At 42.9% G+C, this 60993-nt stretch overlaps 5 protein-coding genes and 1 long non-coding RNA gene across 12 annotated transcripts in view; 4 read left to right on the top strand and 2 right to left on the bottom strand.

Moving 5' to 3' along the window:
- Window positions 1-1280: 1280 nt before the first annotated feature.
- Window positions 1281-5440, top strand: tnnc1a (troponin C type 1a (slow)). Its single transcript, XM_068305756.1, has 6 exons — window positions 1281-1409; window positions 3061-3091; window positions 3230-3376; window positions 3912-4026; window positions 4423-4559; window positions 4705-5440. Exons 1-6 carry the CDS (start codon window positions 1386-1388, stop codon window positions 4734-4736), a joined length of 486 nt encoding a protein of 161 aa, XP_068161857.1. The 5' UTR covers window positions 1281-1385; the 3' UTR covers window positions 4737-5440.
- Window positions 5441-10601: 5161 nt separating this feature from the next.
- LOC137610625 (uncharacterized) lies at window positions 10602-11921 on the top strand. The gene is made up of 2 exons (XR_011038525.1): window positions 10602-10952; window positions 11083-11921. It is a non-coding gene; the product is annotated as an uncharacterized lncRNA (long non-coding RNA).
- Window positions 11922-12440: 519 nt separating this feature from the next.
- On the bottom strand, window positions 12441-17839 carry LOC137610613 (dual specificity protein phosphatase 7-like). 2 transcript variants are annotated; one of them, XM_068338301.1, is made up of 3 exons: window positions 16809-17839; window positions 15364-15715; window positions 12441-13908 (listed from the first exon to the last, which is right to left on the bottom strand). In XM_068338301.1, exons 1-3 carry the CDS (start codon window positions 17176-17178, stop codon window positions 13716-13718), a joined length of 915 nt encoding a protein of 304 aa, XP_068194402.1. In that variant the 5' UTR covers window positions 17179-17839; the 3' UTR covers window positions 12441-13715. The 2 variants fall into 2 exon arrangements, with proteins under 2 accessions (XP_068194402.1, XP_068194393.1); XM_068338292.1 differs by having other exon boundaries at window positions 15287-15715; window positions 16809-17833.
- A 3217-nt stretch (window positions 17840-21056) lies between these two features.
- On the bottom strand, window positions 21057-28118 carry spo11 (SPO11 initiator of meiotic double stranded breaks). Its single transcript, XM_068337479.1, has 13 exons — window positions 28021-28118; window positions 26560-26670; window positions 25657-25745; window positions 24922-24988; window positions 24658-24766; window positions 24254-24340; window positions 23633-23669; window positions 23407-23516; window positions 23201-23300; window positions 22766-22803; window positions 22359-22435; window positions 21862-21973; window positions 21057-21176 (listed from the first exon to the last, which is right to left on the bottom strand). The coding sequence occupies exons 1-13, from the start codon at window positions 28116-28118 to the stop codon at window positions 21057-21059; spliced, it is 1155 nt and encodes a 384-aa protein (XP_068193580.1).
- A 7648-nt stretch (window positions 28119-35766) lies between these two features.
- On the top strand, window positions 35767-56670 carry bmp7b (bone morphogenetic protein 7b). Of its 2 annotated transcripts, XM_068336206.1 has the most exons (8): window positions 36292-36415; window positions 40508-40616; window positions 49785-49977; window positions 51209-51357; window positions 52988-53191; window positions 54641-54717; window positions 56076-56186; window positions 56292-56670. In XM_068336206.1, the coding sequence occupies exons 2-8, from the start codon at window positions 40547-40549 to the stop codon at window positions 56439-56441; spliced, it is 954 nt and encodes a 317-aa protein (XP_068192307.1). In that variant the 5' UTR covers window positions 36292-36415; window positions 40508-40546; the 3' UTR covers window positions 56442-56670. The 2 variants fall into 2 exon arrangements, with proteins under 2 accessions (XP_068192299.1, XP_068192307.1); XM_068336198.1 differs by lacking the exon at window positions 40508-40616 and having other exon boundaries at window positions 35767-36415; window positions 56292-56669.
- Window positions 56671-58022: 1352 nt separating this feature from the next.
- Window positions 58023-60993, top strand: part of irf10 (interferon regulatory factor 10) — a 7972-nt gene continuing 5001 nt past the window's right edge. For 4 of the 5 annotated variants that reach the window (XM_068333644.1, XM_068333623.1, XM_068333636.1 and 1 more), the window contains exons 1-3: window positions 58028-58425; window positions 60542-60737; window positions 60913-60989. In XM_068333644.1, the coding sequence (XP_068189745.1) occupies window positions 58243-58425; window positions 60542-60737; window positions 60913-60989 (456 nt within the window). In that variant the 5' untranslated portion in view covers window positions 58028-58242. Of the gene's footprint in view, window positions 58426-60541; window positions 60738-60912; window positions 60990-60993 lie in introns of all 5 variants that reach the window. The other variant, XM_068333627.1, reaches the window with a different exon arrangement.

Here is a 60993-nt window from a genome sequence, read left to right as displayed (position 1 = left end):
GTCATCAGCTTTCTCCAGATCTACAAAAACACAATGCAGCTCCCTCTGGCCTTCTCTGTACTTCTCTATCAACATCCTCAAAGCAAATACTGCATCTGTAGTACTCTTTTTTGGCATGAAACCATACTGCTGCTCACAAATGTTCACTTCTGCCCTTAGTCTAGCTTCCACTACTCTCTCCCATAACTTCATTGTATGGCTCATCAGCTTTATTCCTCTGTAGTTGCCACAACTCTGCTCATCTCCCTTGTTCTTAAAAATGGGCACCAGCACACTTCTCCTCCATTCCTCAGGCATCTTCTCACTTCTCACTTCTCTAAGATCCTGTTGAACATTTTTTTCATACTGTAAGCATATATATATATATATATATATATATATATATATATATATATATATATATATATATATATATATATATATATATATATATGTAAATTATATATATTACTATATAGAATAATGCTGACATGTTATAATAATATTGTAATGTTATAATTTTAAAGGTCCCTGAGGGTTAACTAGATGTTCCTCCTCTAGTAATGCTAATGCTATGTCTGGATTTCTCTTCTCCTGGTTGTTGGACATAATTTCTCTTGATGACATGTTTTCTGTTTGTTTGTTTTTAATCTGCATCCTGAAAAATGTCCTAATATTCCTTTAATATTCAGGTGATTCATTAGTAATGTGCTCTACTGACCTTTAGAACTAATATCCTATCATTCCGTTTCATTTTTTTGTCTCTTTCTCTACAGATAAACCTCCTGAATGTCCATCCAGACGTGGGATCACCTCCACCTGGACCTGGTCTACGTACCTGTGTGTGTCTGGACCTCAGTGACACCTCATTTCTTCCTGCTCTCTGACTCCACACAGCTGCCCCTCCACCCCCACCCCCACCCCCTTCATGATCTGCTGGCTGCGTGTCTGCATCATGGCCTCCGTCGGCTTAGCTCGCCGATACCCCCCACCCCCCCCCACCCCACAGACGCACACACCACCACCTCCTGAGCCCTCTGCCTCTCTGTTCCAAGTCTAGAGGAATGTTGAGTGTCTCTATAGCCCCCTCCCTAGAGATTAGGCTCCACCATGCATGTACTCCCCTCACTTCATTCCATTCCAAAGTATGCCTCTTAAGAGCTGCTGCATTTTTATCTGAGCCCGGTGATTGTGAGAGATTGGCCGAATGACACACATACACAGACACCCATTCGTGGGCACAAACAGAGGGGAGGCCAGTCTGCCCGGGGAGGGACCAGACAGCGCCAAAGCTCCGGCTATAAAACCCTCCCAGAATGAGGCCGGTGTCCTGCCCTGAGCTGGACTAGTCCGTCTTCCTTCCGTGCCAGGACGCCATCGGGACAGGCAGCAGACAAGCCCCCAACATGAACGACATCTACAAGGCAGCGGTACGTCCTCCTCGCACCTCACTCTCCGCAAAAATGTGCCGTCGACTCTTTCTTCCTAACGCGGAGCGTAATCCGTGATCAAATACGTTTATTATTCGTTTTTGGTTCATCCGATCGCTCGTTTCCAATCATGTTCTCCGGGATGCTCTGGCACCTTGTGTGTTGTTGGTTGGTTGATGTATGAAAAAGTTCCCTCATCAGTTTGCTGGTCTGACGGGACCCCCCCCCATCCACCCCCCAGCGGATGACTGACCTCTGTTGAGTCAGCTTGCCCAGCACATCGCCTCCATCACCAGCTGATGTAAAGAGCCTTGACACCCACATACAGCGTCTGTGGACGTTCTGCAGCCCCCCCCCCTATCAGAGCTGATAAGAGCTCCTCAGGAGGGTCACCTAACAGGGACAGCTCCGCTGACCCCCGCTTGCCTCATCTAAGGACTTTCAAATGGAACAAACTGGCTTCACAAAGCTAATTTTGGTCCAGTTGCTCAGAAGCTTTTTAGGCGTCCGTGGGTTCCTCTGGTGCCAGAGCAGGGGCTTCAGGTTTAGATACCCCCCCACACCCCACACCCCCCACCCAACACAGCTGAATTCCAGTATTATCTGTGAAGCCCATGGAGAGCCTGGTGGCAGTCGGGTCCTCGCTCACATCCCGAGTCGACGTTACAGCTGAGGCTTTCCGAACCAAAAAGGAATGTGCGTTACATGTGTGTTTAGATGGACGTTTACATATATCATCGCCAGTGTGTGTGTGTGTGCGCGCGTGTGTGTGTGTGTGTGTGTGTGTGTGTGTGTGTGTGCATGACAGCGACTGCAGCTCTGTGTGTTTAATTTATAGTGGACCACAGACAATAACTCTTACATAAGCAGCTGTCTCCCTCTCTCATTCGTGGTAGATTTTCCAGGATTACTGTTCCATTGTTGGGTCAGATCCACAGCTATGCTAATTTAAAGCACCGCGAATTGTGTCCTTTATCTGTGGTTCCTGATCCTCCTGTCTGTTTATTTTTACCTCCTCCTCTTACGGCTGTCTCATAGATGTAGGCCCTGTGTTTTGTCACAGGATGACCCGGTGGGGTCAACCCCCAAATGTTACCTCTGATAACACACATCCAAATCTTTTGCCGGCGATCAGATATATATTTTGGGAACGTACAAAACACGGGACATTTTCTCTCGTCTCTTTTTTTCTAAATTCCTTAATGCCGGTCATTGGACGTGTAAAGAATGGCAGATTTTCACTTTGTGAACCTAAAATGGTCCAAAATGGTCAAATTGACACTCATTATAACCACATATTTTTCATATACTATAAGCATTTATATATATATATATATATATATATATATATATATATATATATATATATTATATATTATATATATATATATATATATATATATATATATATATATATATATATATATATATATATATATATATACACATATATATATATATATACATATATACATATATATATTTATATATATGATTTATATTACTATATAAAATAATGCTGACATGTTATAACAATGGTATAATGTTTTAATTTCAATAGGTCCCTGAGGGGTTAAATGGACCTATTAAAATTAGGTCCATAGGTCAAGTAATAAAAGTATTTACTATTTAAAGTCTTTGCTTCTTCCAGGTCGAACAGCTGACAGATGAACAGAAGAATGGTGAGTTATTTCAAATTGAACACTGAAAGCATGCCTTTAAATCAGTTATTTTACCCATAATGCATCATGGTTGCAACTTTGCACCAACCAACCCCCCCACCCCCACCCCCCCCTCGTGTGCTTCTGTGGCCCTTGCAGAGTTCAAGGCAGCCTTTGACATCTTCGTGCAAGACGCGGAGGATGGCTGCATCAGCACCAAGGAGCTGGGGAAGGTCATGAGGATGCTGGGGCAGAACCCCACCCCAGAGGAGCTCCAGGAGATGATCGACGAGGTGGACGAAGATGGTAAATCACACGACGCAACCAAACAAAGGGATGATGGACGGGCGGGGGGGGGGGGGGGCGTCCACGGTGGAGCGGTCATGTGGTTCAAACCCTCTGCACTTAATGTCAAATGATGGCCCAGGATCCTATAGACAAAAGCGTGTCAGGCTGGATTAGGTGGAAATGCGTATCAGATGATGCAGAAGTCATGATGGATTTTCTACAAAACGTGATGATGAAACGTCAAAGGCCGCATGAGGTGACTTTTAACGGTCGTGCGTGTGTTTTGTCGAACACGTAGATTACAGGCTTGTTTTGCGAATGCACGAAAAATGAAAATACAACTTTGTAATTCCACATAAATCTCACTTTCGCGATGCAATTGTGCAATTTGGAGCAAAGCGTTGGTCTGTCTTGTCTTCTGCATCTCCATTAAAGACCTCGTTAATCCACAAACTCACATTCTGACCTGTGCTGTTTGTAGTCATCACCATGATGCTCCTGTAATCTGGGATGTAGGGACATTATAACATAACATTATAATCTGTGTGTGCAGGGAGCGGCACCGTGGACTTTGACGAGTTCCTGGTGATGATGGTGAGGTGCATGAAGGATGACAGCAAAGGCAAATCAGAGGAAGAACTGGCAGAGCTGTTTCGTATGTTCGACAAGTGAGTTTCACGTTGAGAAACCCCCCTAAAAAACAGTCACATGATCACATCGAATACCATCAAAAATTTATAACCAGAAAAAGAAAGTTGCTTTCATTTGAAAATCAACACAATTCCTATGCAAACTGTACAAACTGACAAAATGCCAAATAGTTCTGCAGACTGGAGAATCCAATTTGCTCCGTAATCCCATTTGACAGCTCAGAATATTTCAAACACCCACTGCGTTTAAACCAGACACCTCGTCTGAGCATGAAAGAACTTCTCTCTCCCCCATGAGCTTCAGCGCAGGACACAATCAGTTACCTGTACCTCACCGCCTCCGCCGCCATCTGTGACTCTTAACACGGGAGATCCGTGTGCATTAACATGTTTTTGCTGCTTCGGTTCTGTCAGGAACGCAGATGGCTACATCGACCTGGAGGAGCTGAAGATGATGCTGGAGTCGACAGGAGAGGCGATCACCGAGGACGACATCGAGGAGCTGATGAAGGACGGAGACAAGAACAACGACGGAAAAATAGACTACGACGGTGCGTGTTTGAAAAAATAAATCCAAAAAGCTCCAACGTTCTTCAATCATTCCTGAAAACCCCCCAAAAAAACCCCAAAATCATCAGATTAGAGAACAAACTCGATGAAGGCTTGATTCTTTCTTTTTTTGTCTTGATTTTGCAGAGTTCTTGGAGTTCATGAAAGGAGTGGAGTAATCCGGGAAGAAGGAGACGATCCAGAGAGTTATTTTTATATTTATCTGTGACTCCATGATCATCTGTGAAAAAAAAAAAAACAACAACAAAAAACTGGAAGCCGACTCGGATGCTGTTAATAGAAAACGGAAAACGGAACGACTTTGCAAGATCCAATCGCATATCGTAGCTGAAATGTTTCTTGTGTTTTTCTACCATCTCTTGCATTGTTGTAAATACAGTTTGTGACTTACTTTTTGGCGCCCATTTGTACGGAATTTGTGTAAATGTATTAAAAAACCAAAAAAAAAACAAACAAAAAAAGACTTCTATTTCTCGAGGCCAAGGTATAACAGTTTGGCTGCTTGAAATACCTTCTGACTAAAATGTCATCACTGAAATGCCACAGCCAGTTTACAATTGCCCTGCCTGAGAGGTTGATGCTGTTTACCTGGGCAGAAAATGCACATGTGCACAAAGCAGAACATATTCCCTGTTCCACACCAGGCTCTGATGGGAATGAGCGCGCTTTTTAGAACAATGTTCTGGATCCGATCTGTGCTCTCTGCATACATTTCTGCATGTTTAAGATTAAATTTAAAAAAAAAAAACCCCAAACCTCAGGATGTTTTATTCCCATCTCATGCCCCTGGAATGCCTGCTTATTTCTACATGAAAAGTCTGCTTGGAATGTACACTCACGTAATAAAACAAGATTTGTCAGAGCAGTTGTCGATTTGTCATTTAGTTTGAATCATCTTTTCATCAAACTCCAAAAGAGAGTCGCATCTGCGTATTTAAATATTATAAACTCTGGATTTTTATTTCTAAGAAATATTTATTTCTCATCATTTCAATTCTTTAATCCGGATTTTCCTTTTCTTCTTCACCAACACGCGTCTGAAATGTTACAAAATAATCCAATGAAACACATCCAAAATGAGAGATTTGAGCTCTGAAATTTCGTCTGATTCCGCTTCCATGGCGGCTCTTCTCTGTGGCATGTCAACTATTCACATGGGTTCCGTGTAAGTATCCAGTTACACAGTATACTGAGACAGGAGCTATTTACGTCTCATCATGTTAATGCCCATGTTAGGGGATCTGGATTGACCGACACCAGTTGACAATCAGATGCCTTTGTCCTTATAAAGAATGCTATTCATCCGCAAACAGATAATAGTTCTATTGTTAAACCTTGTAATTCTGACATATGTGTCAGCACATTGAAATAACTGTAATATTAGAGCGGAAAGATTCATTTCCTGTGAGTAAGTATGTGATTCTTTGACAGTTGTTGTGCCACATTGTGTGATTCTTTACCAGAATAATACCAAATATTCCTAAAACATCCTGAATCTTCCTGCTTGGATGTGGAAAACTTTCTTCCCAGTGACCAAACTGTGGTTTTTCCAACAGCATGACCAGTTGTTGTGCAGTTGGAGCGGCGACCACATGATGTCAGTAGAAAAACACAATCTTAGCTGTTGAAACCTTTCAAGGCACAGCTGCACATAAAAAATAAAAAAAATCACACGGATTTGGAAAAATATACCAATTATTCCACCCAGAAATCAAACGCGAAGACGATTTTCATCGTCTTTTTTGTTTTTTTTTGTTTTTTTCATTAAAGTGGTTAAAATCACACACATCCTTTACAGCTTTTGAAAAAAATAATTTAAAAAAATCTTATTTTTTGAGGAGGTGACCAATAGGACGAGTTCAAATCCATCAATTTGTGATTTTTTTTTAAAAAATTTATTTTTTAGAAAAGCTCATGAGGAAAAAAAAAAGGGGATTGGCTGCATTTTGTGCATGCGGATGACGTCAGCATCCTGACCGATGACAACATGCTAAGCCCCCCCCTTTCACCCCTCACACCCCCCACCCATCCCCTCTGTTGTCCCTGAGGATCCTGTTCGCTCCATTCAATCCTAATGGGCAGCAACTCTTAGGGGATTCTAAACCCCAATCAGCATTGCTGCTTGTCAGACGGGTCAGAAAATAACTCTGTCATCACCGTCATGTTCACTACAGCTGCACCCACCAAAAATACTGCATTAGTGATGCTCTGAGGTGTAAAGATGTCATGTTAAAATCTGACATGTTGGTTTATTAGCGCTCAGATTGCCCCCCTCTGCTGCCAGCGTCCTTCCTAAGCTTCCCTAAGCCGCCGTCTGCCACATGGAGCTGGGGCGAGTATAGAGCTCGCCCCGCCATCAATGGGAGGCCGGAACGCAGCAGAGCAGAGTGTGTGAATGAATCTGGTGTGTGTGTGTGTGTGTGTGTGTGTGTTGCACCAAGCAAGCAGCAAGTTGGGTGGAGAACTTATGTAAGACGAGCCTGATGACTCATGCCTGCTGTTACTGAAAACACACTGCGGTCAGGAGCCACCTTTGGTAACGTGGATGTCAGGGAGGAACAGGCCGCCGCAGAACTCGTCTCTCCCCCCCAGGACTGAGCTGAGGTTGTGGGGATTTGCATATAAGCTGAAAATATTGTGTAAAGAACTCCATTCAGATTTTAATCAAACAATGTGTTCGTGTCTGTGTGTGTGTGTGTGTGTGTGTGTGCTGGTAAAAAGGGTAATTCCAGGAGGGAATCCGACTGGTACACACACATCACTACCATGCTTTATTGATTTATAAAAACTTCAAATCAACACCGTTAGATCAACGATTCGATCAGAGTTCTGATCCAACAGGAAATTGTGCTGAAAAGATGTAAAATGTGGGAAATGTTCTTTTTATTTTCCTTTCAGTGTCATTTATTATACAATAAAAACTAATTCCCAGAAGACGGAGGAATACCCCGGACAGTGTTTAAAGACTGAAAGGCGTTAACTCGTCATACCATCTTGCTGCCACCCACACACACACACACACACACACACACACACACGCACACGCTGGTCTGAAGCCAGCAGGCTTCTGCGTTTAGACGGTTCCTGTTTGTCTTGCTTCTCTGCATCACATGAGTTTGGAAGTCGTCCAGCGCTGAATATCCCAGCATAATTTCTGGAAACTTTTCATCATGTTCCTTTTGGGTTTTATTATAGATGTTCCAAAATTATCTTCATTGCATCCACGTCATCATTTCTCATAATTGTCTTGCTCTAGAAGGATAAAGGAATTATTTATTGTACGTTACCAATTATGACTAAAAGTTTTGCTTCCTCGAAAGCAAAGTCAACCGGAAACAGTGAATGATTCTGATTAAATACAGATATTCTGATTATTCCCTCTTGTTGGAGAATCAGTAGTAAATTATTCTGTTGCCGCAAACACACAATGAAGGAGTTGAACGCTTTAGTCGAAGAATGGAGGAACTGCAAATCAAACTTGAACAGACAGAATATTGTATCACGATGCTCCATCCCACTTCATGCTGCTGAGAACACTGAGGTACTGTTTTGTGGACTGACAGACCATAATAGCCCACAGAGGATCCAAACTATAAGACCCAGAACGCTCGAATTCCACAAAGACTATTCATTGATTCACATGAATAACAGTGATTGTTTTAATTTAATGCAGCACTGGAGGGTTCATCTATTTTTAACCACTTTAAAATTCTATATATGTGTAAAATGGGAGATGTAGTCAGATTTCATGTGAGTAAATGGATTAAATGTGATTGGCTATTACATCAGGTGACATGAAAACATTTGTTTTCGTTGAGTGAAGGACATGTGTTCTGAGCAGCAGCCACAAAAACCCTCCAACTGAAGTCCAGACACAGGGGGTGGCGGCGGCTGATCATCCTGCCGAGACTTGAAGGCTCGATTAAGATCTCGAATCGGGAAAGAGTGGGCGGTGACGGGGAGATAAAGGGCTTGCACGATGATAGCATGGCTAAACTAGAAATGCGGATGTGTTATGTTTAAAAACGACAGCAGCAAGATGCTAGGTTAGCGCTGAAGGCAGAATGATGTTAGAGATGGTGGCGCTATTTTGAACTCTTACTGGAAGTTGGATTAAACGCTAATGGTGCTATTAAACTGTTAAAGTGACACATCACTGAATAAACAAGAGTCAGTCATGCTGAAAACACGCCATTTAAAGTTTGCCGTTAAATTTGCGTACGTAATTCTGCGGGCAAACGTAGCAAAGCGGCTAAAATGGGTCAGGAAGTCATGCGACGCGTTCCCCTCTCCTCTACCCCCCACCAAACACACGGTCAATAATTTGCTGGTGTGTTTCGTCTGCGAAACTTTTGCCATCTCTCTCTCTCTCTCTTTAGCCGTCAGCGCTAATGGTGCTCTTCATCTGGGGTTTTTTTCCGGCCCCACCAGCGGTGAGGGGGCTCACAATGTTTGCACTTCACTCTCCAGTATCTCCATGTCAACACACAGAATCTACAGAGTGATGAGGTCAGAGCCTCCGCAACCAATTCTACATTCTGCTGTGTGTGTGAATATTTAGATTCTGAGTTATCTGACAGAAATACAATATTTTCATTTAACTTTGGAACCGATATGGGGAACTGGGTCAAATGTTCCCTGTTTACACGTTTTCAGATCTGTAGTCTAGTTACAACCATTAATTGGTACTGAAGTTGTATTTATTTCCCCGTCTGGTCTCCAGTCATTCCCGAGGGAAACATTTGGCTCATTTAAACGCTTCAGGATGTTCAAGAGTTCAGTTGCCAACTTTGTCTGTCTGATGTTTGACATCTGCTGGTAGGAAGAAGTTTATCAGAACATTTCTTTCTTCCTGCTTCAGAGGAGAAAGACTACTCCAAGAGCCAAGACAGTAAACCAAAACAGGGTAGGCAAACTGAGAAAACTCGCTAAAAAAAGGTGCTTAAGGCGCGGGTGGAGGTGGACGTGTGGAAGTTTTGATTGCTAATATAAAATAAAGCTAATATGTCGCAGTCTCTGACTGCCTCGGTTCTTTTACGCCTTTTTAACAGACTCTTGGAAAGTCCCGTCTTCTGAGTTGGGACACAATTATCTGGGCCTTTAGCGTCGCAGAATCACTTCCCAAGGCTCTTTTGGCTCACTTAGCAATTCTCCGCCGCGACTAGCATATGGCTTCTTGTGAAAGGCGTAGCAGACAGCGACACAGTTCCCAGCATGACCTACTATATCGATCCCAAGGAGGAACATATGACAGACAGATGACCTTAACTTTGTTGGGCAGAGGAATAAACAAGGAACGCTGCCTTTCATTCATTTTGCCACAGATTAAACTGCAAACAAACATGACTTTGTTCTCCCTCGCTTGGCAAGTACAGTAAATGACCAGATGGCGAAATTGGCCACGGAGTGAAAAACTTCTGGCGTTAGCAGATGGACGTCGAGCTCGTCCACGAGTATTCCATGTGGCTCCATTTTACACTTGACACATGACCCGCTGCTCTTCTTGCCAAAACCAGCACTTCTCTTCCTTCTGAGAGGACCTACATGTTTCGCAAGAGTCGGTTAAAGGATGTGAGGGCTGTTTTCAAAAGATAGCATATCTGTAGTTGGTTCCTGGAGAGATAAGATACTTCCTGTTTTAAGACCGGTGACTCGTGGGTTTCACAACAGCCGTCGTCTGAATATTCAATGTTGACAACATTGTAAATAAGATCTGCATAGGACTATTATGTTATTCTTAATTACGGTAATACATTTGACTGGTTGTGAAGAGAAAAAGTCTAACTTTCAATCTCCTAACTTTGCAGATAGGTCAAATATTCTGGAAGTCAAACGGGAGTCTCTTGATAAAACTAATTCTCTTTGAATCGATAAAATTTCCCATTTTATTCCTCTCAACCATTCCTGACTAATTGTTCTCTCAGTAATGGATCCACGGCTCAGCATCCGTGATCCCATCTCCTTTCCGTTGACATGACAGCGGGGGGGGGGGGCTTTGGGAATAACACTGAGATTAGGATTACACTCGTCGGCCGTGAACATCTGCCGCGCTACAGAGATGGTGAATAAAACATTCCTTCCTTGTGTGGAGACGCCAGCTCCTCACGTGGGATTGGCTTTTAGAGCATGAACTGTGTGTTGTTTAACCACAGCAGGTGTGAACCAGCTCTGACTGGCTTCACACACACACACACACACACACACACACACAACACACAGATAGACTAAAATCCTGTCAGTTTCATGCACATCTGCTTCCCCAACCACTGCTGCTGAGTCAGCAAAGCGTTAGCCTCTGTTTCCCCTCATGGACGATCACAACAGGACAAAAATACTCAAGTTATCTGTCACACAAAATGAGCACAAAAAAAAAAGTGAGTCACACACACACACTTCCTTTTTTCCTACATGTGGACACAATTTTATTCTATTGCTTCTTGATTGGTAGTAAACTCTCAACGTCTTGTTTACCTGATGACGAGTGTTTGCCTGATTTTTTTCCAGTAACCTGGCAACGCTGGAGAAACAGGAAGTGTTCGGACCGCACACTATGGGATGATTTATAACCAGCGAATGCAGAAGCCTGCTCTTATCTCCCAGGTGAGCTGCTGAGCGTTCAGGAATCCCACACATGAAGACTTACACCGCGCCAGAGCAACAAGAAACATCGTCCTCGTTTGGATCCACCTCGATTCCACACCACACACGCAGAAAACACCCATTTTTGACTTATTAATATAATTACTAGCGAGGTCAAGTTCCACTGTTTGGATTCCAGGGAACAATTTTTACTTGAACAGAATGATATCTCCTTGATCTTTTAATCAGCTCCTCCTTGAATCCGTTTGGTTTTGATGTGTTTATATAAATCTGTCATTTTTACAGTAAAGACGGAGAATCCCTCTCTGATTAATAGTTTGACACCCTCCCCCCCCGGCCCTGCTCCACTCTTCCAGACCTAATCACAGGTTCTGGCCTGCAGGTATGCTGACGGACCAGGTTCAGTCATGCCTGAAAACCCATCACTCAGCCGCGTTTATTATCACAAACGAGAGGTGTTGCAGGGCAAGTCTCTTCACGCGCCCGATCGGTCGGCCGGTTGCCGCTGCGAAAGTTGAAGATGTTATAATTCAAGCCTCCTCCCACCTGGAGCCCAACCTGCTTCACTGCTGGGTTCAAATCCCATCAGACCCCAGATGTCGGACGGAAAACCGCTGCACAGACGACCTGCACATTTCCCCTGACCCAATTCTCCTGACTTACAAATCCTGGCTTCAGTTCACAAATTTCTTCGGGGGAATGGAACACACTTTGTCATGTAGTGAACATATGAATCTTTTTTTTTTTTTAAAAACAAACAAAAGCAACACCATATTAGTGGAACTGATAGCTGAAATGTAAAACTTGCTTAACAGAATACTTGATTTTTTTTGCGTTGTGGCTTTTTTTTTTCCAGGAAACATCAGAAAAATGTATTGCGTAACCTTGTTAAATTCTAACACCCCCCCCCTCAAATTGCAGCAGCGTTTGTGAGAAGTATCTGCGGCGGAGTGCATTCTGTGTCATCTCGCTCTCCCATAATGCTCTTGGAGTGACTGTTCGTGGGTGTGTATACGCTGCGGTGTTGACAGATCCGTCGCCGTCACTCGTCTTTGTGTCAAAAAAGGCCGTGGGAGACAGGAAGGCAAACACCAGGAGTGGACGGAAAGCAGACGTTCAGCCACACCTAGAGGAGCTGGGGCCGGACAGTGTTCCAAACCGTTTAAAGCTCGCAGAAAACAATCTCCGGTCGTGACTCAACCGCATGACTGCATATTTGTTTTATGATACGAGCGAATGACAAAAGTCCGAACAAAGACGAGTTTAAGATATTAAAATATACAATATATTTGTTGTATAAACTTGTGCAGAATGTTTCTGACATTTGGATTTACATATACTACAGACAAGGGGTGAAATAATAAAAAAAAAAAAACAGGGTGACATTTGCATCCTTCATTCGCACACAACGGCAGTTTATGTACAACTTTACAGACAAACCAAAACAGAACAGCCCTTGGATGCACTACAGAGGCCACGATGAGATAGAGACGCCGTGTATTAAAAAAAAAAATCCCTGAAAATATCTCTCCGTGAGGTACGAACACGTTTGTCAAACGTCTTGTCGTGCGGCGAATTCACTCGTTTGTTGAGAGATGAGAATGGCAACAGAGAAACAGCCAATCATACGTCCTGCTTCCCTCAGCGCGGAGGCAGTCGCTGCAAACCGACGCATCTGTTCCTCTACATAACGACGTTGCCTATCAACGATAAATTTCAATACCATATTGAAGTCTGGTCAAGGCCTCAGTGACAAAAGGCAGTATGACCGAAAGGTTACTGAACAGAATCCTCAGTAGATATATTCACATGCAGGTTACAAGCAACAGAACAGACAGGAGTGTTTCTGAAGGAATACATGTTTTAACTCTGTTTTAGTTTTGTGTTTAAAGGATAAAAATGTAAAAACTCTGCTGCTAGAGAGCTGCCAACAGCCATCAGAAGAACAATAATTCAAAGATAGCTAATAGAGTACAATCAAAACTTCTTGGACTGGTCCCCAGAATTCAAACAGATTCGTCAAAGACTCTTTTCGGACCCTCAAGGCAATCATCGTAGCTGAAGTAACAAAGCAATACAGACGGTTTTTTGCTTTGCAGCTGGTGAATAATAGATAACAGTCACGAGACAATCATAGATGTATAAACGAGTGAAGTGTCCTTCTGTTATGGCTGTACATGACCTCTATAATGCCACATCTGAAAAAGTAGAACTCATCTTTGCGTTAGCTGTTAAGGCATCGATTTAACGGCGTCTGCACACGGGCTTTGTTTGATTAGAAGTTCGGTTAATTCCATTTTGGCATCAAAAACAAATACTGTTACGTGACTCACTGCTCGTGTCAGCTAGTTAGTCATCAGACAGGTTCGGAAAACAACACAGGAAACAACAGGAAAAAGGACGTCCCACCAATCCGTCCTCATGTGGACTCCAGCGTGTCCAGCTGGAAGACGTTGTGATTGGTCGGCGTGGTGAAGAAGAGCTGCTCCTTGCCGGTGGAGCGGTTATCACAGGGGCTGCGGAGCCCCAGCGTCCTCTCAAAGTCCAGCAGCTGCCCCATGAAGTTGAAGTTGGGAGAAATGTTGGACTTCTTCCTCTTGACAAAGTCGTAAGCGTCGTTGAGCGACAGGTTGAGCCTCTGCATCAGGTAGGCCACGGTGACGGTGACCGAGCGGCTGATGCCGGCCAGGCAGTGGACCAGGATGCCACACTGCTTCGACCTCGCCTCGTCTGCGACAGGAAGAGGAAACGGCAATCAGCAGAAAGTCGACGGCAACAACACCTTTACAGCTATTGGATTATGCAAAGTAATGGTTAAATACAGGGATGTCAAACTCATTTTCTCTGAGGTCCACATCAGCATAACAGCTGTCCTCAAAGGGCCAGATGTAACTAATGTAACTCACTAAAGTAAAATAAATATAATTATTCCTTAATATGACAAATAACTTGGAATTTATGACTTTTTCAAGTTACAAACATTATCGTTAGACAAAAAACATGTTTCTCTGTTCTAACATAAATCCTTTTAATTTGTCAGGTTATCAAACCCACAGAACTCCATCAATCAAGGATCAAACTATCAATCAATAAAGAAAAATAACATCAAACACAAGTTAGGACATTAACTTTGTTCAAAACGTTTTCGTCAGAGATAAAATGGGATGAATGACTGTATTGTTGGAAATGTAGTTTTGGTCAAAGCACACTTTTATTTATTTTTAAACACTGACCTTTTATGCTCTCGCAGGCCACACAAAATGATGTGGCGGGCCACATTTGGCCCCCGGGCCTTGAGTTTGACATACTCGGTTTAATAGATTAATATTTCAATAAATTACAACCATTTTTGTAATAACCAATATAATTCTGCATCTACGTTAAAAGAAAACTGTTGTTGGCATAGAGATCGTACGATAATATCCACTGATATTCTCGATTCTTAACAATTCCACTCCTGCAGACCTCTTAGCGACAACACATTAGCAAACAACCATTGAATAAACAACCTTTCAGCGACTCGTGATGCGATCAAAGATAACCCGAGTGGAAACGGCGCTTCCTTCCTCGTTCGACCTCTAAACCCATAGGAAACTAGATCAGGGTGCAGTTGTGCAACCGCCCGACAGAGAGTTCAGCTTCAGGTGTAGTGGTGAACGAGGGGGAGGCAAAACGACACTGGTGCCACCAAAGCAGGGAAATGTGTGTTTGCCGTCAGGACGAATGCGTTGTGTCGTCGCAGCGAATCACATTTGTGACGCCGCCGCACAACAAGCGATAAACAGCAGAAGTAGAGGAAACGTCTTCGTTCTCACAGTAAAGGAACCACAGTTTGTTACGAAACACTCCAAACCACTGTCACACACATTCACACATCAGCTTACCCGCGACTTAATTACTCATTAAAATAATGACAGTCAACAAATAACTCAAACAAATAATTTTCATAATTGCTAAATTATTGTCAAACAAATGACAAACTAATACTTTAATTGACACGTTGGTGTCAAAAGGTGCCCAACAAGATTTCAACCCTCAATGCAAACACACCTCAGGAATTTTCTCACATCCATGAGTTTGAACAAAAACCACTGAAAGCCCGTCTCACCTATAAACGATATGGCCTCTGGGAAGAACTGAGACAGGTTCTGACTCCAGTGGTCCGAAATGGGAATCTGCTTGTACCTGAAGTGGCCGTCATGCTCGAACATGTTGGGGAGGTTGGGTGTGACGTTCAGGATGTACTTGATGTTGTACTGGCCCAGCACGGCCAGGTTGGTGGAGTCTTTGGCGCAGCCCAGGTAGAGGTAGGGCAGGATCTCCACGGGGAAGGCGGGCTGGTTGTTGGGCACGGGGCTCTCCTCCGACTCGGTGGCGCTGCTCGGCTCCCGGTCGGATTCCCCGTCGGAGCAATCCGAGCTGATCCGGAGGTTCCCGAATCCCAGGACGGGTAGAGGAGGAGAGGAGCTGGGGCAGGAGCTATCGAGAAGGGTCTCGCAGTGCTCCGGGTACTCGGTGTGGAACTTCACGAATCCACCTGGAGAAGAAAAAATATTCAATCCAGAACCAATGCAGCCACAGACCGCAACATCCTGTGATACCCCCAAATTCAAAATTTTACCTTGACCTACTTGCATAGGTCATAAATCAAAGCTAGTGCTCTGATCTGACCTACTGTCGTTGATCAAAGCACTAGCTTTGATCTACGGTCTTACACCGGCCTTCTCCCTCGTCTTTCCATCTTATCCGGTTCCCGAATGCACAAAAGTTGAAATTTGACCTTGACCTAGTTTTCTCAAGGTCAAGGTCATCATCTCATTTTCATCCCCTTTGCCTCCCGAGTAATGTGCTTTTTGTTTCATCTTTCTAGCTGCAACGGTTGCGAAGATATTTGTTGGACAAACGGACGCCGACAATTACATCACGGCTTTGAAGCGGGATCTAATGGAGACATTTATACAAACACATTGTAATTATGACATTTCCAAGTGACGCTCATCACGTGTTTATTCAAAGCATAGACGGCAGTCAGTTGGATAGTGGAGAAAAAGTTGTACAGAGGCAGCACCAGCCTCTTCCCCCCCCCCACCACCACCACCTCCCTTAAACACCATTCATGAAATGCACGCCTGTTCCTGCTGGAGCAAAACATGGCGCCGCCATTTTGGAATTTTAATTGAGAATCTCAGTAGCACACAATACACAAACTTTAGACCGGGCGAAGCCGCAGCGCTGGAGCCGCGTGGACGAGCGTCACGTTCCGACACGACAAATAACATCCACGGAGACAAAAAAACAAACCAAAAAAACAACACTCATCAAAATGTTAAAAAAAATCGAATTCTAGCTTTTAATGTAAGAAGAGGAATAAAAACAAGCGTCCATTTTTCCCGCGTCGCGGCGTCTCTGCGACGAGAAGGCGGCTCGCGCGCTGTTTACATTTTCAAAACGCTCCAACTTTATTGATATCGCGACAAAAGCTAGCTTAATATTCACTACAAATTAGCATTTTTTTTTTAAGCGAAGCTTTCGACCGCTTTAAATGCAGGAAAACAAACTACACGTAACGTCACATTTTAAGTCATAAAACAATTCCTAACATTAATTTGAAGGTTTAATCCTCCACTTACCTTCCAGGTAAAAAGCTTTACAGCCGTCTTCCCACAGTTTCTGGAGGAGTAAACCCAGAACCGAGGCTGGGGCTCCGCAGCCCTGCCAGTCCACCGTGGACTCGTCGTACAGGACGACCGTGTCCGTCTTACACCGCCGGATGAACTTCTCCTTATCCTCGTGGTTGGGGATGATGGTCCGGATGGGGATGTTGCCCTTCTTGAACCTCCGGAGCATCAGCCCCGGGATGACCAGGTTGATGGCGCTCTCGATGTGGGACGACTCGTAGAGTTCATGCGAACGACAGTCCAGCAGCAGCAGGGAAGCGCCTCCGGACTCCAACTCCAGCTGCAGCCATTCAACGCTTTTACTCGGCGTCACATCAGACATGTCGGATTCAATATCATACTACAACGCAAGCACGAACACTACATGGTCCACGGACGACGAGAAACTACATTTCACCGGAGGAATGAGGCGTTAAATGCGGTCCCACCAGTGCATGGCGCTTCTGCCCGAGCGAAGAGATGTCCCCTTTTTGCCTCTTCAGTATTTCCATCAGTTCGTCCCGGCCTGTCCCACAGGTAATGGTGACATATTTACACTTTTATTTACGGTACGGGAGTCCACACGTGAACGTTTTATAGCCAATAATCCACTCATCAACTTCGGCTACTCCACACCGTACCAGGATCCTCCTCCACGCACGTTCACGTTTCACCATTCAAATACATGGAGCTTTTCTTTTTTTTAGTTGACAGAAGCGACTCAAGAGGGAGGAGTTTTAGAAGAGCGACTCCAGAGGGAGGAGTTTTAGAAGAGCGACTCCAGAGGGAGGGGTTTTAGAAGAGCGACTCCAGAGGGAGGAGTTTTGGAAGAGCGACTTCAGAGGGAGGAGTTTTAGAAGAGCGACTCCAGAGGGAGGAGTTTTAGAAGAGCGACTCCAGAGGGAGGGGTTTTAGAAGAGCGACTCCAGAGGGAGGAGTCTAATCCTGAAGAGTTGAAGTCAAGAAGAGAAATTTACTTCTGGTCGTGTTGAATGGAGTTTGTCATAATCACAAAAATATATAGTATTTTTTTAAAAATATCACGTGGTAAAGTTGTTAACTTCTTTCGTTGGTGTAACTCGAACAACTCCGCATGATTTACGTGACAAATACTGCCTCTTGTTTACAAAGTCCCTTAATTAAAACAGCATTTTTCACAACCGCTCCCATGACTCCTACTCATATTGTGCATTATTTTCGAATTAATTCATTTTATACGCAACTCTACTCATTACAAAGGAGCACAAGTGCAACAAAAATCACACACTTTATTAAAAAAAACAACAACAACAGGAATCCAGTTTTGTTCCTGAAGAGTTCAAACTGGATTGGAATTCTTTGCCAGGAGCGACTAAGGTTATCTTTGATCACGATAATAATCATGATTACTTTTCATGCCCCCCCCCCCTTTTTTAAAAAAAAACCAAAATAGAATTCAAAAGCATGTAGTGGTGCATGAGTGTGTCTTCTAGGAATTCAAGCACAACACTCCCATGATGTTTAATCATGCACATTGTGTAGGAATTAGAATCCAACTATGCAGCTCATCCGTCTGCACACGTGATGTGTGTGTGTGCGTGTGCGTGTGTGTGCGTGTATGTAGGGTTGGTCACAGATGTGAAGTGCATCGGGATTAACACAGATTGAGGAGTTAAAACACGCACACACCGACACACTGCAGGAGTCAGTAATAAATGAGGAAGATGATGTGTGACTGATGAAGAAAGAGGCTTGTTCGGGTGTAGATGACCTTGTTTCTTCATCAAACCCAAGAATAATAATATTTGGAATCTCATTATTTGAAACCCATGTAAACCACGCGTGGAACTGCGTAAATCTAAATGTCTGTGCGGAGCGTGGAAGAGCTGGTCACCTGACCGCCCCACTTCCACCGATGCTGTGGTTACATAACGCGCTTCAAACGTGAGCTCATGCTAATTCTGGTGCATGAAAGAGAAGAATCTGTGGTTTTACAGAACAATCTCAGGTTTTTGTGTCAGGGGCTTTTTGTTGGGGGCTTTTACGCACAGCCGACTGGCACAAAAAAACGCACCGGTTACGCGTAAAATGTACAGTGGGATGGATTCAGAGATGAGCGCTTCCTCCCATTGATGTCTCTGTGCATGTGCATGTGTGTGTGTGTGTGTGTGTGTGTGTGTGTAAGGGGGGGGGGTAGGAGGGGGTTGAAACAACCTTATCTAAACACGATGGTCTCCTGAAGCGCGTTCTCTGTATTTCATTACAACCAATATGATTTCCAAAGTTATCTACATAGGAAACACAATTTCCTGCTCACCATTGATACCATCTAGTGGCTCATCATGAAAGCCGCTGCACCAGTTCTGACTCATCCGCACAAGAGAGGGAAAGGAGGGGGGGGGGGGGTGACGTCACAAGATGGCAAAAAGCAAAGAGAGACCACTTGCGCCTCCACGTGGTGATACTGGGAATGTCACAACCCGGGATTCATGAATGAGAACCAGCACAAACCCGTGGGATTACACACACACACACACACACACACACACACACACACACACACACACACACACACACACACACACACACACACACACACACACACACACACACACACACACACTGCTGCCTTATAAATATAGGTTTGGTTAGAAAAACAGGGTTGCGTGTTCCCTGTTATAACCAGCTTTAATGTCATCCCACGTGATTTATCGTTCACCCCGAATTTTAGCATAAATATCCAGATAGATTCTGGACATTTGAACTCTTATGTACCCCCTGTGCACATTTGAATTGAATCATTAAGAAATGCAACTAATAGATTCCTTGTATGCTGAAGAAAAAGTAAGGAAAATAAAATAAAACAATATTCCAGAGGTTGTTTTTTAATTATAAGGACAGAAATGTCACTATGGCAGCAATTAAATGTTAACTTTACCTTGTTCCAAATGATTTCACAGGGTTTCCCTACTTAATATTGTACACATGGAAGAAACATATGTGTTGTAAGTGTTTAGCTTTTATATATATTTATAAATTAGTTTTAACTCAATGCTGCTTGATCAATGGATTGATTTAAGATCACGATCGTTCCTGATATGTGGCTCTTATGAAGTCGATGCCTCGTTTGGTTTGTGTTCTTGAAATCTCTATTACAGATATAAATCAAATCAATTCAGGTGCAAATCCTGAAGAACACATTTAAAACATTTAATTTAAATAGAAATAGAAGCTTGTATTGTATTGGAAGATGCTCCACATTCAGAGCTGAGGATACAAATATCTCATCATACAAAGTTTCAGCACTGGGATATACTGCAGCCTTCAGAGGATCTTAAAGAAGCTGAAGAAATTACGTACAGTATTTAATTGTAAACATGCAGAGTACGGAAAAACAATGCATCCATACGAGATGCTCGTTACATTTTTAAATAAAGTTAGCGCACCCCCCCTGTAAGTCATGTCAGCCTCCACATCCCAGTCCCTCTTGATGCAGCAGGGGGAAAAAACGTGAAACATCACCAACTGCACTAATGCATGACCTTCAATTTCATCCATTATGTTGTAGTCAGCTGTCCTTGACAAGGAGGGAGGGGGGACCTCTCAAGGAGCCATTTTACCTAAAGCCCCCCCCCCATTCCTTTCACACAAAACAGGATCATCCACAAAGAAATGAAAGTAGTCATTAGAGGCCTTTCTGAAGGTTTTTATTTGACATTAGTTACATTTAATACTACTGAACTTACAGAACTCACACTTGAACTGAACACATTGATTTTAAATAAGGTTTAAATAAGCATGACGTCATTAAAAAAGTTGAACACGACCTTTAATCGCTCGCCTGCAGAAGGCCAGAGTCATTTTTACTGTAACTCTGTCTCCACCTGCTGGAGAAAACACAGAACTACCCCACGAGGACTCTGAACTGGATGCAAACATAACGATGTGTATTGGCTATGAAATGTTAGTCCATGAATGAAACACAGTGTGGTTCTGTTCATGCTCAGATATTCACTTGACCAAAATAATAAAGAACAAAAAAAAACAAAAGATCAACAGATTCCAGGTTTAAATGAAGACATTCCAGGAATTCATTTAGAAAATTCCACCGCATGAAGTCACATATGAACATGCAAACATTTGAATAAACTAAAGGTTAAATGTCTGATGAGGTCAGTCTGGGCAGTTGCCTAGACGACCATCAGCTTTGCCAGTTCTTATTTATCAGCGGCCGCCTGGCGCTCACACCCAGCCCCCGTAACGCAGCTTGTTGGGCAGGTAGATGCTGGTGAGGAAATCTGGGGCTATGGCTGCCAGCGACTGGATTTCTGCCTTGACCTTCGCCTGCTGCATCAGTTCCATCTATAACAAAATGAAACACAGCGCCACGAGGCAGCGGCGCAAACAAGGAGCGATCATCAGGCCATCCGCAAACAGCTCTCGAACAAATTCCTACTGCGTGAATAACCTGAGTAAATGTTTAAGCTATTTACACCGCTGAAGAAAAAAACACATTTTTCCAGATTCAAATCCATCAGTTCAGAAACTCAACTGTCATTTTTAGACCCCCCCCCCACCCAACACGATTTAAATGTTTAACAGAAACTTCCTGCATAACAAAAAAAAAAAGGTAGCAACCATTTAGTGTGATGAAGGCCAGATTTAGCCGCGCCTGATGTCGTTTCCACCAGCCGGTCCCCTCAAGACGTAAAGCACCCCCTCATTCCTCGTGGTTAATGCGTTCCATGAACCACACGCGAATAACCAATTCCGTGATAGAGCGACACAATATTTATTTTATTATTTAGGGTAAACGTTTATGAACCCTCCCCATGCTGATATTGAACCACCTTCTATCTGTATTACCTTTAAAACACTCTGATAGACTGTTTAAAACACTTTTGTGTCTCACGGAAGTCCGACACTTAAGGAACGTAGCGCACTTCCTGATGCCGTCAGCCAATAGAATGTGTGTACGGTATCAGGTGAGAGCCTACTAAAAATCCCTGTCCTGAGCCACGATCAAACCTTCTTCCTGTCCTCTCACCTCCTTCTGCCAGTCCTTCTGGCCGCTCACGTACGGCCGTCGGAGGAGGCTGCTGAGTTTGCTCTCGTCTCTCTTGCTGAGGGGGATCAGGACGTCCTCTGGAACTCGCAACCTGAAGAACGAAACGCTGATTCTTCCTCTCACGTAACTCATTTCCTGAATGCGATGCGGGCACCTCGACTGACGGATAGCATCCCCTACGGGCCGTTTTCCGTACATTAAACGGCTCACATAGGGGAGTTATTTTATGTTAAGTCAAGGACGGAAAAAAATTTACAGACTGCAATTAAACCTATGTTGAAAAACCCTTTTGGCCTAAATTTGTTCAAGGGGACGTATACTTAAAACTCTACGGGCTCTCAGGCAGTTTGTTGAAGGGAAAAAAAGTGAGGGCAACAGCAACAGAAACCAAAACAAACAATCTAGATGTCCCCAGAATATAATCCCAATTAGAGGCAGCAGGAGAACGGAGGAAGTAGTGAATGTTGAGTCCAAACCTCTGGAGGTCAGAGGGGAGGAGGCCCAGCCACATAACGCTGGGGACGGTTAGACTGTGGGCCTCAAACGACATGGCCTGTGGAAAAACCAAGACATTCCCACACACACACACACACGCACACACACACAGACCAACAAACGCATAAGAATGTATCTGGAGTAAACATAAACAGCGCTGTCTGGCCCAACACATGTTAGAAATGAACTTAATGGACATCAGGATGATTACACGAGATGTACAAAGAAACCGGCGCGCATTCCCTCCACATTTTCACCTCGTAAAACGTCGGATTCGATATTGTGTCACAGACGATTGGGCCTGTTTATTTACCCGAAGAGGAGCGAACAGTAAGACGCTGAACAGGCCACACTGGATAACACACACACACACACTGGTCACACTCACCACCGATCCATACTTGTAGATGCACATGATCTCGATCCCTGGGACAATGAGAAGAGACAGGTTTGCTGCTGGCATACTAGAGCAATTACCCTTAGAGATGTGTAGAACAAAGTAAAACATTACATGTGTGTCTTGTCATGCAATAAGGGGGGGGGGGGTGAGAAAGGGATTATGGGAAAAGGAACTGATGGAAAATGAGCCATCCCGCCTGGATGAGATCACGGCAAACGGAAATAACGCCCAAATTGGCGCCGGGCGCAGGACAGGTGCTAACATCTGCTCGCTCAGCGGGACGTGAGCGCGCCGAGATGAAACGAGAGTCAAGTGTTGTTAAACGTGTGGAAGGATGTTCAGCGTGTGTGTGTGTGTGTGTGTGTGTGTGTGTGTGTGTGTGAGGTGTGAAGACAGTTTCCAGTCGAACACAGGATTGCCTACCGTGAGGGTCGGCGTCCACCATAGCGAAAACAGGGACGTGCAGCGCGTCCCAGAGCTTCTTCACCATCAACCTGCTGTTCACATCTGGCACGCCTTTCCCCTGATCAACACAAACACATCTGTCACACACACACAGACACACACACACACACGACAACGATACAGCAGTCAGCAATATTTATCCAGCAAAAAAAATGGAAAAGCACCGTTATTATGATGCAAGGAGAGAGTTTGCTGCAGAAATCGTCATCCAGGAGTCTCTGAAATGTTGCATCTTTCTCAACGATCAAGACAAATTTTGCGGATGACACGATATCTGGCGTACGATCAAGGAAAATTCAGACGGCGCAAAAACATGATTATAGATGATATTTAAGAGGACACACACACACACACACACAATACGACTCTAAAACAAATCAAAAAGGATACTTCTAATGCCTTCAATGTTTGATGAAACTGCAACAGCCTGAAATAAAACAAGGACATAAAAACTTAAGCAAATACAAAAACACTTCTGTGGCTACAATAAATGTTTTTTTATGACATCCTGCGAAGCGGTGATGTATCGTAATTCTCAGCGTTTGTCCGTCCAAGTATTTTCACAACAGTTGCGGATACAAGGATGAAACTAAACGGACATTACTCGGGCAGCAATGGGGATGAAAATGAGACGATGACCTTGAGAAAAGTAGGTCAAGTAGGTCATGCGTGTTCCTGGAACGCATTAACCGCGAGGAGCAACGGCGCACTGTAGACCTTTTTAGGTACACATCTCTGAAACCTGATGAGATATAATCATTAAACAAAAAGCAACATTTTCAAGAAGCCAGAGGCAAAAAAAATGTGTAGGTTGGGGTAAAATGCTGAATTCAGGGGTGTCGCGGGATGTTGCAGTCTCTGCCTTGTTAAACTTTGTGGCTTGACACTCCAGAGTGTCAGATTGTTCGAATCCAACACTAGATTAACAGCATATAAACATAAAAAAAGTCTTATTGATAAAAACCCCCCAGGATAAGGGTTTTTTTTGTGTGTTTCATTGAGGAAACTTACAGCAGAACTTGAGTGGCAGTCGATCCTCGTGCCGTCCTCCTCCATGTATGACAGATCGCCTGAGATTAAACCTTTGGATGTGGCCAGCTGGACACAGAAAAATTAATGCAGGCTTGTATATTATTAACACACACACACATATATATATATACTGTATATACAAACGTCTGTGAATTCCACTTTAACTTCATTTCAGTTTGATCACAAGAACCACATTTTCTCCCCACAGGTGTTTCCTAAGATATGAACAAACCGATGAAAATATAGCACTAAGCTAACAGACTTCATCTGTGGGACGTGAGCCAATCACAACACAGAATATCCAGAGGAATTTTTACCGTGAGGTTTCGATGTCGGAGTTGTGTGCCTTCTGCCGTACAATCGACACGCTCGTGCACGCTTACCACATGTAATGATCTGCGAGGAACCTTTAGCATGCAGGAGATGTCATCCACTATGCTATCCACGGTTCTCTGTGAACCAAACAGCTGCGTATGGTTGTAATAGATGTCTCTGGGGAAACAATAAGTAAATCCATCTGAGGGAGAATTCAGTAAGAGCCAAGCCAAAGAAATATACTTGACAAAAACATGCTACTATGCAAAGAGAGCAAAATTTTATCTCGATTTGGTGATCCTTTAAAGGTAATTTGATGGTGGATTGTTCACCTTTTTGTAGCATACGTGTTGCTCTGCACAAGTCTGTAGATGACTGACAAAATCTTGACAATTTGTGCTATAAAAACAGAAACAAATAAACTTCTTGTAACACTTTATTCATCAAACATGTGACAGTTACACCTTAAAAAAAACATATTTTGTCTCTTCCGATTTAATTTGATTTTTTAAATCTAATTTAAGTGTGGTTACATCCGCGAAATGGTGATGTATTATAATTGTCAGTGTTCGTCTGTCCGTCCACCAAATATCTTCACAACTGTTGCAGATGAAACAAAAAGCACATTTCTCAGGCAGCAAAGGGGATAAAAATGAGATGATGACCTTGACCTTGAGAAAACTAGGTCAAGGTCAAATTTCAACTTTTGTACATTTTTTTGCACATATCTCAGGAACCTGGTAAGATAGAAAGACGAAACAAAAAGTGCCATTTTCAGGGAGGCATGGGGATGAACAGTAGATCACAACCTTGACCTTGAAAAAGTAGGTTGGGGTCAAATTTTCACTTTCATACCTTTTTAGGTACACATCTCTGAAACCTGATGAGATATAATCTCAAAACAAAAAGCGACATTTTCAGGAAGCCAGAGGCACAAGAATGCGTAGGTCAGGATAAAATTTTGGATTCAGGGGTGTCGCGGGATGTTGTAGTCTCTAACTCCCTTGTTTACAAAAAATGTTTGTTAGGAAAAAACAACAACAACAAAGGTTTGTGTATCCGCTCACCAAATTTAGTGACAGATGAAGCACAATCACTCCTGATGGTGACGACAGAACCTCCCGAGCTCATCTGAAGCCCGATGGCGCTGTCAAAACTTAAACGAAGTACAACGAAAGGACAACTGATGAAACGAGGCTGTCAACAAAACAAAAAAATGTAGAGATAATGCGCACTCCATTTACTTTTTCAACTTTGAGAATTCACTCCCCCACCTGTAAGCCATCTAAATTTCCCCATACCCTTAGGGCTACCCGTCAGAAGGCCTCCCACGTACCTCACCGACACGATTCCACTGTGAAACCTTTGGTGTTTAATCTGTGGGATTTTCACATTTGAAAAAGCTGAGCCAGAATGTGCTTTAAGCTGCGGCAGCGTTTGATCCAAACAAGACCAGACAGTCTTTTTTCCCCCCCTGAACATAAGGTCTTTGCAGTCTGGACACATTAAAGCTTTTTGTAAAGCTGTGTTTGGGTGTGTGTGTGTGTGTGTGTGTGTGTGCAGGAAAGTGCTTTTCAATTCCTTGTTAGTCTGTCATCTTTTAAACAGGAGAGAGTAATTTCAACTTCACTCTCTTCGACCAAGTAATGGCAATAGTTTTTTTTTTTACCCATCGCTGTGTTGCCAGACATTCTGCTTAAGCAGTCCTTGTGCAAATACAGTAAGAGCTGAAGTGTGTATATCCTCTTTAACCAAGGTTAAAAAGCAATCCAATCATCTTGTGTGGCCTGACCTCCCACAAAGAGCCTATGTAGGTAAATGTCTATTTCTTTACAAAACAATACTGCTCGCATTTACCTTTTAAAGGGTTGACAGCTTGTATAGATTTCACACACTCAGTGAATAAAATTGCAGAGCTAAGGATGGGCAGAAAAAACTTCTCCTGCCACAAAGTGTTTAACTCAACTTACCTGACATTTGCCCAGCTGGACCTGTTGGGCAGCGCCAGGACCGGAGCCTCATCTCTGGACAGACTGGTCACTATGCCTAGGATTATGTTTTCAATGTGATTCAAAATTTCCCTTCAGGAGATGAAAACAGACAGAGAAGATGACATTATATGCCAAATATAATGCCGCAGCCGGCCCAGCACGACAGTAATTTCTGCAGTGAATGTTGAAACTGACAGTGAGAATAGCTTTGGGGCCAGGAAGAAATAGCACAGGAATTCTGATTTTTACTTTTAATTATACCCCATCTTTAAAAGTACAGACACAGAGTTTAAAGAGCACAGTAGATTTTTCTGGAAAACTTGAGAAACTGTTCAGGATTAAAACAAATTTCCAAGAATGTTCATTTCCGATTAATCCAGTGGATTGAACTCGACAAGGTAATAATGTCATAAAACTGAAATGTTCATTGATTTGAAAGATTTCGTACGATGGCCTAATATCATCAGAAATATAAAAGTAACAGCTGTAGCATTACCAATATACTTTTTATACATCCCTCTTCCCAAATTTGGGGAAGTTATAGACATGCTATCTATAGATTACGGTAGGTAGTCACGTGATACCGTAGGCACATGCTATTGGCTGACAGCATCCGTGTGCGCTGGGTTGAGACTCGAGGTTCTTCCTGCGACTTTTCTTTAATACAAAAGTGTTTTAAACAGTTTATAAGAGTGTGACAAAAGGGAGTAGAGATGTAATACCAGTATGGGGAGGGATAGTAAAAGTTTAAAATTACCGTAAATAATAAACTAAATATGTGGTCGCTATAATCGCAGAATTTCATTTTTTGCGTTGGTCCTGGAACTCATTTACCGCGAGTAACGAGGGATTCCTGTACTAGTGTTGTTCCTACATTATTAAAGGGAAATTTATCACTCGTTAATTCAGACAAACAAACTACAGGTTTGTCGTCCACAGATCTAAAAACTAAAATAAAGCCAAACTGACAACAGAATAATGAAGTTAGCATAGCGCCCTACACATTATTAGTTATGGAAGGTTAGCTCTTCCATTGTGTAAAGACTTATTCTGATTAATTTGGATTATTTTCCATGAAACGAGTTTCATATGCTTTAAGATCAGTTACAAAGGAACCTTGTGCTGGTAAAATTAAATTTTATTAAGCCTCTTTAGTTTATTTGATTATTAAAGTTCTTCCAACTTAATTCCTGTTTTATTTCAGAAACCAGCTCGGTTAGCTAGCTGGGTAGTTAGCTAGCTAGTTAGCTAGGTTACCTTCCACCACCTATCCACTAACTCCCGGTAATCACGGAACAGAGACAAACCTAACCAGCTCCGTCACGTTGGAACAGATTCACAAACCAACATACGTCACAGCTGACGTCACGCAGCTGTGGCGTCACACCGCGTCCTGTTAGCTAGCAGCATGACGCCGAGGACCCAAAATGGCGAACCTACCCGCTCGTTTCTCCCTCATTCCGCGGGGCTTCGGCCACAACTTCAACTTTGGCCATCAGTTGGGAACGGAGTTTGTCAATTTCACTAAAATTATCCATTCCACAGGATCCAAACAATGTAAAGTTATGCTATAAATCCACACGTACTCTATATCCCTAGGGAATGCTAACGCATTTGACGTAGCTAACCGGCTAACTGAGTTTCCCACCGGAACAGTCCATTCTTCAAACTGCAGGGGTGTTCTGGACCATACCACCCACTTCCAAAGATAGACTCCAGTGTTTAAAACAATTCGTGGAACAATTTTATAGATATTTATCCGTAATATTGTGATATATAACAATTTTAAAACAGTACAAACAATTCACGTTCAATACCGTATTGGCCCGAATATGAGACGGTGTTTTTTGCTTTAAAAGTGGAGGTCGTCTTACATTCGGGGTCTAGACGTTATTACCCATTCGCAACGCTAGATGGCGCCAGATATCTTTAAAGCGAATGCTGAATTTAACTCCCCAGGTTAAAGCGAACCCCTGTCACGGAGAAGAAAAATACAAAATAGCGGTAACACGAAGAAGAAAAATAATAAATAGCTGTAAGAAAGAAAAGAGAAGAAAATAAGAGAAGTGATAACAGAAAATGGAGAAACGTATCGACAATCTGGAGAAAAGTGGGTCGGTTCTTGGATGGTAGCAAGGTTGGTGCAACTCACCATTCATTTACAAATGTGATTGTACTTTAGTTTACATATTTAAATGTTCAGACACTAAGATGTGATAGACAGTTTTTGCATGATTTGAATGAGGCAAAATAACATGCTTTTTCTCTCAAATATGTTGTTATAATCATTTGTTTCAGATGTACTGTTATTATTTTCTGTATAAAAATTAAATTTGGTGTTCAAAAAGTCTTTTTTCAAACTTGAGTCTTGAAAAAGAGGGGGTTGTCTTATAATCAGGGTCATCTTATATTCGGGCCAATACGGTATATGCGGTGGTATAAAACTCAACTTCACCCCCCGAATTGTTGTGGTCATTTGCCTAAAAACTTTAGGCAGGTATACCTCGGTTTACACTAATCTGGAATACTGTATACTGTAGGTCAGTTTTCAAAAAAACAAAAACAAGAAAACATGGAAAAATAAAAAGTTTTCATAATTTTATCAGACTTAAAGCATGGTCATATATTTGATTCGCTTATTGATTTGGCAAAAGTTTTACATCGGATGCCCTTCGTGACACAACTATCTCTATACTTCTCCAGGCTTGGGTCTGGCACAATAAGACACCGGCTTGTGCCCTCTTGCGGCTACATTAGACTTAAAGCATGGAAAATATCACCAAATTATATTCGGGAATTTAGATTTTAAAAATTAGTTTGTAAGCTTAAAAGAGATTTGATCAAAAAAAAAAAAGGTCAGTACAGAATTGGGAATGGTTATCTTCTGTTTAGCCTGGAGACAAGTTAATTCAACTTAAGTTGTTTTTCAACTTACATCATGTCACCAATAAACAACGTGCAACTATTCATACGCCGAGTTTTGTGTATGCCGCCTCACAAATAGAAGGTTCTGGGTTCGAGTCCTTTCCGTACAGAGTTTGTACGTTCTCCCTGTGTCTGTGTGAGTTCTTTACAAATTCTCCAGCTTCCTCCCATCCTCCAAAAACATGCATCCTCGGTGAACTGATCAAATTAAATTGACCGTTAAGTGGGAATGTGTGCCAGATCTGTAAGTGTTTATCTTTCACGTGGCTCCGTTGATGCGCTGGCGACATGTCTGGGGTGTACCCCGCCTCTCACCCGTCGTTAGCTGGGAGAGGCTCCAGCAACACCCCTGACCTACAAAGTGGAAAAGCTGCAATCTCGGATGGATGGATGGGTTTTGTGTATAAAATGTTTTATATTATATATTATAACAAGTCCTGAATTTCCCTTGGGATCATTAAAGTATATATCTATCTAAGTAATGTGGCGCGTTTAAGAATCCCGATACATTTCATACTTTTATCTCCTCATTGGTTTTCAACGGCATACACCTGATCTGAATTGGATGGCATCAAACAAGTCAGAACAGAGATAACAAGAGACCGCAAACCTGGAATGCTCTCCAAACACCTGTCTGGAACATTCCAAAGGAGAGCACATTAACCGGTAGCAGATGATATTATTATGATGGAGGATGAAAAGGAGCATCCATGGGCAGGAAGGACAGCCAGCAGTCTGGAAATGATCACAAGAAGCTACCAATATTTGTTTTCAGGTTAAAGGTCGGTGCACATTTGCAAAATTATGTTAATAAAGATTCCAGGAAGCATTCTGGACAGTTAGCACCTAATTGTTGTAGGGTAGGAGGCCCACAGCGGTGTGTTTACACGAACCCCCATTAGCACGGCCGATGGCGCTCAGTAATAGGATCTTATAGGCAAGCTTGCTGCTGCATGTCCAGAGCAGAAGGTGTGTGTTTACCGTGTGTGTTGTGTGTGTGCGTATGCGGAGGCTTCATTTAGAAAAGTGCTTCAAGTAGCAAAAGATACCAAATAATTACTGCATCTGTCAGCCATGTGTAAGAGATTTAAAAAAACAAACAAAAAAAACCAATTCTGATTAGTGTGTCATGATAATGCCGGCCAGCATGTTTCACACTCCAGTGAGAAATGTTCTAAATGTTTGGGTGGTTCAGTTCCAGACTTAGCGTGAGCTCCAAACACAACAACAACATCGAATAAATAAGAAAAACCTTGAGGAAATCCCACATGATGCTTCATCAGAAACCGTTCGAAAGCTTTTTGTTTTATTTCCGAATCACCTCGCAGTGATTTATTTTTTTTTGGTACTTTTTTTGTTTTTTTAGTACAGTTAAATTCTGAAACTATTAGGTCATCTGGAGTCCCCACCTTCATGCTGTGTGTGTTTGCGGAGGCACTGCAGTGTTTCTTTGGCAGTGTGAAGGCCTGGTCAGAGTGTGTGGGAGCCAGGATCTAGAAAAAGGAGGTCTGCGCCCCCCACCCGACCCTGAATATTTCCTAATGTGCGTCTTTAGCAAAGGTCCCCCTTTTTCCCCTGAGTGGCTTTGACAAGCTGCTTCCGTAGTAACGGCTCTTTATTTCAGAGTAATTGCTATCTCTAAGTGATGAGGGACAAAAAAAACCTTCACATGTGGAACACGACAGGTTACGGGGGTGGGGGTGGGGGGGGTTCCTTCTTTCTTCTGTTCCAGAACGGCTGAGACCCCCCGCTGTTCCTTTGCCCATAGCAGAGATTTGTGTCGAGTGCGAGGCCCTAACCCGAGGAGACAGAGTGCAACCAGTCATGTGCTTGTCTCGGGACGAGTGTTTGTGCTGGAATAGGGGGTTGGGGGGTGGGTGGGGGGTAAAGGGGCTGCGGGGTCAGAGGAAAGAGAGCGGGGGGCACTCACTGCAGGTGAGGGGGATTAGCTGCAGCTAGAGGCCCAAAGAAACTAAATACAGATCTGTCAACCTAATCCTCACAAATAGAAAACAGAGCTGCCCTCCCTCCTTCACAATCCACATAGTTCAGCACATCCACCTCCTGCTTCTCTACCCCCCACCCCCGCACCCCCGTTCCACCTCAGGCTCTCCTGCCCCCTCTGTTTCTCATCAGCGTTGGGTCGGGGCCAGTTTGGCATTGCTGCCTCCCTCCTTAATGGCTTCTCAGACCCGCGCCCCCCGCCCCCCTAAAGAGGAGCTGATGGATTACCCAGAGTCCTCAGTGATTGACAGACCAACACACTTACAGAACGATTGAGAGCAAAAAGTCAAAGGTGCAAAGGCCTTCTCTCTGCAGAAGAAGCGTCTAAATGAGACCTCTGGAGCGGGCTGGACCTTTATCAGGCCTGGACCCCCCCCCTGCTAATGGATGCTGGTGAATGTTGGGAGACCCGCTCAGCGTCAAACCCGGTCTCTGCTGATGACGGACAGCCTGAGTGATAACATCCTGCGGCGGATAAGCTCCTTTGAGCCGGGCTTTATCCAAAGCTCAACTAAACGTTATCCTCGACTGTTTGCGACACCGGCGGTAACTGATGGGTCCGGCTGGACCGCTGAGAGCCTCGATGGCGCTCCCCAGGACAAACATCCCGGATACAGGCCTAAGTAGGTACTGAGTGACGGATAGCAAGGTGCAGATTTCACGCAAGACAATCATGTATTCATCAGCAAAAAAACCCCCGGCAAATCCAGTCATTTTATTCTACTTTAACAGAAGTTCTTCTGTATTTATGCAAAAAGGAATGAAATGGTTTATAAAGCTTTGCCCAAAAGATGGAAAGAAGCAGGGAAATCAATTTATTTTTACTGTTTTACCCATAGGATACTTTAGAAATGGAATATTTAAATAAGTGCGGTATTATTTTAATAATATATAAACGTGTTAAATATCTGGCAGAGTTTTAGCTGTAAAAACGAAGTGAAGGCATTCAAATCACTTGGATTCAGTCATCGCCTTCTCTGCCACAGACATGACGTTTATGCCACTTCCTGTTTCCTTATTTGGTAGCAGGATTATCAAAAATCAAAAAATTTCCTCTGAAGTCGGTGAATATTGGGGCAGGAAAAGAACTTTGTACATTTTTTGGTTTGGATTTGAATAAGTGGCTTATTTAAGATTTTATTTCCTACGTAACATTAATTATTTATTATCTTTCATCCTAATTATGCAAATACTAAACCAATTCCCACCTGACATTATTGAGGGGCGGGGCCGGGACCAGGTAAGATAAACAGACCTTTAGGATTGTCGGATCTTAGCGGATCCACATTTTTCTTTAAAGTTCTATCAAGTTCTAAACCAAACTGGGATGTACAAAGTGAAGTATTTGGAAGCAGTTTCATGTGCCCACCCCCTCGCCCACCCCCTCGCCTCCTCCTGCGTGTCTCGCAGCTGCGTCTCATATGTTCATGAGGCCCCTGGATGTGTGAGACACCAGACGGGGAACGTTTGCACGAGCTCGGCTCCACCTGGTTCGGCTGTTTTCACAGGCACACAGTGGGGTCACGCCAAAAAACGTAGACATGGGGAGGGGACGGGCAAAACGAGATGGGGGGGGGATGATGGGCCTCCACCCTCTCCTGTCCTCGCACCCCGACCCCACACTGTTTCATTTGAGGGGCAGTTTACTCTGAATAACGTTTCACCGTCTCGTCCTTTCGGTCTGCTTGCTCAAACCCCCCCTCCACCACCAAACGTCACCCCCCCACCCCCCAGCCCATCACGGGCCTTCAAAGACTGCATCACTGCTGCCTGCTGGGCTCTGAAGCAACATGGGAAATAAATATTAATCTGACATCTGACCGCCTGCTTTGAGCTCCTAATAGAGATGAGATGAGATGAGATAAGATAAGATAAGATAAGATAAGATAAGATAAGATAAGATAAGATAAGATAAGATAAGATAAGATAAGATAAGATAAGATAAGATAAGATAAGATTAGATTAGATAGGATAAGATTAGATTAGATAGGATAAGATAAGCTAAACTAAGATGAGATAAACTAAGATAAGTCAAGATAAGATAAGTTAAGTTAAGATAAGAAAATGTAAGATAATTTAAGATAAGACAAGATACTATAATATAAGATAAGATAGGATAAGGTAAGATAAGCTAAGTTAAGATGAGACAAACTAAGATAAGATAAGCTAAGTTAAGTTAAGTTAAGATAAGATGAGATAAGATGTACTTTATTTATCCCAAACTGGGAAATTTAAATATTACAACAATATTCAGACACACAGAACAAACGGAAACAGGGAAAATATACATTGAAGAAAAATTAAGACTTTATGGGAATAATAATAATAACAATAATAATATTATTATTATTATGATAATAATAAAATAATATTAGCAATAATAATAATACCCTAGTATAAAGTTATTAAATAGTGTGACCCTCTGTACACAGAACTTAATGAAGTTCTAAATATCAGAAAAAGGAAACCCATTATTTGGGTTTATTAATGGTATTAATGAGATGTTTCACTGTTAGAGTCAAATATCAACCTGTAGTCATCTCTGATTGTAGTTGGAAGAACACACATAAATATTCTACACATGTCTTTTCTCCTTCTTTGAGCTGTCTGATAATAATCAGGTGATGACAGTTTATATCACCAGATTATCTCCCCGTCTAAGTGGCGTAAAAACTGTTAACCGTGAACCAGTTGAGTGATGTTTTTCTGGGTGACGGACGATTCAAACGCTTTTTATTCTGCTTTCCCGCTTTAGTTCTCCTCGTCAAAGGCCCCCTCAGTCCCGTCGGCCCCTGGCCCCGGCCTCAGCCTGTGCCCACTGTTTACTGTGACTGTCATCGGGCCCCTGGCGGTCCAAACAAAGGGGCGTCTGTTCCCTTTGTGTCGCCGGGGATTGTCAGTCCCTCTCTGGGCACAAACTGAGCCGGGGAGCTGAAGGGGTTGTCGGTCGGTGGAGCGCCGCGGGGCTCAGTGAAGAGAAAATCAGACAATGAGACGGAGGGAAAAGTAAACGTCAGAGAGAAAGAGAGGAAGACGTATAGCAATAACTGAAACGGAGAGGCTTTCAAGTCCCCTGTCGGAAACTGCAGTAATGTAAACACCTGCAGCCATTAGCCGGGTTCCATCTGAGGCACCGGATGTAAATGTTTATATGTTACAGACTACTACTGAAAGGACATTTAGAATTAAATCCAGGATTAGATATACACAAAGAGTCGATGCAGCTTTCAGGTTTTTAAACGTCGAGTCACTGGAAGGAAGAGGAGTGGAACTAAAAGGAGGGATGAAGACGCGTTTCTACCTTCTTTCACCCCTTCCTCCTGTTTGCAATCACAGCTTAATGCATCGGACGGCCTCGCTTGAAGTTTAATTTTATTGTCGTAAAAGTCAGCTGTAGCCCTGAACCGTCTCCACCGCAGAGCCTTTAAAAACTCCAGCCTGTGTTTAAGTGGAGAGGCCTTGTCTTGATAAAGTGGTTGTTTCTTGTGTGAGGGAGGGAGGGGGGGGGCATCTGAAACTCCTCTGCATGTGTCAAGCGAGAGCCAAACGCACAAGAGGGTCAGGAGCGTTCCATTAAAGCGTGGTGTTTAAGAGGTGCTGGGGCCAGGGGGTTGGTGGGGGTTGGTGGGGGCAGATGGAAGGATGAGGCAGCTGCCAAACATCTGCACCCTTCCCTTCGCTGTACGTTCGCTGTACGCCTTTGTCACAAACTTCCTGCTCCAGCGGCAGGAACACCAAGCTTGGATCTCTGAAAGTACGGCACGAAACGCCATCCGGGGCACTAACCACTTCCTTAACCACAAAAATCATGACTTTTAAGTCCCCCCCCCACCCCCACCCTGCAAGGAGGTGGGGAGGTATTAGATGGTGCACCTGATGTCCTACTTGGAACTTCTCCATGAGCTCTGAATTCTTCTCCCACAGACGCATTTTGTCTTATGCTGAATCCACACAACCTTAGACGCACACAAGGAATTGTGGGAAAAGGAATGACGAAATAGTGCTTTAATAGCTCATTTAAACTGAAGCATCACGCAAATCCAGTCTTGATCCCCTTTTTTTTGTATTTACACATGTAGCCTCAAGCTCTAACCGGTAACAAAGTCCAACGTCGCTCTATCTCCATTAGTAAACCACAACATTCCCTCCCTCCCTCCCTCTCTCTCACCCTCCCTCACCCTCTCTCTCTCTCTCTCCTGCTCCTCCCAGCACACAGCGCCTCCTCAGAACTTGTTCTCGCCCGCTTGCAACTTCCACTCTGCGGCGGCGGGAGGTGGATTCTCTGCGGGGCCGCAGGTTGTTGGATGAGGACCGTCGCTCCAACCCGCCCAGAAAAAAAAAAAGAAACAATCAATAAAAGGGGTTTGGAGTTAAGTTGATGTTTCACTTTAGAGCCCTTCCCTCAACATGAGGGACCGTACTTGACGCTGGGTGTTGAATCTTGTGGCTATTCAGTTAAATATCCATTTCCAGAATTTCGGCGCAATTACGCACGGGGCGGGCACGATGGCACCGATTCCGCGTCGACGCGCTCCGGTTTTGCTGATAGTTTGGAGCTACTGCGTCCTGGCGGATTCAGCTTTTACCAACTTTACCTTTGACAACGAGTTCCATTCCAGTTTCATCCACCGCCGGCTGAAGAGCCAGGAGCGCAGGGAGATGCAGCGGGAGATCCTGTCGATCCTGGGGCTGCCGCACCGGCCGCGACCTCACCTCCACGGGAAGCACAACGCGGCTCCCATGTTCATGTTGGACTTGTACAATGCCATGTCCACGGAGGGCGACGAGGACAGATATTCGTACCCTTACAAGCCGGTCTTCACCACCCAGGGGCCCCCGATCGCCAGCCTGCAAGACAACAACTTCCTGAACGATGCAGACATGGTCATGAGTTTTGTCAATTTAGGTAAGTGTCATCTGCATAGGAAGAAAAAAATGCAAATTTGAAGTTTCAAGCACACCAGACAGATGCGTTTTAATCATGGTTATGATGAAAGTGATCATTGCGCACCAACAATGGGATAAAGTTAGCAGAAAACTCTGATTCCAGACATCCCAGAGTCCTAAAACAGATATTTAAATGATGTCATCCATCACCAAAAAAGTACTTCACGTGTGTTTTCCTGACGCCAGCCCAATGACCGTGTTTACACAGCACTAGGTGCAGGTTTTCCAGTCAAAACCAGGAGTGTCACATTCCAGTGTCCATCTCTGCTGAACAGCTGTGCAACCAGCTCATGTTCAGGCGCTGGAGCCGGGGATGATGGTCCAAGCCAAGCAGCTAATATGTCAACCATGTGTTATCTAAAGAATGAGTAAGTCAACAGTAGACCGGGTTCAAGGTGCACCGGGTCCTCCCTTTTCCTAGAGTCAGGAGAAATCCCCCAAAGACACACCAAAAAAACCCCCCCACAGCAGCCACTGGTGTCCCATGTGTGTGTGTGTGTGTGTTCATGCATGTGTGTGTCACCGGCTGGACTTCACTCCAGCACAAAAAGTTTGATTCGGTCGCGAGTAGTTGAATATTTCCCCTCCTTATCACACGTGGACTCCAAAACCCAGCAGTCTTGGAATCTTTTCTCGGTGTCAGCAACAAGTTAAAGGTTGTTAACAGCTAATCGCAGCTGTGCACAAATAAATGCAAGCCTTTTAGAATTTCAATTTGATCAACAAATTGCGTAGTCATGGCAACCGGCCAACATATGCCTCAAATGAGCTTTTTTTTTTTTGGCCTCAGTTGCAGTGATATTGTTGGAGGAGTCTACAGAGAACAGCCAAACCCTGTAAAAGACGATTGTTGCAGCGTCTGGGCTGCAGCAGAGGAGGTGACACCGGTTCCTTTCCCTCCTCTGTGTAATTACTGCGGCTTCTGCTGCATTGTGACTATTTTTGACAGGCTGTGACACAGATGGATTTGACCGCAGAGACTCGCAAAGTCAAGGGCCGAAGCTGAAGAGAAAGACAGGATGGTTTAAAGGACAGATGGATGGAGAGAGAGAGAGAATTGGGAGTCTGTCCATTTTGGTTTTGGTGTGATTATTTAGTTTATTTATCAAGGAATTTTCCCCATTTTGTTGAATCTTACTCGCAGCACAAGATCAGCATTTCCTGATAAATATATACATTATTTTCCGCACTATAAGGCGCACCTAGAAACCTTTAATGCGCCTTATAATCCAGTGCGCCTTATAGTGCGGAAACTACTGTAAAAATAAATCGGACGCTTCCTTTTACAGATTATTATCATAAACCTCAACCTTGAGAAATGAAATAAGTGACGTTTGTGAAAGCGATCGACATCATTTCTTCCTTTTTTTTTTGTTTTCTTACGTCAGAGCAAACTTTGAATGAACCGATCAGAGTTCACGAAGTCGCCCGATATTCCAGCATTTTTCTTCCACCGCTTCCTCTTCTTACTTGCCATTCACGGTAGATGACACACTTATAGTGCTTGTGTGTGTGTGTTTGTGTGTGTGTGTGTGTGTGTGTGTGTGTGTGTGTGTGTGTGTGTGTGTGTGTGTGTGTGTGTGTGTGTGTGTGTGTGTGTGAAAGTGTTGCAAACTCGTGTGCGGCCAGCTCGGGGCGGGTGTGGGCTCTGGGACGGACCCCAGGCCAGGGACGTCCGCTCATGCAGTGACTTCAGTTTAAAAGCCCAGCTGTGTAAATGGCTTACGGCATACATTTAGAATGCATGAAACACGGGGGTCGCCCCGGCGCTGGGTGTGCGTGCCACCATTACCCCAGAAAGTTAACACAACACACACATCCACTGGCAACCAGAAATGTTTAAAAAGAAAGAAGTAAAAATGTGGACAAATGAAAGCGTAAAAGTGGCATTCTAACAAACACACACACACACACACACACACACACACACACACACACACACACACACACACACACACACACACACACACACACACACACACACACACACACACACACGTGCACAAACCCTTCTTGTAGGACAGGCTCATGTCATTCCAGTGCCCTCATGAATTAAAGCATTTCCTCCTTAACAAACCGCAGCTTCCAGCGTTTTTTGGCTTCTACGCTGAGCTACAGTTGATTTAAGTTCACGTCAAACCCTCACACCCCCACACGGGGCAAAAGCCACATGAAATAACTTAACACCCCAACCTAAACGCTAGCGTTCACCTCCCCCGACCACAGGGGCAATAATGCCTCTGACTTCGACGTCTTACCATCCGTTTCCTGGATGACTTCAGCGACAGGAACCTCATCACCTGCCCTCTTTTTTTTGGCGCGGGACGGGGGTCGTGTTCCTTTTACCGTAAATTTATTATTACGAGGTACGTTAGTCACCGCTTCCCTTGTTTCCTCTGTCGTCATGGAGACACGCATTCATTTTACAGCCTTAGGTGAGTTTCTTTTCATCCGCGTTTGTGTCTGTTAAGTCTTGCCAAAAAAAAAAAAATCCCAAAACCAAATCCTCACTTTATTCGTTCGTACACGTTCAACGGATCCGACGGTTTTATCGTGTGATTCATCTAAAGGAAAAAACAAAACAAAAAGCAAAGCATTTCTAGCTGTCAGCAAATTATTTATAGGTAATTTTAGCTTTAGTTCAACGCTAAAAACAAAATCTGCTCATAATGGGGCTTCAGGTGGATGTTGATATCCTTTGAATGTCAGTAACAAAAATCGTGTCTGATTGGGCCCCCCCCACCTAAGTAAAAATTACGCTCTGTGTAGGATTCGTGTCTGTTAAGCAGAAGCATCCCATAAAGTTAAAAAACAAAAAAACCCAAAATGCTATCAAGGTTTTCGAGAAGAGTGCGTGACCGGGGTGCGTTTAATTGCTCAAAGTTGTGCTGTTTATCTGCACCAGATGGGGCAGAATTCAGTAAACAGAGTTGAAAAGCGGCGCAGACAGGCAAACAAATTTTCACTGATTTATTTCTTTCATTATTACAACGTGAAAGATTTAGAAGGTTGTTTTCTCGCCCGGCGTGAGACGGTACGTTACCCGACGGAGCGTCGTGTCGGTTTCAGGTTTGTCGATCGCCCCGCTGACCTTTACACCTACCCTACACCTATTAATCTAATTAATGACAGGATTTAGAAGTCATTAATCTAAATTAATTGCATTTTAATCTCATACCTGCTAAAGGCCCCAAAATAAAGAATTTGAATTCGAGGACATTACAAAATTGTAGTGCATGACTAATCAATAGAATACACCAAGAAGAGAAGATTTGAAATCCACATTGTTATTGGTTAAGAGTGCTTTATCAATGAAATTCAAAAGAAAAAAGGTCAAGCACATCAGCAAACCAATTAGGCCAGGTGCATTTAACAGTTAAATAAAATAAATAAAATTCAGAAATAAAATTGATTATTCGGACTGGAATACTCGTTTTAATATCTTAGCGTCCCAAAGGGGTTGTGTCCTGTTAGGGCTGTGTCCCCCCCCACCCCCCCCCACCCCCAACTCCAGGGGGTTCAAACCTGCCTCGCTCCAAAACATTTCAACACTTTCGATTTTTTTGTGTGTGTGTGTTCCCCTCTCCCCACCTCCCCGTACTCACCTAAACACACACACACACACACACACATGGATTCAGGCAATAGCTTCTGTATGTTGTATGTGTGTGTGTGCGTGTGTGTGTGTGTGTGCCCACATGCATGTTTACAGAGAGAAACACTCTTTTTTTTTTTTTTCTCGTGCAGAAGGAATGTTTCTGGAGCTAATTAGTGTTATTGAGCGCACGCTTTATGGCTGGACAGGGAGCGAGCAGAAGCAGAGGAATGTAGAACGGTTGGTACAGATAGAACCGCCTTCCTGTCAGGTAATTTCTCTGTAATGTCCTCCACAATTTGATATATTACGTCAAGGTCTGGTGTGTAAATAAATACCACAAACGGAGCCCAAGAATCCGTCTCCCCCCCACTCGTACGCTTTAGGCAGCTTTACAAGTCCGCAGCTGCGGAGATCCAGGAAAATCATGTTATTTTTCCCTTTATTATGTCTCAGATTCACCTGTTGAACCCAGGAGTCCAGAATGACATCTGGATGTTCATAGCAGAGCCGCTGCGCTCTTGGCTCGGGCGCTCGCTGGGAGAGATGATGAAACACTCTGCAGGTGGGACTTGACAATATGGCAAGTGGTCAAAAGGCCCGAATGTACGAGACAGCGGGTGTTCTCGCTCCGCTTCCATGATGGACAGACCCCCCAACTGCCAGGAATGTTGGCCTTAAATTAAGTTTCAATAATCATTTAGCTGTTTTTTACCCTTTTTTCTTTCCCCTATTTATAGTTACAGTATTTTCTGGACTATAAGGCGCACTGGACTATAAGGCGCACCTTCACCTTCAATGAACGGCCTATTTTAAACCCTTTTTGTATATAAGGCGAACCAGATTATAAATTGCACCTGATTATAAGGCGCACCTTCCAATCCAATCCAACTTTATTTGTTAAGCACTTTACAACAACCACACCTTGAATGAATGGCATATTTTAAAGCTCTTTTCACATATAAGGCGCACTGGACTATAAGGCGCACCTTCAATAAATGGCCTATTTTAAACCCTTTTCATATATAAGGTGCATCTGATTATAAGGCGCACCTTCAATGACTGGCCTATCCTAAAACTGTTTTCACAAGTAAGGCACACTGGATTATAAAGCGCACTGGATTATAAGGCACATTATACAGTATAAGTCGGTTTTTGAGAAAATTAACCCTAGAGAACCCACACCCATTTATCCTTACAGGAAAATGATGTGGATTATACCGTGGACCATATAGAACACATTTCTGAAGTTTTTTTTTTTTCTCAGAACAATAAAACTTTATTTTATTACTATTTCGGAGAGATCACTTTCTGTCACAGACACATGTCTGTCACATGGTCACGATACCAGGATGTTGAGTATACGCCGCTTAGGGACTCAGCGAGTTAAAATCAGTCTGTCACCGTGGGTTGTCTCGGGTTAAAGGCTTTTTAGTTGCGCCTTACGGTGCGGGAAAATACTGTACTCCCACCCCAAAAACACGATCCTTCCGAGAAACACATTATAAGAGGACTAATTCATTCATTAAAGGGAGTTTGAAGCTTTACAAGTGCAGAGTGAACGATAGCAGAATGAATGATCCCTTCTCTTTCATCTGGGTTACTTTGGCCTTGCCTTATCAGCGGTCCGGCAGCATCCCCCGCGCTTCAATGCGGCGGGTACCAAGCAGCGAAGCTGAGAGAGCAGATGTGGGCCAGAGCACAGCCAGAGATCCTGAGCCCAACAGCTTCACTGCTTCAAAAACAAATACGGCGCTGTTTGCTTGGTACTGGAGGTACTGGAGGTACTTGGTACTCTCTCCAGCAGCCAAATTAAAGCCTGTAAAAGCAGAGCAACAAGTGTTTTGTGAGTCTTTTTTATGATCAGCGATGAAGTTTTGCAGCGAACTGCAAGAAACACGTGTCGGATTGTTTCCACGAGCGTACGGCTGTATTTTCTCGAGGCGTTTCCGCCAAATTTTTTTTGTGTTTATCTAAAATGATTTAATTAAAAAATGTATTTAACAAAAGCAATGGACTGTAATCAAACCAAATAAACAGCACACTTTTAAAACCAGGGTGCCAATATGCCCATTATGTACGCATGAGATGCTGCTCTGGGATGCAGGAGGAAACAGTAAAAAGTTTTTATGTCAACGCTGCGGGTCTCTTTCTACCAATACGCACATTGTATGTGAATTTTGTTGAGGTCTATAATAAGAGGCGGCTCGACTGGTTCGGGAGGGTGTGGCCCCTGTCGCCGCAAAATTAAAGAACATAAAAGCGAGGGGGGATGAGGGTAAGAGAGAGAGAGTGGGGGGGAAACGGAGTGGCTGCGGTTTAGTGCTTCTGAGCTTTTTTATCCTGCAATTAAGAGGAAGTGGTATTAACACAAGATCGCTGCCTGCCTGGGACGGATCACGCCACGCCCGTCATACCTGTCCCGGTACGTTATATCACGCCCCGCGACAGCGAGTACAGACGATTTAGAATGTCACTAATACACAATCTGTTGACAAATTCTGTATTATTATTATTTATTATTTTTATTTTGTATTATTATTATTGATTTATAGTGTTCAAAGAACCACACGCATTAACCGCGAGTTTATTTTGTGTCTCACGGAAATCCGAGACTCACGGAACGTAGCGCACTTCCGGATGCCGTCAGCCAATAGAATGCGAGTATGGTATTGGTATCACATGACTGCCGACTAAAAGTCCGCCACAACAACAAAAGTTAAAGTTTGACCTTGACCTAGTTTTCTCAAGGTCAAGGTCATCATCTCATTTTTATCCCCTTTGCTGCCTGAGTAACGTGATTTTTATCACCTGACCACCAACTAAAATTCAGCAATGAGGTGAAGTTGTGTGTGTTGATGCACGAATGCGCGAGGGATTACTGTATTATTATTATTATTATAATACAATTCTGATCTCATTTGACCTCATCTCATTTAATTCGGAACCCTCTTCCATAAATATTGACGTGTTTTTCTATCAGAACTGTTTAAATATGAGAAGCAAACGGTGCAATCTGGACTCCACCTCTGGCCATCTGCTGCATGTGTTCCCCACAGTCTGTCTAGTGTTTTTCTTTTTTTTGGGGGGGGGGGGGGGCAATTCTGTGGATATCTCAGTCAGAAACGGTGATCATTCCCCTAAAAAGTCAAAAACAAAGACTAAAAAAGGCCAGAAGTTGTGTTGTATTTGTAGTTTGGATGGACTTAAACCTGAGACTTCTATTATACGTCTCGTGTCCATAATCTTAAGCTGACCATGAGGTGCGACCCAAAACTGGGATTTTTGGGTGCAGAGATCCTTCATGTTTGCAGGCCTCAGGAAAACAGAGACAGAGGTCATCAAAGCTGCTGTCATCGAATCCGAAACCTCCGGGTCGCCTTCAGGCTGGAGAAGTTTGGTTTTGACCTCAAGCCGTAAACATAAAGACTCTTCTTCCTGTGGTTCCTGCTTTTATATTTGCACACAGAATCAAAGGCAATACGTGATTGTGCACACACACACACACACACACAGACACACACACACTGTGGTGACTTAATGGTTGTTAAGGGTGGGTTAAGTTATAGCATGAAACTCCGCTGACCCGGTCCCAGGGAGCCGGCGCTGTCAGGCCCTACAGAAGTACAAATACATCACGGAGGCATGATGTCATCAGCCGTCGCCGCTGGGCAGGATGTTTCCTAATGTGGTAATCGCCCCACTGTGGGTCACCCAGTACCCAGGAGATCACACCCTTTACTCTTTATAGAAAAAAACATCTTCGCCCCCCCCCCCCCCCCTTCTCCTTTTTAGCTTATGGAAAGTCTGACATGCTGGTTCCCAGCGCTGCACATAAAAGCATTGTCAGTGCAGCAGAGAGGAGACGGATCATTATGGTCTGCATGTGGAGTTGTTTCCCACCACATCCACATCATGATCTGATTGTGATGAATGACTTACGGCTTTCCTTGAGTGTGTTTTTTTTTTTTTTTTTTTAGGGTGGGGGGGGATCAGGTGCAGCAGTGGAGTTAGTGGTGAATGAAGTGCAGCTAAAGGTTATCTGGAGACAGCCCAAGGTCGGATGGGATGAGATGGGGGTGGGGGGGTGGGAAAAGAATCCGACGGATGAGAGAAGTGAGATTGGTGGCAGAGGTGAGACCCCCCATGAAGGGCGGCGGAAGCGGAGGGGACTGAGAGGTGTGAGGGCGCCCAACGGACACCTTCGCTAATGTGAGCTGTCATGTTGACAGGGAGGGAAACGGGAAGGAAAGGGGGGAGGGAAAAGGGAAGGAAAAAGGGGGGAGGGAAAGGAGAAAGGTTGGTTCAAAGAGGAACCCTGCGACGTGATGTCATCCTCTGAACCTCGGGAACCCTTTCTTTTTTTTTTTTTTTGTTCTCCTTGAAGCGATGAATCCATAAAAAATGAACTATAAAATATGTTTTATTATTTGTTGCATGAAAAAAAAAAGAAAAAAAAAAAGAAAAGGGCAAAAACATCTGCCTGAAATGTTACCAGACCGGGAAATATTAAAAAAGTTTGAGGGAGTATTTCCAGCTGCACATTTGGTTCCCTATAATGATTAAAGCAACATATCTACGCATAAAGAATAAACTGAAAATAATAAAAAAAAATAAAAAAAATAAAGCGATGCATTTTAATAGATGTTGGCAAGAGGAATAAACTTTTGGGTTTGGGTATGTGTGAGTAATTTATCTAAGTGTGTGGGTGAGTGCGTGTCACACTTCAAACCCATGAAACTTTCTCACAAACTGCTAAAGATTAACGATTGAGATTTTGCGGCGAGCTCAGCTACATTCAGTTTGAAAGTTACTGCCCCCCCCAAACCCCCCCCCCCCATTTTTTATTAAAGTTATGGGCGTTTGAGGATAAAAGAATGTATTTTTCTGATAGTTAATAGAACGCAGGTAGCATCGTTTTGCCAAAAAAATAAAAATGACGGCGATGGTCTTTTATTTTAAAGATTCAACTTTTTTTTAAAACATTCCAAGATTATTGTAAACAAGATAGCACTTTTTTTTTTTTTTTTTTTTGCTTTTTAAATTTTTATTTCCAACAAAGAAATAAACAAAACAAGAAAGAAATAGAAGCACACAGTCAAATGAAATATGATTCCGAAATCGCTCGACACAAATCTCAAATCCCTGTTTTGGGATCAGATCTGACGTTTTTTTTTGGGGGGCTGTCAGCAGGGAGAGCTTCTCAATAATAGAGAACACGATAAGGAAGCTGGATGCCCCGTGGGGGAGGCATAAATCTTGGAGGATGCTAACACTGTGTTCGCATGGTATTAACCCTCTGGTTGCCAGATGCGCAGAAATCGCCCTCCTGACAACTTTGATGTGTGCAGCTGTGCGTGTGTGCAAAAGTCAAACGATGGCGGATTATCAGCAGTGTGCATAAAAAGCAAATCAGATGTCGGAACAAACGACAAAAGCAACGTCATGCATGTGTGTGTGTGTGTGTGCATACTTCCACTTGTGTGTATTTGCTTCTTTGCATGTTGCATCTCTAATTATGGATCACAGAAACCCATAATGATTGTGTTACCCTTTCTGTGACGCACAAGACCGTTTGCGTCACAGGGACTATTTTGTGATTGTGTGCGTGTGAGAGTGAAAAAGCAGCAACTGATTGACGCCAGCTATTACAAGAAGAAGGGCTCTGGTGTCACGATAGGGAGTGTTCACCATGTTTGTGGTGAATGTGCGTTCGTAACACAGGTTGGCCGATGTCTACTCACTTCCTCTCAGAGGAAGTAATAAATGCACCCGCTTGGCTTCGACGGTTCTTCTTCCCCTCGTCTAATGAGTGCCATGCTGTTATAATGACTCGTAAGAGAAGTGAAAGAAGCAGAGACGCAAAAGCAAAATCACAATGGAGGTTGGGGCCACACTTTTTTGGCCTGGTCTCCTTCCTTCCCCTCAAAAATGATTAATCATCAATGCATGAAATTAATGCTTTGGAGGCCGAGAACGGAGGGCGATGTGAGAGGAATAGCGTGAGTTTCACAGCAGCATCCAGCTGTTCTTACTAGCAAAAGATAAAGAAGTTTTACAGTCAAGGGGGCGGGCGGCTTCTCCGGAGGCTAAAGAGCAGGTCTGGCCTCCCTCCAGAGGAAGTGCACCTGCACTGGGTTACGGGGGGAGAGAGAGAGAGAGATCCCTGTTGTGGTGGAGGAATGAGCTTCACAGGAACAGCTGAGAGGGATAAAGGAGATAAAGGAGCCGACTACTCCCTGGATTCATAGTAAAAGGGGAAAGTTCGTCCTGTTGTCTTCTATGCTGTAAATACATTAAAATATATTGACTGGGGTACACAGATAGGTCTGACTGGGCCAGAAGATGATTAAAGGAATATCCAGTAGTATCTTGAGATGCGATTTTAGTCCGTTTGACTGAGTCAAACAACTCGTAACTCGAATTTTCTCCATTGAAAAAAAATTAAAATCATTTTAATCCCTTCCAGCCTTGTAAAAAAAAGCTCAAAACCCTCTAAATATATATATATATATATATATATATATATATACACACACACAATTTTTTTATCTCAACCAATAGATGTGCAGATTTTACCTGTGTAAAATTAATTATGTATAAGTTACATAAACAATGGTAAAGAATTTAAAAAAAAAAAAGAAACGCAAAACTCACGAGAACACACAAGCTACGTCTGTATTTTTCGACCGCCCGATCTCAAATAACTCGTATTTTGAGCAGCTCCGATCTCGAGGTATTACTTTATATTTGTTCGTATTTCCACATTCATATTTAACATCACCTTTAGATCCTCTGTGAATACAGAGAATAATAAGCAAGTTGAGAAGGTAAATACACTCCTTTTTTTTTTTTTTTTTTAAATATTTGTATTGATGTGTGAGGCTGCAGCTGCTCTTTTAATGGGGTCACACCCCAAAAAGCCTGGATCTACTTGATTCTTGTGGAGTCTGAAGGTGAGGTGAGCAATGCTAATGACTCTGAGGTTGAAGAAGATGAACTAGATGAGTTTTGACGGAAGTGATGTTGGATTGGTGAAACAGTTAGGTCGACATAGTTCCATTGTTTTCAGGGAGAGTCCAGCGGCCTTTCAAAGCAGTCCAATATGTGGGCAGCAGATGGAGGACAATGTGAGCATAAAGCTGGGCCATGTGTTGGCCAACAGAGAGCAGAGCTGTCCCTCATTGAACAATAATTAGATCCTTTCTTTACTCCTGCTCTGGCCAATCATCTCACAGTGCTGCCTTTGTATAATGTCCTTCAACAACTGGGTTTTATAGAGATATAAACGAAAGGGTATGTAGAGGAGAGAGTCTGCTGGGAAAAGTATGTATCAGGGAAGAGGAGACCCGGAGCCGAAGAGGACAAAGAGGCAGGTGTGCAGAGAAAGAAGTGACACAGTGTAGTAAAACGTTTATATCATCACAAACTGTTACTGACAGCTGGCGTACAACGAAAATGTCTGATATTCCTCTGAAATGCATTTTTGTGTGTGTGTGTGTGTGTGTGTTCCATTACTGTGATGAAAGCATCGCAAAGATTGTTGAGTAGCAACAGATGATCAATGTTTGGCTGCTGAAGAAGGCTGGGATGGGGGTGGTGGTGGGGGGTGTTGTCCTCTGTGGTCCAGCTGTGACTTCACGTCCATGTGTCTGATGTCTAACTTTGTTAACGTAGTTATTTTAATGGACTTACGCACTCTAACGCTTGGTGACGTCACCAGAAAGCATCAAATGAAGTTTCACCGCTATGCAGACGACACACAGGTGTACTTGTGTCATTGTCCATTAGTGATTGTAGACCCATTGGTGGATTAGGGTGGTTTCTATTTAAACTTATGGATGTTGCACAACTTCCTACATTGAATCAACGCTTAGATCTACATGTGTGGCATTTTGCCTGTGCACCATACCGACGATCAGATCAAAAATCAAAACCCGCCTCTTTTAGTTCTATCGTGATTGCTTGTAAAATGCAAAATAAATACAGTTGAATTATAATTATAATGAGAATGATCAGTTCAGTCCATCTTTAGCCGTGCTAACGTGATGGTTCTAGAGTTAAAGAGAGATTGAATTATTTAGTTATCACTTTGACTTTGTGAAAACAACATTTTCCAACATGTAATTTAAGAAATCTTTCAAGCATGAGGCATTCGAACTTGAAGTCTTTAATATTTAACGACTTTAAGGATAACAATCATTGGCATCATTCCAGCTTGCATTGCTTCAGAGACTCAGTTTTCATAGAAAACGTGGATTCTTGCTGTGTGTTTGGAATGTTTTGTAAAGTCAGACACGGCTGTTTGTTTTCACATTTGAGACAGGATAAAGCATTCATCGCATTTGCACTTCATAATTTTCTGGGAGCAGTTTTAACCATGTCTTTCCCTCCGTTGCTACACTCCACTCTGTCTCCAAATGCACCAGCTGTGGCTGCTCCTCATGCCAGACGTAAGAACCGACGCTTCAAACTGACAGGATGTAAGAGCGAGTCAAACGCACACGTGTGCAGCCTAAGGTAACCCCGGCTCTGGGGACGCCTTCGTTTGTCGGTCCTCGAACGTCATGACAGCTTGATGGATTGCTGTGAAATTTTGTACAGACATTCATGGTCTCCGGAGGATGAATCTTTGCAATTTAAGAATTACATAACTTTTTTTCTCTTGCACCATCATGAGTTTCACAATTGTGGTTTTGACTTACATCTATTCTTATATAACATCCCCAATAAATAATGTCTTTAAATTGGGATAGAACCAATTACATGGAAAACTAATGATGTTTCCATCACAGCATGGTTTAAAACCAAACTACAGTATATTAGCATAACAAATATTATGTTTGCTCAGCAGGATTATGTTCGCATTTTCATTGTGTTTGCATGTCATGAGCTCAAAGCACCATTATACAGATATGGAACTTTTTTTTGTGTAACCAATAATTTTTTTAGTGTATAAATATGATTTAATATAATATATAATATGTAATATAATATATTAATACATATATATATATATATAAATAAATATATCAATGTGATTAAATATGATATAAATATGATTAAAGACCCAAATAAATTAACCAAAACTAAATATATTTAATTTAAAATGTTAAATAACTTAAAATTTTTATAACATTATTTCTGAATTGATTTTCTGTCTGTTCTGTTTGTATATGCTAACATTCGTTTATGTGTGGGGGGTCTGTCTGTCAATATATGGAGAGAGAAGTAAAAGAGGACCCAAGAGATGATCAGAGACAAGGCGCTGACCCCGGGGTTATCCTGTTGGGACGTGAGCGGACCAGGGTCATATTTGGAGAGCTGGGACAGGATCGAAATCTGGGGTTTGGGGGTTAAGAGAGAGGAAGACATGTAGATGAGGTACACCAAACACGGAGCCCCGAGTCATGAGAACCAGATTAACAGCAGACTGAATGACTCTCTGGAGATATGAGAGGAAGACGAGGAGAAGAAAGGTCCTCATAAAGCTGTCAGAGTCTGCCTGCGTGTCTCTATCGGTGGCTCAATGCACAGCAGGAACATTACTCCTGCTACTAGTCCTCATAAAAGTTTCAATTATAAGTCAACATCAAAATGATTTACTCCCATAAGCCGCAGCTCAGTACCACCCAATAAATTTTTTAATCATAAATTAAGCTGTAAACAAACACTATACGTCGAAGCAGCGTTATTTACCGTTTGTCCGGGTGGTGTCTTGTTTGTCTTACAGTGGAGCACGATAAGGAATTCCAACCTGTGCGGCGGCATCACAGAGAGTTCAGATTCGACCTGTCACAGATACCTGAGGGAGAGGCGGTCACCGCCGCCGAGTTTCGAATGTACAAAGACTTCATCCACGAACGCTACGATAATGAGACGTTTCGCATCAGCGTCTACCAGGTGCTGCAGGAACATTCTGATCGGTGAGTATCGTCTGTTTGGATGATGGATGTGTGCATGTCACATACCAGCAACGTTCATGTTCTTAGCTCAGCTAGCATCAGTCATGGCTTTGTCCACATCAGCAGACTTTTCAAAGCGTTTAAACAGACAGAGAAACCCAACAGGACCCTCCAGAACATAAGAGACAGCAGTGGGGGAAAACTCCTTCATTGAGGAAGAAATCCGGGCAGGACTCAAACTCTGGAGGGCGGTCATCCGCCTTGACCTGTTGGGTCGGAAAGGAAATACAATGGGGATAGAGACAGAGACTGTTGAATGGAAACCAGGAAAATATGTGTGACCTCTCAACCAGTAACATCAATGGGTCAAACATTTGATTTGTCTTTGGTTAAAAAATTGCTTAAAAACTCTCTTGTCTCTTTGGTTTTAGCCTGATTCTGGTAAATAATGGCATTACCATGGGGTGAGGGAGTGTGTAACAGACCTTTTTCCATTATCTTCTTATATTCTGTAGATTAAATTAATGAAATATTCACATATATTCAGGTTTTTATCAGACCTTACTGGTGTGGGTCGTCCAGAAGGTGTATCCAACTCTGGGACAGACAGTGTCCGGCTCTCCTCAACCCCTTCTAAAGGATTTTTTGTCGTCCTCGGGGAACAACACACTCATTTTTGCTTGGCCAGAGTCTGACCTTGGTGCATGAATGAAGCAGAGCTCTGTGACACACTATCTGCCCAGTCAGAAAATAGGTCAGGATAAATGAATGGGCTCACGAAGAACAAGAGATTTTAGTCTCTGATGCTGAAAGAGCAAAAAATCCGGGGCTGAGCGCCGGACAATAGGACTGACTTGGATTCGTTCTTCTTCAACTGTTACATCACACTCTCTTTCTCTGCTTTCCTGTCTGGCTGCCCAACCAAATTCCAGCCGGTGATGGACTGCGTGTAGTGTGAGAAAGGATTGGTCGTTTATGAAGCCATTATTGTCAATTAAGAAAATGAAGTGTCCCCCTGGGCTTTTCCATCTGGATCCCCCCTCTACCTCCCCGCCCCATTCCCTTTCTGGGTCTTTCACTCCGTCACACTCCTCTGACTGCCTCTCTCCACTCCATTGCTCGGCTACGCTCTGGTCACTTACGTTTACACTGTGTCACAACCTACGCTTTGTAATTGTGCATATAATCCTTGTTGATGCACGATCATCACGCATCAATGTGGAAAATGTGTCGTCTTCTTCTTCTCGACCAGGGAGTCGGACCTGTTTCTGCTGGACTCGCGGGTCATCTGGGCAGCACAGGAGGGCTGGTTGGTGTTTGATGTGACGGCAACCAGTAACCACTGGGTTCTGAACCCTGGCAGGAACCTGGGGCTCCAACTGGCCCTGGAGAGCACCAGTGGTGAGTGTCACCTGGATTAGGTCCCCATGAGGCGGCCATGGTGCCGGTGTGAAAATAATTTCACAGTAAAAACACATTTAAACAACATAAACTTGAAAAATAAGTTATTAATTGCAGTGTTGTTTTATTGGATGTTGTAAATCTAGGTGCACATAATGAGAAAGAGTGTCTCTTTTAATTATGATGAACTCTTATGTATTAAATGTAATCACCAACTAGTTGACATTTCAGATATCCCTGAGGTCAAGGTAAGATTTAAGGGCAGACATCATACAATAAAGTATAACAAGTAAAGGTAAAATGTTGTAATGATGACATTTTCAAATACTGTAGTACTTTGAGGAATGAGCTGATAATACATACTAACTGATAGTAACTGATCATACATACATACTGTACATACTAACATATGCATGTGATTTGATTGGACTAACTACAGTGTGCTCTTAATTTCCCTTCGAGGATTACTAAAAGTATATTAAATTACATTAAAAAATTAAAATTAAATTAAAATTAAATTAAATCAACATACGAGTTATTTGAGATACGAGCCGTCGCTCGGTCCATATTTTAGTCGACATACGAGCAAAATCTGAGATACGAGTTGTGGTTCAGGACACCACCGCTAGCTGGTGGATGAATACAACATCAGTGAGACCGGATCTCGTTCTCGTTGGTGGACAGAAAACGTAGCTCGTGTGTTCTCGTGACTTTTGCGTTTCTTTTCATTCTTTATCATTGTTTACATAATTTACAGTATGTATAATTAATTGTACACAGGTATTAAACTGTAGTCCCAGTTTAACTCTATGTGAGGTGATACAGGCTTGATTTTGCTGGATTTATAACAAACACGGCTGTATGATGTAACGTGCATCAGCCTGCATCAGGGCTGTTCTCTCTGAGGCCACAGAATGAAAACCTGCTCCTCATCATTCATCATCGCTCATTCATCACCGTCTTCATCAGTCATACCCTGAGCATCATTAGAAGGCATGCAGAAAACACACGGCGCTATCTGGGCGATAACATCTCAGCAGGAGTTTGTCATCACGACGGTTAGTTAGTCAGTGGAAAATTGTTATAAACAAACAGCGTGAAGCATTCAAGAGCATTTTTTGAGAACATTATCGCTCGCCGGATGGCAGGATGTTACATGTTAGGTTGGGGGGAAAACAGACGCTGCTCTGCTTTCATGTCGTGCTGGAGAGGCTGTGTTCAGGAGTGTGTGTCAGATCGGGTATGAAGGGTTATAGGTGAGCATGTAGAGACAGGCACACAGGACGTCCCATCGCCTGTGGCAACTACAAACCTTTATTTACCACCAGCCAGAGATCAGATGCACATTCTTCCGTTGGAGAACTAGATAGACGCCATTAGAGCAAACATTCAAACACGCACACGGTAAAAAACACAAATCGAGCTTTGATGTCGGCCTTTTGAGAGGTAACAGAAAGAGAAATGAATTCACGGAGTGAAATTTCGTTTGTAAAAGTGATTTCCATCATGAAACAGAGACGTGCATTCAATTTGAACGCTAAACACGAGCAAATGCCCTGATTTTCCCTTTGGATTCACGAGAAGAAAATCCACGTCACCTGTCGCGCCACTCTCTGTCTCCCCCCTGCAGGCGAGAGCATCAACCCCCGCGTGGCGGGGCTGATCGGTCGCAGCGGCCCTCAGAATAAACAGCCCTTCATGGTGGCCTTCTTCAAAGCCACTGAAGTTCACCTGCGAAGCATTCGCTCGGCACCAGGGGGCGGCAAGCAGCGGAACGCCAACCGCTCCAAAGGGGCCAAAAGCCAGGAGGCGCTCAGAGTGGCCAACGTCGCAGGTAAACACTCGGAGTGTGTGTTGAATGGTGTTGGTGTGTGGAGCCTACCCCAATGAGACACAGATGTCCGGTTGGTTCATCCTCTGCATGCATGTATGGAGCACGCTCAGTGACACGTATGCAGCGTGACCCCGATTCACAGAAGCAAAGCCTCTGGAGAGCTTTCGAGGCAAATCACAGGGCAGGAACTCAAGGCCTTTGTTTGTTGGAGGTGTGAGATGAGTTTATGTGGCGCGGCGAAACATTAGAGCACATGTGTCAAACTCAAGGCCCGGGGGCCAAATGTGGCCCCCCCATCATTTCATGTGGCCCGCGAGGGCATGAAAAATCAGTGTCTAAAAATGCATAGGTCATAAGTGTGCTTTGAGCAACAATTTCATTTCCCATGATGCACTAATTCAGCCCATTTCAACTCTGACAAAAACATTTTGAACAAACTTAACGTCCTAACTTGTGTTTGATGTTATTTTTCTTTATTGATTGATAGTTTGATCCTTGATTGATGGAGTTCTGTGGGTTTGATAACCTGACAAATTAAAAGGATTCATGTTAGAGCAGAGAAACAAACTGTAACTGTAACTGTAATGTTTGTAACTTGAATAAGTAATAAATTCAGAGTTATGTAACATTAAATAGTCACATTTATGTTACATTACACTGAGTTACATTTAGTTACATTTATTAGTTACATCTGGCCCTTTGATGACATGATGCTGGTGTGGCCCTCTGTGAAAACGAATCGGACACCCCTGTATTAGATCGTAATGCCGGATTTCAAATATCCCTCCGCCGCTTTTGTTTTGTTTCCATCAGAGCGGTCGGGTCCCGGTTCCCTGCATGGAGGTAAGGCGGTAACTTTTACGCCAAAACTCGAACGCAGGGCGCTGTGGGGGGGCCGAGCGGGACCGCAGCACATGTGGCAAACGGGGCCTGTTTGGATAGCGGAGGCCTTTAAGTGGATGATGAGAACCAGTCGAATCACGATGAGGAACCCGTGTCCCACGGAGACCCCAGAGGTCACCGGAGGGAGAGAGAAGAGAGGAGAGCGTCTGATGAAAGACGACCGATGGGCGCAAACAGGAAAAGGAAAAGAAGTGTTAGAACGAGTGTAGAGAGAGAGCGGAGATAATAAATAAAGACAGGCGGGTCTCTTCTGTTCGCACATCTGTTGCATCCAGTGGAAAAAGTCAAAGCCCAGCAGAGTGACCCCTGAGCCGGGTGGCCCCGCTCCTCTCAAACCATTACCAGACTGCTGCTGTGTCTGGACGTGATTTCCTTCAGCCATTGTTTAGCTGTTAATGTTTTGCATGAGGATACCGGCCGTGTTTGGATCTGGTCTTTATCATCTCGCCCTAGTTGGGGCCCCGACTGCAGGAATTAGTTGAATGGGATAGTAGCACATGTCCTGAACTACAAGCTGTCTCTGTCTTTGTCTTTTGTCTCCTGCAGAAAACAGCAGCGCTGATCAGAAGCAGGCGTGTAAAAAGCACGAGCTCTACGTCAGCTTCAGAGACTTGGGTTGGCAGGTAAGGGAGAGCATTCCTCCAGCGAGGAGCCAAAAGCGTTTGGCCCCGTCAGAACATCCCGACTCACACACTCCTGGTTGCTGGTTGGATCCCAGAATCCTGATGAACGACACGCCAGAATTAGTCCAAATGTGTGATTTCCAGGTGGAGACGGGTCCAGCACAGGATGTTCTGCCTCAAAAAACACATTTTTAAAATTATGTTTATATTGGATTATAATTGAAATCCATTAATAATGTCAGTATTGATCAGGTTCGCATTTTTTTTAGATTTGTAAATCATATCAAGGGGAGTTTTGGACTTCTGTTTAAACCCTTCAACTTGGATGAAGGATGGATTAATCAAGAAACCAAACAGATTTAGTTTCCCTTTTTTAAATTTTTTTAGATTAACCCTATATGAATTTATTATAACTCTTCAAAGTACTACAATCAAAAATAAGGCAGTACAGGTAGAGCGTGGGTTACGTCGTTCTCGATTATATGTCAGTTGTCAAAGACAAGATCACACACACAAAAAAACCCAAAAAACTTAAACTTAATAGTTTAGGTCATTTACATTGACTTTACATCAGTCCACCACAAATTCTGGAATCACAAAATCACTAATAAACTGTTAATAGCATGTATTATCATGTTACTGTACAATAAATAAGAATAAAACATTCAATATCATATTATTTGCCTGTAGCTACTCTCGTTTTAATGGAGTCTTCTGTCAGATTTATCCGGGCTTTTTTTTAACATGAATTTGTATATATGAGCTTTAATTTGCATCATTTTTCCATTTACAAAATTTTTTCACATGTAGATTCATTTTCTGATTGCGTATATATCAGGTTTTTTCAGGAAAAAATATCAAAGTTATGAAAGGCAGACGTCTAAAAATCCTGAAAGGCCGAGCGTATCAAATATGATTGTCGGCTTTAAAGGGTTAAATGATAAATTTAACTCATTCGTGAGCTTTTTATGAACTAATATTATTAAAACGCATTAATACAGTCCAGTACAGAACTGGGAATGGTTATCTACAGTTTAACCTGGAAATGACGTCGTTTCTCGACTTATGCCGCGTCTTCTGGGACCAAACTTTACTTGTGTGAGACATTTATTGTTTTTAGTTACGATATAATGACAAAAAAATATCTGTTATTGGGATCAGATTCTTATTGAGGAAGTAACATAACACTCTCCAAAGTCCACTTGCGTATTTAAGTCACATTTATCTTAAAGCTCTATCTGCTATCTCTAAATCCAGAATGCACCTAAACCCTCTGCTTCCAGCGTGCTGCAGCGTTGTCTCAGCCCCCCCCAGCTGAATTCCTCTCTCTCCCTCTCCCCCCCCCCCCTCGCCCTCAGGACTGGATCATCGCTCCAGAGGGATACGCGGCGTACTACTGCGAGGGGGAGTGCGCCTTCCCGCTGAATTCCTACATGAACGCCACAAACCATGCCATCGTGCAAACCCTGGTGTGTAACCATAGGCCGAAACACACCCCGTGTCGGAGTGTGTGTGTGATCATCTCCTGGTGTTTATTTGAATTTTTTTCCCCACTCCTCTTCCTCTTCCCACAGGTTCATTTCATCAACCCGGAGACGGTCCCCAAGCCGTGCTGCGCCCCCACGCAGCTCCACGCCATCTCAGTCCTCTACTTCGATGACAGCTCCAACGTCATCCTCAAGAAATACCGCAACATGGTGGTCAGAGCCTGTGGCTGCCATTAGACTGTCATCTTCACACACACACACACACACACACACACACACACACACACACACACACACACACACACACACACTACAAAAACGCACATACACACAGGTTTGTGCTCTCTACTGTGTATACACGCCATTAAAAACAGTGATTGTACTGTACATACATTCACAGACGACAATCTTTTGTTCATTTCAGTAACTGTTATTGTAGTTCATTCTCTTATTGTAATAATATATATATATATATATATATATATATATATATATATATATATATATATATATATATATATATATATATATATATATATATATATATGACTGAGAGAGTCGGATGGATGTTCTAAAATTTTTTCCATGTACAAAATACTGTGTAAATATTTTTTTTCAAAAGTATAAAGTGTATTTATTTCTTGGAATGTCTGGTGTTGTGTTTTCTCCTGTAGGTGATGGTACCGCTTTCCTTTTCACACGATACCACACACACACACACACACACACAAACCAAGAGGAAAATAAAACTGAATATAACAATTTCAAACACAAATGCAACTCTCAAATGTTGGTAATCTCTGATAATTTTCGACAACGGGGACCTGAGTGACATGTCTATACATTATTTCATCAGCTGCTCTTATCTGACACATATATTTATAGAAAAATCACCTGAACTGTCAGAAACACTTTCTTTCGAACACTTTTCTGCACACACAGGGATGTGGGTAGTAAAATTCTCCACCGGTGGTCTGGATTAATGTGTCTCACCTGATTTAAACCGAGTTTAACTCATTTTAATTCATTCTAGTGAGGGAAATGACTTTAAAACTGGGGTCAGGCGGTAACGCAGGTTTACACCGCCCCCTGCTGGAGAGAACGACAACACGCAACCTTAATGCTCTCAGTTATCTTGTACTATGGAACCTTTTATATACATTTCTAATCAATCACACCTTTGTATTCGTTTTGTGCACGCGCCCACGTGCACGCGCACAGGGTCGTGACCTGACTGAGTGGATCAGAACAGTTTGCGTCAGAAACACTTCAAGAGGAAAAAGGAGAAGAGAGAAGAACAAGAGTGTTAAAAAAAAAACAACCTTTACAACCCACGTATTTTCAGTTTTAACTTTCGTTCTGATGTGTGTGTGTGTGTGTGTGTGTGTGTGTGTGTGTGTGTGTGTGTGTGTGTGTGTGTGTGTGTGTGTGTGTGTGTGTGTGTGTGTGTGATCTATATGTATAGGTGTTTTACTTTCTGCAGCGGTTATTTAACTCACGACCTGCGGGTTAAATCGAACGGCAATTTAATAATTCCGATTATAATCATAATCAATCAGTTGCATTTTTATTAGAATTTTATTGAGAATTTTTTTTTCGCCACTTATCAACTTTTTATTAATTATTTTTTTGGATGTGTTATCTTAAGATAATAAGGTGTGACTTTTATTATCAGTGTGATAAAACAAAAAGCGTTATTTGTTTCGCTTTCTGGTGTAAAATCCACGCGTAAAATCGTGCACAGGCCCACCCGATCTGCCCCCCCCCCCTCTTACGCGTTAAACTTTCGTGGCTGAACATGCGGGGAAAGCGAAAGTATTAACTGCGCTCAAACTTTCGCTTTCGTTCCAAAGTGCGCTCTTTATTTTAGGAAGTTCTGTTGTCTTCTGAGTTGAAGCAGAAGGTTGGACAGTTTCTGAACATCATTCTGATATTTTTTTTTTCCTCCTCTCTGAGATCAGGACGTGATTAAATTACTGGGGCGGCTGTGTGACACCTGACAGGGAAGATTCGGGCTGTTTCAGTGGCTTTAAACCTGATGGGACTGAAGATGGACAAAAGGCCAAAGATGCACATGAAAGAGTGGCTGATCGCTCAGATAGAGAGCGGGAGTTTCACAGGACTGTGTTGGGAAGATGAGGATAAAACTCTGTTCAGGATCCCGTGGAAACACGCATCCAAGAAGGACTACATCCTGACGGCGGACGCGGCTCTGTTCAAGGTCAGTCCGTCAGTTCTCAACCGGGGGAGGAAATTATGGTCAAACTTTATTAACAACAGACATTCAACTGTTTTCTAATCTAATACTTATTTAATTGTTTAATTATGCAATCTAATAAATCCATATGCTATATATTCATACTAAAAATCTGTGCATTATCAGTATATAACTTCCCCCACTGCAGAGGAGTCAAACTCATTTTCACTGAGGGCCACATCAGTATTACGGCTGTCCTCAAAGGGCATTACTAATAAATGTATCTAAATGTAACTCAATGTAATGTAACATAAATGTAACTACTCCTTTATGTTAACAAACTAAATTTTGTTTCTTATTCAAGTTACAAACATTACAGTTGCACGGAAAAAATACGTTTCTGTTCTAACATGAATCCTTTTAATTTGTCAGGTTGTTAAACCCACAGAACTCCATCTATCAAGGATCAAATCAGACACAAGTTAGGACATTAACTTTGTTCACAACGTTTTTGTCAAAGTTAAACTGGACTTAAGTACTGTATCACATGCTAAATGTAGTTTCAGTTTATGACCTATTTATTTTTACCTTTTATGCTCTCGTGGGTCACATAAATTGATGTAGAGGGCCACATTTGGCCCTCGGGCCTTAAGTTTGACACATGTGACAGTGGCAATATTGTATTTATACTACAAATGATGTTACCACTGACAGTCAAGTGATTTACTATAACAGTTTACTGCTTGATGGTGAGTAATTGTTGGAAATTTGTTACAATTTTTTTCTTGGATGAATACTTTTGAATCATCCAAATGAGGAAAACGAACGACAACATGCTTAACAAAACAGTAAAAGAGTGACATGGTAACCCACAAGGTCTGTTTCTGGGGTAGATTAGTTCGGGTAATTAGTTATATGTGTATAACCTGATATGAACAAACACCAGTATCTGCAGGGACACATGAAATGAACAATAAATTTTCAGCGCACATTTTGCAGACGTGAGAAAAGGAGTCGTCAGTTCACAGTTTGTAGAATCACAGATTGGTTTAGTCATCTGAAGCTGCACGTATAGATTCCATCCACACCGCCCCCACTGCAACACATGACTGCTTTCCCTATTTTAGATACACCACACACACAAATTATTTCCAAGATTAATCATGAGGAAGAACCCTCTAGATTTAACATTAGAGTTTAGTGTTGCACTGGTCGAATAATAAATAAAACAGATGAAATATATTAAATAAAGCTATCATCCCTTGCGCATAAATGGCACAGACAGTCAACATGCGTCATTCCTGCTTCTTGGGGATCATTGCACTGCAATAAATGAAATAAATCAAATGCAATCCACTTTAAATATGAATATTGAATAATTATACCATTAATTATGTATTTTAAATTTGTAATTATTAGCCTAGGCTAGCCTGATCTGTACTAACAGGGACCTGCAGTACCCCTCCTCTTCAACTACAGAACAAACAGAAACCTTTATGGTTATCTAGACTTTGTCTTGTTATGAAAAAGCAATATGTACAACAGGATGGTGATGATCACTGCACCTCCCAAACCCAATAGTAGCAAGACAAAAACAGTCCATTTCTACCCTCGAAACAGGAAAAAACAAAACTATAGTTATAGACACACATAAATCATATACACACCACGAGAGAAGTCAGTTCCATGTATTTAAAACAATACCTGAAACTGAGTAAGGAGGAACTGATAGAGAGGAAGTAAACTGCATCTAACTCACAGCATCCGACTCCAGAGGCTAAATCCAGCTAAAGCTACATGTCTTAAATGCTAGCTGGATATCAGATTCACCACAGACTGTCGGCATCGTCCTCATAATGTTGAAACATGCTGGGATGTGTTTTGTGTGTCTGAGATGAGCTAGGAGTTTTGAGTAATATAACATCCTACTGTACATTAAACACACCATACGGATTCCTGTAGGTTTAAACAGCAATAGAAAGTAAAATTATTAGCATCCTGAGCCTTTAAGCTTTACTTTGGTCAATTAATTACTTAAAAAAAAAAAATTTAAAAAAAAAATAAAATATATATATATATAAACTCAGTCCTTTTTTTAAAAGATTTACGTCTAAACATGCATTTCGATCTTTGCGTTCAGGCCTGGGCCGTCCACAAGGGTAAATACAGGGAGGGGAGGGATAAAGCCGACCCCACCATGTGGAAGACCCGTCTCCGCTGCGCGCTCAACAAGAGCTCAGATTTCCAGGAAGTCCCTGAACGCAGCCAGCTGGACATCACTGGGCCCTACAAAGTGTACCGCATCCTACCCGACCCCGACCCCGCCCGGCCAGCAGGTGAGTCCACCTAAATCTGCTTTAGTTTTGCCTCTGGTTTCCTTTCAAAAGCAACATTTTACCAAAATAAAAGACAAAAATGTTAAATAAAAACCATTATAATAAGCAATGAAATGTATAATAGCTGTCAACCTAATCAAAATTGTGTCTTTTCGCACATTTTTTGCCCCTGCAGAGGATTCAAAGACAAAGGAACAAATGTTCATCCAACCTGAGATGTTGCCAGGGAGACGTGGATTTATGGACGAATGGGTAA

This window comes from Antennarius striatus, chromosome 2 (genome assembly GCF_040054535.1).
Source record: "Antennarius striatus isolate MH-2024 chromosome 2, ASM4005453v1, whole genome shotgun sequence".
Taxonomy (NCBI): Eukaryota; Metazoa; Chordata; class Actinopteri; order Lophiiformes; family Antennariidae; genus Antennarius; species Antennarius striatus.
This window is presented reverse-complemented; position numbering and strand designations above follow the sequence as displayed.

Coding starts and splice junctions, on each gene's coding strand:
- bmp7b (XM_068336198.1), top strand. CDS start 36,016: ATGGCACCGATTCCGCGTCGACGCGCTCCGGTTTTGCTGATAGTTTGG. Junction 36,416..49,784: donor CATGAGTTTTGTCAATTTAG/GTAAGTGTCATC, acceptor TTTGTCTTACAG/TGGAGCACGATAAGGAATTC. Junction 56,187..56,291: donor ATGCCATCGTGCAAACCCTG/GTGTGTAACCAT, acceptor CTCTTCCCACAG/GTTCATTTCATCAACCCGGA.
- tnnc1a (XM_068305756.1), top strand. CDS start 1,386: ATGAACGACATCTACAAGGCAGCG. Junction 1,410..3,060: donor ACGACATCTACAAGGCAGCG/GTACGTCCTCCT, acceptor TGCTTCTTCCAG/GTCGAACAGCTGACAGATGA. Junction 4,027..4,422: donor CTGTTTCGTATGTTCGACAA/GTGAGTTTCACG, acceptor CGGTTCTGTCAG/GAACGCAGATGGCTACATCG.
- LOC137610613 (XM_068338292.1), bottom strand. CDS start 17,178: ATGTCTGATGTGACGCCGAGTAAAAGCGTTGAATGGCTGCAGCTGGAG. Junction 15,716..16,808: donor TAAAGCTTTTTACCTGGAAG/GTAAGTGGAGGA, acceptor TTTCTTCTCCAG/GTGGATTCGTGAAGTTCCAC. Junction 13,909..15,286: donor AGAGGCCATATCGTTTATAG/GTGAGACGGGCT, acceptor TTCCTGTCGCAG/ACGAGGCGAGGTCGAAGCAG.
- spo11 (XM_068337479.1), bottom strand. CDS start 28,118: ATGGATAATTTTAGTGAAATTGACAAACTCCGTTCCCAACTGATGGCC. Junction 23,670..24,253: donor ACTGCCACTCAAGTTCTGCT/GTAAGTTTCCTC, acceptor GTTTTATTTCAG/GCTGTTGCAGTTTCATCAAA. Junction 23,301..23,406: donor CTCCTTGCATCATAATAACG/GTGCTTTTCCAT, acceptor TGTGTTGATCAG/GGGAAAGGCGTGCCAGATGT.